A 69,454-nucleotide genomic window follows, 5' to 3' on the forward strand; every position below is an offset into this window, starting at 1 on the left:
TAAGGCAAGGATCCCACCAGGGTGACCAAGTGGGCATCCTGACACGGGTGGGCAGGTGTTGGTTAAGGCAAAGCTGGACCTTAGGAAGCAGGCACCCGCTCAGCCCTCAGTCCAAACACCTAAGGGACGTGACCCTCCCCGGTGAGAGACACTGCTGCCTACTCTGTCGTATTCAGCCTTTGCCCTTTCTTGCTAGGAGCAAGGAGCCGCCCTCTACCTTGTGCCTGCCTGAGGGTGTTCCTCTGGGCCCCTAGACAGGGCTTGAAAGCACCCAGGCAGGCCCCCATGAGAATTTACACCCTAAGGATGGTGGGCCTGGGTGACCCCAAAAGCTGGCCCTTGCCATGTGGGTGAGTCAGGCTGAGGTTCCCCTACTCACACCTTAGGCTCCTCAGCCTGGTTCCCAGGCCCCAGCAGACGCTGCGCTGGCAGCCTCCCAGCTCCTCACCCAGACAGGTGTGCTCACACCTTGCACAACCCGGTAACACCGCCCGGGCACAGCAGGGCCCAGAAGCCTTTGCCCCACACCTCGGTGAATCTCTGATGAGTGGGTGGAGAGGTCCCACAGGGCATGAGCGTCCGGAGTCCTGATTTCACCTGTGGGCTGAGACTTCCGGGGTCGGGGGCGCTGTGGTGAGACTGTCAGACATAGGTGCTGGAGCAGAGTGTAGCAGGGGAGCTCAACCTGATGTCCGCATATCGCAAGTCCTCACCCTCCTCCCGAGGGACTGGCAGGGCCATTGCTTGGGATACACCACACTCAGTAGATTGTGCAAGCCTAGGTGGCTCCCTTCCCCATCCTGCTGAAACACCCCCCACTCCCCGCCTGCCAGTTGTGTGAGGCCCGACTGAGGCTTTTCCTCAGATTGCCATACGGGTTTCTGCAGGTATGAGCGACAAGGGTCAGGGGGCGTCAGCAGTTGGGCAGGTGAGAGGGACTCCTACACGACCTGGCAGCCAGGCTGGTTCTCAAGGGACCAGACAGATGCTGGACTGGCCTCACAGGCACTGTCCAGAAGGCGTGGAAGGGAGGTGGGTGCCGCATTAGTTAAGTTCCTCTGAGGGTCACAGTGAAGTTGCTTAGACAGATGGCACGACCCATGAGGCCACACCTGGGACACTCATGTTCCTTTCAGGCTCCCAAGAAGGGCATGGGACCATCCTTCCATCTACCGGTCACTGCAGGAACCTGGGGGTCCCTTGTTGGCACCTGCAGAGCTGAGGTGATGCAGGCAGCCCTCAGACCAGACTCTTGGGATAAGCTGGGGAACCCTATGGCCCTCCTCACAGTGGGAGGAGGGCTGAGCCCTGCCCCCAGCAGGCAAGGCCCATTGCTGTTTTGCACACTGGTAATTCCCCTCTGGGGAGGCTTCAGCTCCTCTGAGCGCCAGGGCTATCTCTAGGGAACATCTCCCTTTCGTCACGCCCTCTGTTTTCCCAGCATTTTCTATTCTATAATCAGACTCCCCAGTTGAGCCCTCCAGGCCACCCCCACCCATCTCCTCAAGGTTACCATTCTGGTTGTAGTATTTCCTGTTTCAAGAGAGCCATAGGGGCCCATAGTTATCACCTGCCTACCAAAAGTCCCCTCTGAGGCGTAGTGCCCACGTTTTCTGCGGGATGGGAGTCCAGTCAGGCTAGACGGGGTGCGATGGGATGTGTTTGTTGTTTGTTCGTTTTTTCCGTTTCCCACTGAGGTAGGAGATGACTTCCAGCCTAGGTAGTGTGTGCTTGGTGAGTAAGACTCTGCCATGCCTTTTTGTGGACATGCCCTAGTCCTCCATGCCAGCCCCTGACTCCACGTTCTGTCAGACTCACACGCCTCCGCCGAGGGCTGTGAAGCCTCTGAGAAAGCACTGCTTCTCTCTGAGGCCGCAGATCCAACTGCAGAAGGACATGCAAAAGCCTTCACTTTTCACCCTACAAGCTAAGTGCAAACGTTAAACTTGACAGCGCCATCAGGGGAACGTCTGTAGGCTTCCTCACAGCACAGTGGCTTCCTCCTGCCTCTACTCAGTCTGTGGCTCCCGGCACTGCAGATTCTGGTGTTCCTTGGGCAGACTGGCCTGGATTTGAGAGAATTATGACAGCCTTCTGCTGGTCCTCAGGGGCTCAAGTTTTGCGGGAAGGATTCAGAGGGTGACTCCAGTCGCTCTCCGTGTCCTTTAACACTGTCCTTACAGCAGTCTGCACTGGAAAAGAACCTTTATGGGTTCAGTGACTTACAGGGCAGGGCGCCTGCAGGTGCGGAGCACACGAGGCCCTTTGGACTTGGGGCAAGGTCCCTGGTAGCTGGCACAGGGGGCCAGGACTGGGCTCGCCCCGCCCCCTCCGACCGCCCTAGAGGCCCAGGTCTGGGAAGCAGAAACTCGCGGCAGCCCCCCCACCCAGTTTCACTTTCTCTTTGTTCCCTCCTTCCCCTCCCACGGAGTTCTCTTTGAAGCGAGTCCGCGGTGCGGGCGTGTCCGATCCCGCCCCCGCGCCGCCCGTGGGGCTCGGTGCGTGCCCCGTCGGCGTGGCCCCTTTGGCGAGCTTTGCAAAGCCGACGCTCAGGTTTTCAGCGGGTGCGGCCCCCGCGCCGACCCCGGCCAGATGCGTCGAGCTGGGCGCCGGGTGCGGCCGGTGACTCAGGGCCACCCCCGCGCGGGCACGCGGAGCAGCTCCCCGGGCCTTGGGCCGACCCGCCGCGCGACCCGCGGGCCTGGAAAAACCGGTCCGGCCAGCGCGGCTGGCGCGTTCGGGCGCCGAGCGGGGCGGCCGTGCCACATAAAAGGCGCAGGCACGCCGGCCGCCGCCGCACGGAGTGCAGCCGGGCCACGCGGGCCGGGTCGCAGGAGGACGCTGAGCCGTGGCCCGGGGGTTCCGGGCTGGGCAGAGCTTCTGTGTGCAGGCGCGCCTGGTCCAGTGGTTCTTAACAGTTCAACAGTTCTGTAGCGCAATTGTGAAATGTTTAGGACCACTAGACCCGGCGCGCACGGCGGCGGCGACAGCAACGACGGGGCGGCCCCGACGGCCAAGGTCGGCTTGAGAGGGGAGGAAGGCACCCCGATCGCTGAGACCCGTGCGTTCTCGCTGCCTGGCTGGAGTGCAGAGCGACGATCCGGGACGCACGCTGGCTCTGGACCCGCGGCAGCCTGCTCTTTCGCCCACACTGCTGACACGTGCGCTGGCAAGAGGCGCTAGCGTCACCTTGCTTCTCTCCTGATCGATCCTCCCTAGTCCAAAGCCATTGAATCTTTGGCAGGAACCCGCGGCAGGCCTCTGGGTCAAGGGGTGTTCTTTGCTCCAGGGCGGGAGCGGCGACTGGGGCTAAGGCTACTGAGCCCTCAGTAGTCTTGTTGCTGAGCTGAGAATTCTACTGCAGGAGCTTCCCCTTTTCCAGGCTGGGGTAGGGATCCTGTGAGTGTGTGCTGTATGAATGGACGACTTCCAGGATCACGCGTGGGCTGGTGAAGAACTACGCAGAGTGGTGGGGACAGGCCCAGTCCTGATGCCGAATCGGGGCCAGGATGATCTTTTGGGGCCTCAGGCTCTGAGGTTGGATGGGTGCATGGGAGAGGTCTGAGTGAAACCTTAAGTGGCTCTGAGCAAAGTGTGCTTGACTTGACGTTTCCTCCTCCAAGTGGTCAGGGCCTGTCAGATGGGGCTGTGCGGAAAGGAATGGACTGACTGGACAACTGATAACCTAGCAACACGGGGAGAGAGGGGCTCCTCCTGCCCCAGCTTCCTTGGCCCAAATATAGGAGCTACTGGGGAGCCTAGGCTGGATTTGAGCCTGGTCAGAGCATTTCCTCCTGGTTGAGTGCCTGTGTCCCAACTGCACATTGGAGAGGTGCCTTCCTTTGCAGAAGGTGTGAGCACACAGCAGGCAAGTACAGGAGACAGCCTGAGTTGGGAGGGAATGGTGTCCGCTGGTATGTCCCCACACCCGGTATCATCTACTTTGGATCAACATCCTGCGTGTTGGCCAGGAAGTGCCACTGTGGACACCTCGGGCTGCTAGAGATCAGGAACCCCTAGGAATCAGAGGGCATCCCCAAGGCTGTGCTGCCTGCCCTTGGTGAGAGTTTCATTTTTTTTTTTTTGTTTTTTGTTTTTTGTTTTTTGTTTTTTGTATTTTTCTTTTTTTCCGGAGCTGAGGACCGAACCCAGGGCCTTGGCTCTACCACTGAGCTAAATCCCTAACCCCGAGAGTTTCATTTTATACCGAGTCCTTGCTGTGGGAGCTGCTACTCAGTCAGGGCTTAACAAGTTGGATGTCCCTGGTCTGTAGTTCCGAATCCTGTGACTTGATTTAAATATGTATATTGTGGGTTGATAAAAAATAAACACATTTCAAAGCGTGCCTGTGTCCTTGAGGCGTTTCCTTGAGGCCTGTTTGTGAGGCCTCTTCCCAGCATCCTAATCACCCTTCCCCTTCCAACACCGGCAGAGAAAAAAGAGAAGCCATGTGCTGGGAACGGACTGCTCCAGCCCCAGGCCCTGCCTCTACTTTCTGCCAGGTCTTTCCTGGCTTGGGAGGAGGCCTCCTCTATGGCTGCTTCTGATTGTCCCGAGTGAAACTGCTGCGCCCTCTCTGGAGTTTGAGCCGCACTTGCCAGAGCCAGAGTAGGGAGTCGGCTTGGGTCTCAGGGGCTGAAAATCCAGCCCCTGCAGTCTGTTTCCTACCCTTTTTATTGAGATCCCAGTTGGCTTTTGCCTATCCAGGCTGGAGACAGCAAACTAGTCTTGGGGACCTGCTTCTGAGTTGAGGGGCTGGAAAGAAAGGTGTCTCATCCCCTCTCCTACTCCCTGTTCTAGATACATTTCCTCCTGAGCCCACGCCTGGCCTTGGATCGGGCAGGGCTAGGTGTGGGTGTAGGTGTGTCCAACCCCAGCTCTACCTCCGAGCAGGAGACCTTGTCAGTGCCCTCGTGCCCTGAAGTTTCCACATCTTCTCCCGAAGAGGGAACTTGGGGTGGCTGAAAAGGCCATTGAAGGAGCAAGCACGGCCAGCACAGCTGTGGCTTAGTGGACAAGCATTGCTCTATGGTGGAAAGACCTTTGGTGGGCACACTGGAGAGGTACCTCGAAGCCAGGACTTCAGAAGATCCACGGAAGGCTGTGGGTAACCCTGTGCTGCAGCTCCTAGGAGAGAAAGCCGCTCCTAATCGGCAGGGACCAATATGCACACTCCTGGCGCCCCAGCCCTTGCACTCAGAGCCTCTCAAGAGTTCCCAGGATCCATTGCCCCTGGGGACGGGTCTCATCTCAGTGTTAGCAGGCCGCTCTCAGATCGGCTTTCTTAGCCTGCCCCTGGGCTGGAGTGTGGATGTGAGGCTCCTTCCAGCCGGCAGGGGATGTGAGCAGAGGTAGCTGCAGTGTCCTTGTCTACTGCTTTGTCCTGGGTGGATCTAGGACAGTATGGGCTGCATGCTGCGGCCAACACAGCCTGCCTGGAATGACCGACTCGTACAAGTTTGCCTGGATCTCCTGGTTTAGCACTGAAAGCCCTATGATTTGGGAACCTCTCTGTCCCGATCAACTGGGAAGGTTGTTCTTCCCGTCCAGGACCAGCTCATAGCGCACAGCACCCTAGCCGCTCAGACCACTCTCCTGTGGCCTGGCTTTCCCACGGGAGAAGCACACCTGTGTTTATAAAGCTGATGTTATTCTGGTCTCCATTAAAGCTGCTAAGCTAGTATGCAAGCTGGGTTCTCAGGCTTGGGTAGCTGACTCACCTGGAGGCCTAGTGAAGAGCAGAGGCCCGGGCTCCTGAACCAGGGTGGCCGGTTCTGGGTGAACGCCCCAGGCTGAGAACAGTATCGAGCAACAGGCCTCAGCAGGGAGATACGATTGCAAGAGGGGGCAGGCCCCTGTGCTGCTGAGTTTTGGAGATGCCCCGAGCCTCCTGTCCTAGAGGAGCCCATGACACAGCCGGCCATTCAGCCTCCAAGCCAAGTAGGTAGCCTGAGGGAGGCCTGGTTTGTGTTAGTGCCCGCACAGGATACTCTGAAGGCGTTCACTCATGTAACTGCTAAACATCACAGAAATAAGAAATAATAAAGGAACGCGCCTTTAGCCAGACTGATGAAGGGAGAGAGAACACAGGTATGAAATTTTCATATAAGATAAACCAGGCACTCAGGAGGCAAAGCGGGAGGTTACAGCTGGTCATGGGCAGCCTGTTTTATTCACGGAGCCCCAGACTAGCAAGGGCTACATACTTACTGAGGCTTTGTCTTTGAAAATGTATATATACATATACATACATAGGATATATAGGGCATTGCACGTTAGTAAAACAAAAAATCGAAAAACTAAATATTCCTGTAATTTACAAAATTTAGAAATGTAAGTTAAAATGTTTTTGACATTCATTTATTTTTATTTTGCGTGTATGCCTTTTGCTTGCTTGTAGTCTGTATATGGTATACAGGACCCACAGAGGCCAGAGGAGGGTGAGAGACATCCTTGGGTCCCTTTCCATCTTGGAACTGGAGTTACAGACACTTGATAGTGGCCCTGTAGATGCTGGGAATTGAACCCAGGACCTCGAGAAGAGAAGTCAGTGTCCTTAACGGCTGAGGCATCTCTCCAGCCAGAATTGGCAGCTTAAAACCTAACACAAATTTCAGGGGTGTTGGAGCAGAAAGGAGGGGATTGGAAGGACTGATTATATCTTTAGGGGTTTGAGAAAAGTTTGCTCATGATCTTGACTGTGGTAGTTAATATTTTAAAAATGTTACATTTAATTACATTGCATTTACTTGTTTGTCTATGTGTGTGTGTATAGACATGGGGGATGGGTGGGTCTGTGGAGGTCAGAGGGCAGCCTGCAGGAATTGGTGCTCTGGTTCATGTAGGGTTTGGGGATTGAATCCATGTCCTTAGTCTTGGCAGCAAACGCTCTTAGCCATTGAACACTCTCACCAGCACTGTTTTTGCCTTTGTTTCATTTTGAAACATTGTTTCACTATGTAGCCCAGGCTCACCGGGAACAGAGATCATCCTCAATCTGCCTCCTGAGTCCTGGGAATACAGGGGAGCTCCACACCATCTGCCTTACTAATGAATAGTATCCGGCTGTGTGAGGTGCCACTTCTTTTATTCTTTTGTCCCCTCCTCCCTTTCCTGTGGTTGCTCATGCCATCCCGGAGCTGTACCCTCAGCCAGCCCATACCATCCTCTGCGTCTCCATTTCCCAGTGGTGGCCCTCGGGTCACACAGTTTGGCGTCTGCAAAGCATATCCGTTGTGAATGACGTGGGTATTGGAGTCTGCTCCATGTGGACAGTTTTCCTGGAGTCCCTCCAAGAGACCGTGCGGGGCCCTGGTAGCTAACCGTGGTCCTGCTCTCTGCAATCCTATACTCGCAAGTGCGTGTGGCCGGCTTGGTTCAACCCGGTGAACGAGGAGCTTGAGTTCTGTGCTGTTCTCTGACACCATGTTTCCTCTATGCACAGACGATGTGACCCCTCTAGGGCTTTCCCTTCCGGAGTTGATACCCATAGCTCTTTAGGCAAGAAGTTGGGGTAGGTACGACATGGACCTATCTCCTTGGCCCCCAATCCTTTTGGGGTCACAATCTTGGTGTGCTCCTTAGCCAATGCCACATACTCTGTCAGTTTTGAAGTTATTTTTCTTTAAAGGCTAAACTGTGTTCCTGCTATTCTACTTTGCCCAGAGTGAAAGTCCTCCTTGGCACCCCAATAACTCAAATGCCTATTTCTACCTTTGGGCCGTTCTCCCCTGAGGGTATTTCGTCCTCCTTAGGGGCATGCCCAGGTTGCAAATGTACCGAGTGGGCTGTCACTTGGAGCTGCTCTCCACCGGGCTCCTGTGCTGTGTTGCGTCCTCCTAAGGCTCAGGTACGGCAGCTGGCTTGGGGGCAAGCCATACTCCCTCCTCTTCTCCACAACCAGGATTCAGGAGTTTATCTGATACTCACACGTTTCCCTAAACGTTGAGGAAACACAAGTTTAACACACAAGAAAACAGCCTTTAGCAATGGCTGCCCAGCGGTGCTCAAAAGGCTGAGCCAATGCGGGTAGAACCGGTGTAGGTAGAGCTGGCACAGTCCTGAGGAGCCTCTCGGACAGCTCCTGCCCAAATCCCCCTGTGAATGCACAGTGCCTTGGGCAGATACCCCAGAGCATTGGTCAGGAAGACATCGGTTCCGTGTCGCACTGGCACTGCAATTGGCAGAGTCAACCTAATTTGGTCTTTACCTCTCTAATGTACATATGTGAGGATTTTCCCGTGGTCTTAAACCACATGTGGTGACGCCCTGTGTTCCTTTCTTTGTAATTCTGCTGAGACGTCCCAGGAATACATGCTAGTTTTGATCGGCCTGTTGAAATTGAACACATACTTTTTCAAAAAAGGATTTAAACAAGGATATGATTTTAAAAGGGAAATCGACGGGGCTTGGAGGCTGGGGGATGGCTCGGAGAGTAAAGTATGTGCTGCTTAGGCACCAACACCTGAATCCAGATTCTCAGCACCTACGTAAAGAGTTTGTGATGGCCCATGTGTATAACCACGGTGTCTGCTGGGAGACAGACAGGACGATCTTCGGAACTCAGTGGCCAGTTCAGCCAATGGCTGAATGCCAAGTTCAATGAGAGACCCCGTCTCAAAAGCATAAGGTGGGACTGGGCTGGGAAGATGAGTCAGTGGTTAAGAGCATGTACTGCTCTCTGACAGGGGAACGGGGTTTGGTTCCATGCACCCATATCCAGCAACTCACAACTACCTATTACTTCAGCTTTACGCCTCTGACATTGCTTCTGGCTACGTCTGGCTTGCACTCATGTGCACATATCCACATATAGGCACATAGGCATACATATAACCAACATAAACCTAAACCTTTTAAAAATAAGGTGGGGTCTGAGGCGAGGGCTCAGTGGTTATGACTAACAACTTGAATTTAGATCCCATGTGAAAAGCCAGATACAGCGGTGCACATCTGCATTCTAGTGTTCCTGCAGTGGATGGGAGGCAGACACAGGAGAAACCTGGAACCCCATGGGCCAGCTAGCTTGAAGTATGCAGTGCAGTGGCAGAAATAGAGAAAGACCCTCTCAAACAGAGTGGAAGGAAAGCAGCAACATGAAAGTTGTTCAACACATGCACCAAGGCAACTCATGCATGCATTGTTTACACGCATGCACAGGCACATGCATACACATACACGCCTGTCACCTCTACACATGTACCATGGCACTCACACATGCATTGTTTACACGCATGCACAGGCACACGCATACACATACACACCTGTCACCTCTACACATGTACCATGGCACTCACACGTGTATTGTTCACATGCATGCACAGGGACTCACATACACATACACACATGCCACCTCTACACATGCATCATGGTATTCACATATGCATTGTTCACACGCATGCTCACACGCACACACTCATGTGATTAAACTGTTTCGAGACTTAAGGGAAACAGAAACTTCCCGTCCCCTGCTCTGTATGGCCCTGCGTGGCCTGGGCGACCCCGTCACTTTGTGCTCCCTCTCTGCTGCACACCACTCTGCCTCCCTGTGCACCTTCTTCCCCAGTGTTGCACGCTGGGATTTGCTGTTTCTGACGTTTCCATCCCCAGCCCACTTGCACCCTGTGCCCACAGAACTACTTTAACTCTGTGATCTGCGAAAAGATGAGTCACAGTTGAGTCTTGGACCTGAAGTCTCTTCTAAATGGGTCCACACCCTCCATCCTTCTCCCTGCCACCCTCTCAGGGCTCCTCTGAATTCTTGCTTCAGTCTGGACCCTTAGGGACTTTTGAACCCTGAAATACCAGTTCCCCACCAGCTTGAAGCCCCCTTTGCCTCTTTCTTGGGCTCTGTCTCCTCGGTTCCCTGCCCACTTTTCCTTGGTCCAGCTCATTTGTCAGTGTGCACCTGGGAGTGTGTTAAACAGGACCTCATCTTCTAAGAAATTCAAGGAAGGGACGCCCTCTGACCTCGCCTTTATCCACTCCACCCGCCACCACTGGTGGTTTGACTGGGTGTGCAGTCTGCTTCCCTCAGCTTTGGAAAGCGGCTGTCTCCTCCCACCTGCAGCGGGTGCTGCAAATTGTGATGTCTGAGCTCCTTCCCCGCCCCCACAAGCTGGATAGGACCTTCAGTTCTTCCTAACATTGTTGTAAACTTTACCAAGACGCTGGCCTCCTCGATTGGTGCGCTTAGTGCTGAGGGAAGCCTTGAATATTTCCTTTCACTCATGTATGCGCACACACACACACACACACACACACACACACACACACACATACACACACACAGACACACACACACACACACACACATACACACACACAGACACACACATACACACACATACACACATACATACATACATACATACATAAATACATGCACACATACATACATACATACAGACAGACACAGACATACAGAAACACACATACATACAGACAGACACAGACATACAGAAACACACACACACACACACATACATACATACACACATACACACACACACACACACACACACACACACGGGCATTTTCTTGCTCATCAACTGTTTCCTTCCTGTTCTAATGTGTCAGGTCCTCTTCTTTTATGTGTGTGTCAGTGCACATATGTGTGGTGTTCACAGGGGTCAGAAGAGGGCATTGGATCTCCCAGAGTTGGAATTACAGGCAGGTGTGAGCCAACTGTGGGTCCTGGGACCTGAACCCTGGTCCTCTGGAAGAGCAGCCAGTACCCTTTAACATCTCTCCAGCCTCTGTTCTTTCTTCTTCTTCTTCAATTATTCTTCCTTTACCTTTTGTGAAATTTCTTGGGTCTTATTTTTTCTTTTTTTAGTTAAAATGAATTTACTTCTTGCCTGCATGTCTGTTTGCGTACTGCATACAGACTCACACAGGTCAGAGGAGGGCTCCAGATGCCCTGGCACTAGAGTTACAGACAGTCGTGAACCATCCTGTGGTGCAGGGACTTGAACCCAGGTCCCCTGCAAGAGCAATAACTGCTCTAAACCGCAGAGCCACCTCCCTAGCCCCATGTTCGATCCTCCTCCCCTCCCCTCCCTCTCCCCTCCCCCTCCATCTCCCCCACCTCTGCTACTGCATATTTATTACCCAGATGCATTGTGCTTGCTCTGTGAACTGTGTCTGTGCTTTCATTAATGGAGTTCGACATCATGGCTTCACCCAGGACTAACTGGCCGGAGCCACAGGGACTCACAGCCCCCAGGGTTATGATTATCCTTGCTGTGGTCATCGGTGCTGCCTGGACCTCCTCAGCACACTCTCACTGGTGTGGCCATCAGTTCAGGCTGCCACCACCCTCTGGAACACTAATACCACCACACACCCATACTGGAAGCCACAGTTCCAAGGCTGCCTTTGCCCCTCTGTAGGGAACAGTAGGTGCGTGGTGAGATCATTGGGTGACGTGTCTGTGCTAGGGTTTCCTAAAGGTTTCCTGATGAGCCCAGGAGGACTCTGACCACTACACTTGCCCATTCAAAGATGGATGCTAAGCCCAGATTTGGAGTAGAGAGGGACTCAGGAAGGAAGTCAGAGGTCGGGGGTGCCAGGCCCTGGTAGGTGTGTGTAGGGTCACAGGAAGGTATCAGGGCTGGAGGCAGGAACCTTGGGATCCATGCCTTGAAGCATCTCACCTTGTCAGCTACACAGAACAGTCTTCTTCCCTGAGGTCCTCAGTGTCTCTAGCTACAGGAGAGATCAAGTGATCACTTTGGTTCTTGCCTTAAGGACTATGGCCAAGGGGCGCCATCTGCTGGCCTTGAGCACAGCGATGTGGTGTTGGGTGACCTGGGCTTGCAGTGTGGGAGGCTGGGAATGGAGAGGAGCTGAGATGAAGATGAAGGGGGAGTTGAGCTGTGGGAGGGGTTCAGGGTTCTGCAGGCTGGCTGGGGAGTGCAATTTTGGATGGAGTTCCAGGGAAAATCTTGGAATCTAGGACCAGCAGTCTCCTCAGGTGAGGCTGGAGGGCCTAGGCTTTCCCTCATAGCTGTGCAGGGGACTGGCTGGGAGGGTAAGGCATCTAGCACCACGTGCATTTCTGCATTTCTTCCCTGGGTCTAGCCCTGCAGCCATGCCTGGGGTGGGCTAGCACAAAGCCAGCACCCAGGAATCCAGATATTTCTTAATTTTGTCAGGAAACGAAAGGGATTCTTCTCTACTGGAGGCCTTGGGAAAGATTGCAAGACTTGCTGCCATTTTGAGAGAAAGGTTCAAAAAGAGAAAAGTTTAGTTTGTGGTAAATGATAAGGAAGGAAATGGAAGCATGGGAGGGGCAGGGAGGGGCTGTCATGGATGGGAATTTTAGGCAAGGAAGGCCTAAATTTAGCCAAGGCATCATTCCAGGACAACCTGGAGAAAAAAAGAGCCAGGGCTGTCTGTGGGAAGAGCTCCCAACCTCCCAGCAGCAGAGCAGAGACTCCTCTGGGAGCAGCGAGGAGGCCCATGAGGCTGGGTCTGAGTCAGTCATTGTCAGAGGGGGTGCCAGGCTATGGGGATCATGGGAAGCAGAGAAGCATGTGTGCATGACCCGTCTGACACCTCTGTGCTCTCCCTCTGTGTTAGCACAGGCAGAAAGGTGTGCGATGAATGCATGACCTCCAACAGGGTGTCGGAGGCAGGGATGGAAGGGGTGATGGTAGCTAGGACACACAGGTGTGAGGCACCGGTCTGTGGTCGTGTAGCCTTAGGGAGAAGGAGGCATTAGGGACAGGGGTCTGAATGGGGTGAGACGTCCAAGCCTTAGATGAGTTGGGGTGAGATACTAGCAAATTCTAAAGGCAGACAGAGGCTGCTTCCCTTGTCCCTTCCTTCACAGAGGTGGGCGCTGGCCAGGGTGCTGAAGCCATGTGTCTGCTGCCGTCCCAAGTGCTGGATCTGAGCCCCTGGCAGAAAGAGTGGGAAAACTGAGTGGAGAGGGGGTGGGTGGGTCCAGTGACCAGCAGGGGCCTGCATATCACAGCAGGGGTCTGACAACAGTGGTCTTTCTAACAGGTCCATAGCCCAGTGTCCTCCCAAGGACCCTGACCACTGCAGAGCTGACCATCCCCCACTCCTGTTCCTGTACCTACCCCCTTTGCAGGACACTCTCAGGTTAGAGGTTGGCCCTTTACCACACTGCTGCTCTCCTGAGACCAAGTCTTGGGGGGCAAAGGGGTCAGGAGGCAGTGAGACCCATTGCTGGCCGTCCAGACCCCATCCACCCAGTGAAAGGCTTCATCTCTGAGTCCAGCTTCCTTGTCTGTGAAACGGGAATCGTAAGGCCCCCTTTCTAGCATCGTGATCAAGAAAGAAGGAGTGAAGATTGTTATGTAGGTGGCACATGTCTACAGACACACACTGTCCCAGTGAGCTTCCAGGTGTGCAGAAATGAGGGTTGAAAGCGCCCTGGGAATGAGGGGCAGACTTCCCTTGTCCTGTCACTCTCAGGAGGCTGTTGATGCTGAACGAGGTTCTGGGATCCTGCCAGTCTGGATCACCTGATCTTTTCCAGTATTTTATTAACTACTCAAACTGGTGGTCAAAGCAATCCACAGCTATCTGGGCATGGAGGTGCCCATGTTTAACCTCGGCCCATGGGAAGCAGAGGCAGGCAGATGTCGGTTGATTTCAAGGCCAGCTAGTGCTACATAATGAACCCCCAAAACCTCAAAACAAACCTCAAAGACAAACTAAACAAACCCCCAAACCCACACACAATGACGTTAAAGGCCACTCCCCGGCCTCCCCCGGGAGCAGAGCAGAGGCCACACTGTCTAATGCTACGCTGTCCCTGTACAGCACCTAAGTCATCATTCCACATCATCCTCTCTGTTCCTACCGGAGGTTCGTCCACTCTTCTCGGAGATGAGCTTCTTGGATTGCCCATGTTGCATGTCCTGCCTGGACTGCATATTTCTGGTGCCCATTCTGGGAGCTGGTCTAGGTGCCTGCCTAACGACATTTGCTAGCTGCAAGTAGGTATCTTTTCTCTTAAAGGTCTGAAGGGTGGAAGTGGAGGTTCTGGACTATGTTACGTCAATGTGCCTTTCAGGGAAGGAGGCACCACCAGCAGGTTAGGAGGTCCAGAGCCCTGCGTGATGCTCATTGTGGGAACATGACCACTGCAGCCTTCCTGAAATATCTTGTGTGTGGCCTGATTGGAAGTTGGGCTCGGGCAATTAATCCTGTGGAGGCGCCATTCAATTGCAGGAGGTTTTTCTGTTTAGTTTCCTTGGCCTAGATTTCCCTGGGGACAGCTCTGCCCAGGCCTCGACCTGGTAAATTAAATGTTAAAAAATCCTTACAATGACTTTAATCAATCCACAGAGGTGGTGGATGGCCTCCTCCTAAGGTTCAGGGGCTCGGAAGGGACTGGGTGGGGGGGGGTGTGGTGTGAGGGAGACAGGAGCGGTTTCCCTGAGAGGAAGCCTGGTATCCTATTGGAGCCCGGGCTCCCCGAACAGAGCTGGGGGGGGGGGGGGCGGTGCTCCATTCATTCCCTTTAGTGGCTTGTCCTGTCCCTGTCCCAGACTGGATGGTTATTGGAGTAGAAGGGTCCATTGCCCCTCTCGCTCCTTTCCAGTTTAGAAGCCGCACAGACACTGGGCTGCTGTCTTTGCAGGCCTTCCCAAGCAAGGCATTTAGACTAGCATGTTGGAAGCAGAACCACAGGGCCCCTGGCATGGCAGGCTGTGACACTTATCTCTACCTGTCACAGGGGTGGGGGTGGGGTGGGGGAGGAGTCAAGCCAAGGACCCCAGAGCCGGGATGAAGAGATTCCAAGGTTCTCTGTAGTGGAGTCTGAAGGTTATGGGGGGGTGGCATTCAGCAGCCTAGCCTGGCCTCTAAAGATGTCTTCTCCCTGTACCTGCTGTCTTTGCAGGTCCTGTTCCAGTTTCCTGTGCCTCCTGTTTCTGAAACCCTCTACCTCTAAAGACCTGGGGGACAGGGTTAGATCATTTAGGCAACCTTTCTCTCCCGGACTGACCCTCCGCCCAGACGTTGTGATCTCTCTCACACACCCTACCCTGCGAGGCTTTAAAGAGTCAGAGTTTGTGTCCAAGCGGGCTTGGGCAGCAAGCGTTCCTAAGCACTGCCCCAGACGGAAGTGCCTGGGAGCGTGTGCGTTGTTGGGAGCACAGGGTCATTTGCCTCCCTGAGGCCTCCCTGAGTTTGCCTGCTTGGCTGTCTTGCCTTTTTTTGTCCCCTTTGGAGACCGTACCCCAAAATGCCTAGAACAGGATAGAGTGAAGCTGGAAAGATGTCCCTTATCTGCAGAGGTTTCCAGGAGCCCAACTTGGTTGTGGTGTCCCTTCCTGATGCCAGAGCCCACCGCAAAAAGTCCTGGTGTCCTGGGGTGCGGAAGTCAGATAGGTGTAGACCTGGCGAGGTCTTGGTCCCCCATTCTCTTCTACACACCTCTCCCCAACTCGGGTCCACGTGTCCGGCTCGCCGCCCGGGCTGAGGGGGCGCTGTCGGCGCGGGCGGGCGGGCGGGGCTGTCGGCGCGGGCGCGCGGCGCGGAGCAAGCGCAGGGCTGGGGGGCGCCGGCCGCCGAGGACTGGGGGCCTGGTGGGCGGCGGGCGCCGTGCGGGGCTCGGCGAAGGCGGGCGCGCGGCCAGGGAGCGCGCGGGAGGGGTGGTTACGGCGGCGGAGGCGGGAGACGCTCGGGGCCGCTGTCCACGGTCCACTCCTCCATGGCGTTGCCAGGGTCCCCCGAGCCGCCCCGCGGCGCGCCCCGAAAGGTTCCAAGCCTGCTGGAGATGGGGTCGCTTTGCCTGGATTCGGACATCATCCTGGGTTTCACCAGTCACCTCCTGCGGCGGCGAGGCAAGGTGAGAGCTCGCGGGGCCGGGCTGGCAGTGGTGACGCCGTCCAGCGACTTTGCTGCTCAGCACCGCGAAAACGCGGCAGGTCCCGGGTGGAGTCTGCACGCGCTCGGAGACTGCACTTTCCCGGGCTGGTGCTGCTTGATTCTCTCTTTCTAGTCCAGGCTGCACTGGAACCCGAGCCTTAAGCAGCGATCTTCCAAGGAGAGCGTAGCGCAGAGATCCCGCTTCTCACCTTGCATGGATGGGCAAGGAAAAGGCTAGGGGGAGGTGATCTGAGTTTCTGAGATCATTCCAGATGCTTGGTGCACCCCGGGGTCTTGTGAGGCTGTGTTTTTGTGTCCTTTGGGAACTCGAATGTAGCGAATGCTTCCCGAAGAGCCGCGGTGGTGCGGGGAAGTGAAGTTGCGGGTGTGGTCCATCATGAGCGCAGGGTCTGGATTTCGGGTGGTGCTTCTTGGTGTCCGTGTGAGGAGTGAGTGTATGTGTGAGTGTGTGTGTGTAATGTGTAATGTGTGTGTGTGTGTGTGTGTGTGTGTGTGTGTGCCAATAACAATGCGTGAGCCTCCCAGGCCATGGGTGTTTGTTTCAGTGCCATAGAGGGGCGGGGTGAAGCTGTTTGTAGTGTTTACAGAGGCGGACTGAGGAGGGTGGTGCCTGAGGCTACCCAGATCCCAGGGTGGGCTGAAGCCTGCCTGTCTTCCTTCACAAGTCTGAGAAGGGCCTGAAGGCTTGGGGGTTGCAGAAAGTGGGGAGCTCGTTCTCAGTTTATTGATTACTTCCTGTCGTGTTTACAGACTCTTTTAAGTCATAGATGACCTGGAAAATGGTATCTTCATCCCACTCTTGACCAATAGTGCATAGGAGTGGAGGGCTAAGTAAGCAGGGTCGGGGTGGGGAAAGGAGAGTTGAACAGAAAGGAGAGGTCATTTGACAGACCCTATACCGTGCGAAGGTCTGACTGCTCTGGGGATGCCCGGCCAGGGTCTTTCCTTGAATCACCCTGGCTCAGCTGTCCCAAGTCAGCCTCCAGCGGAAAAGCTCTGCGCTCAGAACGCGTGGCGTCCTGTCTCTGCACCTGTGCGCACGACAGCCGGCAGGTGGCGCTTGTGTCACGGGGAGCCTCGCCGCAGAGCCCGCTTAGCTCCAATCTGGGGTTTCGGGCTGATCCAGAGCTTGGGCCGGAGTCCCCTGCGACTTCAGATGGTGGTGACATTTGGGGGTCTGACTTGGGCGAGAGCAACTGGTCGCTGGGGAAGAGGGGAGACCTCTTGGTCAGAGACAAACAGGCAATTAATTCCGGAGCTAACTCCCCATCTGCCAGGCCGGCAGACAACAGGTCCAGCACACCCCCAGGGCCAGCCGCCTCGCTTCCTCCCACTTCCCAGGCGGCTGGGCCAGCAATCCACTTTCAGGCACAGGCGCGGCTGCAAGGACATTTCCAGACAGCTCGTAGCCGCTCAGTGCACTTCTTGAAACACAGATCCTCACCCATGAGAGACTGTTGGAGCCAAAGCGTGGCCAGACAACACTCGAAGTGCTCTGGGTGCTCTGGGGAAGTTGTTGGCCGGGCTCCAGCCCCTTTCATTGCCCCAATCCTCCACTCCAGCTTCCTCGCTGTGCGACCTTGGGCAAAAGCTTCAGTTTTCCCGCTCGCAAAGTGATGAGAGTGTTGGGTGCCTCCCAGGAGGCGCACTCCATCCTTGCTCAGGAAGGAGAGAGGCGCATGCGCGCGCGTAACTTGGGTCTCTGCAGCCACCACCGCCCCTCCCGCATCAGCACTCAACTAACAGGTTGGGGGTTCTAGCAGTAGGCGGGGCCGCAAGGAGGAGCAGGACCCCCGCCCATTTGGCTCTGCTCAGGGTGGGGGCGGTGCTCTGGCGTCCCGCCCCCTTCCCTCCCCCTACAAGCCTTGGCCCGCCCCCGCCCCCGCCCAGCCTGTCCCGGAGCAAGCCGGCCGCGTCCACAGCGTGCTCTCCGCCACTCGCCTGCTCTGCCAACTTCAGAGCAGCAGGCCTGGCCATGGGGGTGCCCCTGGGCCGGATCACGTAGCCACTGCGCCCCGAGAGCCAACGTATCCCTTCCTGCATCCGTGCCATGGTCGGCCGCGGCGCCTCCTTGTGTGCGGTGCAGCCCGCGGTACGCAAGGCCCTGCTCGGGGCGGGCGGCCGGGATCGGCGGGCACCGGGTTCAGAGCCCAGGACAACGAGGATGCTAACGGGGTGTACGGCGCCCTCTAGGGGTGGGGCTTGGAGCGGATCGGGACAGGGCCCCGAGCGTCTGATTGGGGCTTCTTCGTCAGGGACCCCTGGCGTTGCATCCAGCGCCCTAACTTTTGCGCGAGCGTGGCTTTAGGGGCATGAGCGACGGGTTCTGGAGTCGGCCGCGTGGAGTCCAGCAGTGGCGCCGCGCGAAGCCTTGGGCTTACTGTCCCATCTCCAACCCCCGCAGGTGGCTGAGTGCCGATCGGCTCGAGAGTCCCCGCCGCTTGAAGTATCCCCGCGCAAGAGACTGCCCGCCGGGCTCGACCAAGACCTATGCAGCAGCCGCCCTGCTCCGGAGGGCGCCGGAGCCAGCGCAGAGCAGGGCCACTCGACCGGTGGGGGCGGGTGGTGCCGCCACTGCCACACGAAGCTCGTGGAGCTCAAACGACAGGCGTGGAAGTTGGTCAGCGGGCCCGGGACTCCTCTACGGGTAAGTGATCCCACTTCAGGCCATACCTCAGACAGGGAAGAGCTGGAACTTGGAAGTCTTTGGGGCTGGGGCTGAGGCTTGGAGCCTGGCTGGTTCAACGTGGGCCCCTATACCTTAGTCTGCAAGAGTGTGTTGGCGCACCTCACCCTAGGAGTCCTGCTGCGTGTCAGAGGGGGGTTGGGTACATTTCTTTCCTAGCCACAGATGTCCCACAGCTGGAGCTAGTCTGTGTTTGGGAGGGGTAGAAAAGGGGAAGACGGGGTGGGGCGTGAGGGGGAGGGTGGGGACTTCGCTCGAGGCAGGGCTTTTCGCGGTGTGGCACTTTGGGCATCTGGACACTGGCATGCCCGTATAGAGAAGGCATAAAAGACGAGAGAGTGGGCCCCCATTCTGTGGCCTAGCCCCATACTTACCCAGTGTCTGTTATGGGCCTGTGTCCTGCCCTGACTCTCTGCCATTTGGGCCTAGGCTTTCCGTGTGGGTATTGACTATGGAGACTCTGGGTTTCCCAGGTTGCAGCATGACTGCAAGTGCTGGTGGGAGAGGAGTCTACTGGGCTTTCCGGCCAGTCTTGCCAGGCATGTAAAGAACAGGACCATTGTTCCAGGGAACAATGGTCCCTGGAAGTGTGCAAGGCAGGGGTGTGGGGGTCTCCACAGGAAGCTGCTTCTGACCTTCAGCCTCTGTAAGGGAGTCCTTGGGAAGGGCCTGTGATCCCCTTCCTGTCCAAACACCATCCTCCAAGCAGTGCAGCCGCGGTGAGAATGAGAGACCGGGCTTCCTCTGGGTCTGGTCAGATATGGTGGATGCCAGGCAGGTGTGTCTGTTCTGGGCACCTCTCCAGGTCCCCTGGCTTGTCTGTGGTAGGGATGTTAACAGCCTCTCAGACCAGCTAGATCTGTGGATCTGTATGGGGTGTGACTGACCGAGGGTATTGTTCGTCCTTTGCCAGTGGCAACCAGCCTTTGCTGGCCTGGAGGATCCCAGAGAGGGCCCTAGGGTGTGCTCCGGAGGTGCTTCAGGACGCAAACTGATGTAGGAGCCGAGCTGCCTCCTCACTCTGGGACTGTGCTTTGCCTTGGGATGCTGTCCAGGCCCCGGCTGACTGGATGGTGGATGAAGCCCTAGTTAAGGAAGCTGCCGTCTCAGTAGTGGACTGGTGGAGTTGGGGGCCATCGATGGAATTTGTGGCTTTCTCCTGTGCACACTGCTGTCCTTCTCCAAGTTTCTGCATGTGGTTTTTGATGTAAGCTGCTCCTCCACCCTTCCAGTTAAGGCTTGCTTGTCCTAACCCAGGCCTGGTGGGCAAACCAGGGTGCTGGCCAAGGCTTTGTGCGGCTTTGAACATCTTATCTACTGTGTGTTTTGTCTGGTCACACAAAGAGGCTTCGATCTGTTCGAGGAATGCTCTCTAACCTGTGGGGTGCTGTGCTCAGGATAGGAAGGCTTTGCTATTCATTTTTCTCCAGAGAGAAATCAAATGCCCTGGGGCACACGTGTTGTACCTGAACCCTAGGATTTCAGTGGATACTGCTGTTATGTTGTCAGCGTGGGCCACAAAGGGCTGCAACCCTTGATTGACCACTGTGTACACACACACATGCACACGCACACGCACACGCACACACTCTGTGGGTGGGCTCTGGTAGCTCTATTCTCCAAGGGCAAGGCAATGCTAAGGATTTAGGGTGGAGAGCTAGGATCCTTCGAGGGCTCTACTCTCTAATTCTGGTTGTGGGGACAAGAACACTCTCCCATGAGGACAGCACTCCACAGCTTGTAGGGGAGTCTACCTGAAGCTCACATCTGCCTCTGTGGGCCTGCTAGGCTGCTGGTTGGAGGTTGAAGCCGGAACCCCCCCCGGGTGGTTAGAACCTGGGCTTGGGGACTGTTGTCTAATCTCAGTATAGGAAGGAGGTGTAGGGCCAAGGAGGCAGCCTGGTAGCGGGCTATGCCTGTGAAGAGCTTGTCACCACTAACTTTCGGCCTACCTTTCTCTAGCAGACACTTCCCCTCCTGGCAGGGTCTCTCGGAGTTCTTGGCTGCTCTGTCGCCTGCCTTGCATGCGCATGGGACAGAACTCTGGTTCTGAGGTGGGCTTGAGGGTCACCCTCATTCTGGGTCTTTGTGTCCCGTCGTGACTATTAATGACGAAATTGGGGCCCACCTGGTCATCCCCCTGCTGTGGTCCATTTCAGGTATTCCTGTCTGTGACTTCTTCCACCCAAGAGCCAAAGCCCAGGTCTTTATTTACTCTGCTGCCTGAGTCCCCAACCCCATCTTTTCTGTGTCCAATCTTCTACAGTGAAACAGCCGCAAGGTTCTGGCAGCCCCCTTCCTTCACCTCTCTCCCAGTCCAGGGTACCACTTTGAAGCAGTAACTTTGCCAGGGTAGGCGGATTAGTCACGTGTAAATGCTTGTTAAAACAGCTGAATGGCTAGACGTTGTTCTCATGCCTCATGCACGGTCACCCCCGAAGGCTGCTGGGCTGGATTCTGTCTGTGTGTCCCCTAAGGTGATGGTCCCAGAGGAGGGTAATGCTTCTCCCCTACAAAGGATGTCTTGCTGTCGCTTAGGGGCCATCCCAGATGATGCCCAGAGAGTTACTCAGAGGTGGTGATTCCTCCCGGGCCGTGACATTCTTTGGTTGTCAATAGTGGAGCTGAATTGATGATTCCCCAATGGGAAAATGATTGATTCTCATTTAGGTCTTGCAGGGCTCCTGCTCATGCGGATGGAGTTTCATCCTCCTGTCTCCTGACGTCCTTGTTTCTTTGCTGTGGCCTCTGCCTGCCTGTGTGGAGCTGTGGATGAGGCTGACAAAGGCTGGATCTTTTGGTGCTGGGCCCTCTATAGCTCCCGTTCCGTGGATCCTCCAGACCCACAGGAGCCAGCTCTGGAGGGTCAGGGCCTGGAGACTTGCCGCCATCCCTGTGGTCTAACCTTAGTGCCTTGGTATGGACTCATTTCATCCTGACATCATTTGTGTCTTGGCCCTTTCTCACTGGGTCGCCTTCTCTGGAAAGGCCGGGCAAGCATGGTCTGGCTGCACGGGTCCCCAGCTCTGGTTGCATCGTGTTTTGTGGTGAGGTCAGACCGTCGTTCTCCCCCACAACAGGTTACGGCTCTGGGCGATCTAGGAGGGAGGCTGGTTTCTCTGAGTCGGAAGTTGCTTCCTGGGATAGCTAGCACCCCTCACCCTTAAGGCTGCCACCTTCCTTGATGTTTGGAGCCAGGCCCAGTTTATGCCTGGGGCCTGGCTGGGTGGGGCCCTGGCGTCAGCACCGTTTCCCAGCTGAGCCCAGGTGTCAGCTAGGGGAGGTGTGAGAGGGGTTGGTGCTCCCTGGGGCTGGCTGGCTGGGATTGAGGTGACTCAGCAGGGAGGTGTCCTTTTCAGGACTGGACTGGAGGTGCTCAGAGATTTATGCTACTCTGGGGTCCAGGTGGGACCTGGAGGAGCCTGGTAGCCCAGCCTTACCCTCCAACGTCTGCAGTTCCCTGTATTGTCTTCCCTGTTTCTCTCAGTTTGTGGCAATGAGTAGGTCTCTAACAGCGTCTGTCTTTCTTACCTGTTTTGCTGGCCTGGGGTTTCCAGCATTGGGTTGGGGGTAGGAGGTACTTGGGGAAGAACTTAGGCTTAAGAGTGTGATTTTTTTTTTTTCCCTTTGAACTTCTGCTGGGGAAGCGTGGGAATAATTATTTTGCATACCTGGGGTATCTGGTACAAGCGTCCTTTTGAGGGGTGTGTGTGCGTGTGTGCGTGTGTGTGTGTGTGTGTGTGTGTGTGTGTGTACAACCCTGAGTGCGTGTATGCATGCATGTCTTCTGTCAGGAAGGCCGACTGTCATACATGAAGCTAGGCAAGAAATCAGTGGTCGCTGTCCTCACCGCCCTCTCAGGACAGGTGGCAATGTGGAGACGGAGGTTGTAGAATTTCCGGGGCACTTTGGGTGGCTCAGGCAAACTGAAGGTTCTGGCGATGGTTTGCAGTAAGTAGGATTTTCAAAACCTCCCTCTGGTGTCCCAGAAGGACCTTTCCGGGAAGGTAATTGGGGGAGCTGGTTCTTGTCTTAATTTCATTGAAGGTCTAGTTCTCACTTGCTTTAACTGCCGGGAAGCTCGCAGTAGGTCTCCTAACTCCAGACAACCAACCTCATGGCACTGTTCTCTTAAGGGAAGTGATCTGTGTTCCTGTGTGTTCACCTTAGACTGTGTGTTAGTCAAATCATTTTGTTTTTAGTTTACATTGTTTCATTCCTGGAAGCTACCACACAGCCTTTGTGCTCAAGGTCCTGAGTGAGTGAGCAGGCCTTGGCTTAGCTTCACTGTTTCTTTCACATCACGGGGAACTTGAGCAGTGCAGGGCAGGTGGGGAAGACTGGCCTGACCCCGCCCGGATTCTTGCTAACAGCCAGGTGGGTGGTCTAGCCTCTGCCACTGCTGAGTTCAGTCTCTCCTTTCCCATCGGAGTGAGCAATGGGGCAAGGGGAGCCCACAGCAGGAACCAGAGACTCAGTCTTGCCATCTCTTCCTACAAGGTCCAAAGAGGAGTCACCTTTGCTCCTGGTTTGGAAACCTTGCCCCGGCTCTCTGTAGGAGTCTGCAAATGAATACACTGTATCTATCCCCCCCCCCCCACAGCATCTTTTAGATGTGAACCTCTGTGGTCAGGGAGCCTAAGGCTGTTTATTGGGCAGCTGGCTCCCCTGTGAGAGGCCCCCAGCCTTGTCTTGCTCCTGCCCCGTGGTAGCATCCCGCTGGGGGTGGGCGTGGGCAGGGAGGTTTTGTAGGTCCCCGTGCTAGAGCTAGTGGTCTGTTAGTCATGTGTGTAGCCCAGGGCCAGGCCTGGTGTTGGCCCTGTCCAGATTCAGGTGGCTGCTTCTGCTGACTGTTTGCTTGACCTCTGACTCCGGCAGCAGGGTCAGCCTGAGTTGTCTCCAGTTTCCGGGTGGAGCGTGCCACACTGGACATGTGCAGGGCCTGGACTGCTGGGTGGGCTCTGCTCTGTTCTGTTGGCCCAGCTCTGCCTCCCTGCAGCCCAGCCTTGGGTTCCTTCCTATTGGGTTTCATAGGCTCGGTTAGTGTGGAACTCAAAAAGCCTTTGCCGTGCTGTCCTAAAGTCACTCAGTGTTCTTGTTTTTAGTGCAGCCATAAGGCCTGTCTTGTTCTTGTCTGCCTCTCCTCCTCTCTCCCCGTGTCTGCTCCCACAAGAGGAAGCATCCGGAGGTCTGACTCCAGCTTTCTGATCTCCAGACCCTGAAACCTGATCTGCACAGGCAGAAGGGGCTGGGCTTAAAGGGAGGCTGGAAGGGGTGAGGCCATGGGGTGGGGACCCTGGAGTCGGAGCTTCAGTTCTGCTGCTCAGGCTGTGTGGCCTGAGGGACGTGCTTTGGTTTCTCTGGCCTTCCTAAGGAGGTCAGACAAGGTGGCCTTGGGTAGAGGTGGAGACTCAGGGCTTTGTCAAGTTGTTGGATTCCCGATGATACCAGGGGCCCAGCCTGCCTGTGGTTCCACTTCTGTAGGATGATGGACGGGCAGAGAGGGGATGGGTCCTGCCTGGCAGGCGATTTGGGCTTGGCAATATGGGTGGGCAATCTCTTACAGGATTAGGACTCCTCATTTCTATAGGTACCCCAAGACCTGGGGGGTAGCTGGAAGTGTGGCAAGGCCAGAGCACCCCAGACAGACTCCTAGTCTTGCTTTAGCATGCTGCCTGAAGCCCTCTGAGCGTGCAGGCCCACAGGCCTCTTTTCTGGTGTAGTGAGGCAGGGGGTGGAAACCTCCTGAACAGAGTGCCAAGGGCCTGGAGGGCAGCATCTGCAGGTTACTATCAGACCGATCGGGATGGCGCAAGTGTAACCAGAGACTCGGCCTCAGAGCTGTGACCTGGGTGTGTCTGGAGCTCACACCGAGGCAGTCATAGATGGCAGCCAGGCTGGGTGTGATGGATGCAGCTGCATTTGGGTTCTGGGGCCATGGCTGGGGTTTGGATGGCTCAAAAAGCCTTTGTTGAAAGGTGTAGGTTAGGAATGTCCCTGTGATACAGCCCAGGACACCCAGGCAGCGGCTGTTGGAGGGTGGTAATGGGCAGGGCCCCTCTGTGGCCACCTGCATGTGGTGGTTTCTGGGACTCTGCCTGGGACTGGATAGCAGGGGCCAGATTCTGCACCTGTCCCTTTCCTGGCGAGTTTCAGCTGTCTCCAGAGTTAAGCAAACCCCACTGTGTTCCAGTTTCAGGAGGTTCTGTACCCTACCCTGGCAGTGGGGAACCATTGCAGCCTCAGGGGATGCTTTGCCGCCTGGTGGTCCAGTGGGGGGGAAACTGAGGCACACGGGGCTATGTTCTCTGTCTAATGACCATAGCCTGTGCTGTTGAATGAGTGCCCAGGACTCTGTCACAGAGTATGGTGTATGCCACTTCAGGTAGGGTCCTGGTTAGCCACTGTGTCACACAGCCGAGGCTATCAGTGACACACCCCCCCGTCTCTAGCATCTTATGGGGGTTCCCCGTGGAGAACAGGGTGGCTATTGAGGGGGAGGCTCTCAATGAGTGAGTCTGTCCTGAGTCGTCCAGCTGGGCTTCCCCTGGCACAGGGCTATGGGTGGCGTGCCGGTCGGTGCTGTGTGGGCTGGGCTATAGGCCAGTAAGCTGGAGAGTCTGAGCCTCTAGTGAGGTGCCTGGTAGGGCGGGGGGCACTGGGACAGCCTGGGTGTGCCTGCCAGTTTCCAGGCTGGAAAGTTGAGCCCTGGACCATCCTGCCAGGCTGCACGAGACATAGGAATGTTTAACAGCAGGCCACTGGGAGTCCCTTCCTGGACCTGTTGTCAACTCCGGAAACAGTTGCTGTACAGGGTCATAGCCCAGAATGCTCTGTGTGGGAAGGGAGGTTGAGGTAGCAGGCAGTGTAGTCACAGGTTGCTCATGCTCGCCCGCTCCCTCCCTTGTACTTGTGTGGTGGTGCAGTGGGGGGGACACCAGGGTGTCAGGAGCGTGGGCATTCCAGGCCTAAGCCTCGTATCGGCCCTGCACGGGTGCCGAGTTCCCATTTGCAGAAATGGATGGTTGGCAGGGCCCAGGAGGGTCTGTGTTTGCCCTGACCTCTGGGCGAAGCTCGACCAGCCGTGGAGCCAGGATACCTTTCCTTCTTCTAGGAGAAAATGGAAGGATTACTTACAGCAACTTCCAGACCCCAGAAACAAAATAAAAACCCGAAAACCTCATCATTTTTAAACGGGAGGCTCCCTAAAACCCACCGCGTGATGGGTGGGTTGTGCACAGTGCTAAATTGAATCAAATTAAGAAAAATACTTTCCCAAGCACAAGTAAAATATCTGTTTAATTAGACCATAAAGCGGAAATTAAAAGTAATATTTTGCAATGGAGTAATTACTGTCTATCTGGAAGCAATGTGTTTCAGAAGTAACAGGCCCAGTGGCTGGGGATTCTGAGTTAAAATCCTGAACCTGGGCTAGGACCCCTGGGGGCTTGGGCTCCCGGACACTGAGCTGCAGGGGTGGCTGGGAAAGGAAGCTTGGTCCCGACAGTTCCTCCTGGACCCCAACCTCCGTCCCTGATGCATGCTGTGTGCTCCTTACAGCGAGAGGAAGTTCACGCAAGCAGGGTTTGCTGGTGGGAGGGGGGCAGGGCTGGGGAATTTGGTGGCTGCCGCAAGGCCTTTGTCCATCTGAGTGAGGGCCTTGCTGGAACCGGGTGTGTGTGTGGGTGGTTGTTGTGTGCGGGTGTGTGTGTGGGGGGGGGGTACACACGTGCACATGTATGCAGTCTCTCCCTGGAGCCCTGTATTCTTTGAGAAGCTTGGTTCTGTTCAATCTCCTCTTCCCCTCAGCTGCTCCCAAAGACAAGGTCTTGTACCTCTCCAGAGTGGGCTGTGGTTCTGAAGGACCCAGGCCCAACGTAGTGCGTTTGAGCAGCCTGATCACCCTGTTGTGTGACCAGGACTGGAGAGGTGGCCTCCCCAACATGGGTGGTGGTGGTGAGGGGACCAAAAACACTGACTTGGCTACTTGTACAAGAGGGCTCTTGGCCCCCAACCTGGGTCTTGGCCAAGGGCTCTGACCCACTAGGAGCTTATGCAGCAGGGACCAGTGCGCAATGCACCTGTTGGAAGGAAGGCTCCTGTCTCAGATGCCCGGGGCCTACTGCACACTACGTTGCAGTTGGGGTGGGCGTGGGGATCATGACCCACAGCACTGAGGCCCACAGAGAGCAGAGCCACTATGGGGCTGGGTCCTTCAGAACCACAGCCCACTCTGGAGAGGTACAAGATGAGCAAATGACTTTTGGCCACCTTCTCGTGGGGACCTGAACATGGTGGTCCACTCTCTTCTTCTGCTCTTGATGGCCAGACGGGCTTCTCTCCCACTCTCTGCCTCCCTGTGTTGGTGTGGCTAGTGGGCTCTCCTCCCCTCTGCCCAGCCCTTAGATTTAGCTTTCATCCTTGGGGACAGGATTACTTCAGAGACTGTGGTCCCTAAGACAGGCCGAGGCCTCCAGGCCTGTTCAGAGGGCTCAGAACAAAGGGTAGCTGGGCCTGGATTCTAGGCTGGGCTTGCTCCGGGCTGGCGGCCCCTTTCAAGCTGAGCTAATGGCTGCACCAGGCCACACTTCCTTCCCTTCGCAGCCTCCTGCTGAGTGGAAAATTGAAGCAGAAGATCCAAACTGGAAGCAGGCCCTACTGCCCTCCGCCTGGGGCTGGGCCATTGGCTGGGATCACCCCACCCCAACCTCCACCCCTGTGCCATCTCTGGGGACCTCTCTTGCCCTGCAAGGCCCCCTTACGTGATGAGCCTGGTGAATTCCAGGGGCGTCAGCTGACGGGGACCTGATCTGCCAGGCACCTCTCAGCCTGGAAACCATCCAGAATTTACGGAGTATTCCATAAATCAGGCAGCCGGCATGATACTGGGTCTGACAGAGGTCACTCTTTTATCTGCCTTGGGCTGTGGGTGGAAATGGGGCCAAGGAAGAAAGACCTTAGTCACGACAGCGCCCCCCCCCCCGCCTCTCACCGTACTGGCTGCTTTGGCCACAGCCTTCGCCGCTTTTTATGGGAACAGGCGAGCAGCCCCTGGGCGCGCTGAGGAAACATGCATTTCTGGGATAAATGAGACGTGTGGGTGGGACGGCTGGCCTCAGCCTCCTAGTCTGAGAAATGGGTATATCTGCGGGAGGCTGCTGTTGTTGGAGTCAGGCGTTGTGAGAAGACCCTCTGGACCTGTATGGTCAGCTTACTGGATGGAACTGCCCGAAACTGGGGCAAGCTGGAGCTAGCGGAGTGGACCGCTGAGAAATGATTCTGGGCTCTTATCAGGGAGACAGCTGTAGCTGCAGTAGGCAGCATTTGTCTAAGGGACTGGGCTAATTGGGCCGGGACAGGAGAGCAGAGAATTGGATCAGGATGGGTGTTTTGCTTCTAGTTAGGTCACTCTGAGGCCGGCCCAGCCCCAGTCTCTCTGTAGGAGGTGTGCTGTGTCCATACAGGGTGCTGCGTCCCTTCTGTGAAGTATTGTCCCTCCGGGAGGCGGTGTCCTCTCTCTGGGTGGGAATCTTATCCTCCTGACCTACAGCCTGCTTTGAGGGGCCTCCTTGCCCATCTCTGGACAGTGTCACTGGGCACCCCTTGCTCAGGACAATGAGCCATGCATGCCATCCCTACTGCTACCAGGGTTAGAGATGGCCACACTCTCTCCGGGGACTTGGCCAAGAGACATTCACGCAAGTACCCTGTCTCGTGCTCTCACCCTCTACCAGGGCTGGCTGGAGGTTGCAACAACAGGGACGTGGTCTCTGTCCCATGAGAGAAAGCAGAGGGAAGGGAACCCTGGAGGCCGCTTCTGGTCAGCCCCCTGCCAGGCCCTGAACCAGTGTCTTTACAAATAAGCTAGTTGTCAGGGAGCTACAGACGCGGCTTGTTAGCCATGAACCAGCATGGTTAGTGATGGTGGGGAGGGTGGCTGTCAAGGGCACAGGGAACCTCAGTATTAACTCCGATAATTATCTTCCTGCTGGGCTCATGTGGATGAAATAGTTTGGGCCATAATAAGGTTACGGATGATGTTGCTCTGGCTACAGCATGAGCTGGGGTGATGGGCTCTCCACATACCTGAGCACTGATGGCTGTCCCTTGCTGTCCCCAGGATCCTTGCCTCTCTACCCTGCTGCTTGACAAGCTCCCGGCATCTGGGGTTCAGCCAGCATGCCGCCCTGACGCCGAGAGCCGCTGTGACGTGTGCACCACGCATCTACACCAGCTCACCCGGGAAGCCCTGCGCCTGTTACAGACCCCGGCCAGCCACGAGGACCCTGATGCTTCCCGAGGAGGCCTTGGAGCTCCCAGCCCTAGGGACCCACCTGGACCAGTGGGCCTCATGGGGAGGCAGCCCCCTGTGGGACCTGACAGGAGAAAGGCAGCAGCTTGGCCATCTGGCCCCAGCGTCCAGGTGTCCGTGGCCCCAGCAGGCCTTGGGGGAGCACTGAGTACAGTCACCATACAAGCCCAGCAGTGCCTGGAGGGTGTGTGGAGCCTCTCAAGGGTCAACAGCTTCTTACCACCCACTTGCCTGGTGAGTGTTCTGGATAGGTGGGCCACTGGATCCCAACTGACTACCTTTTAGGCCCCCGACCACGTTTGGGTGCCCTGTAGTATGGTATTAGCGGGGCCACTGAAAACCTGGGGAAGTCAGGGATACTTTTTGGTTAACTCTCCGTTTTCGATTTCCCGTGATGCTATGGGCTGATGGAAGAACCAAGGACTCCTGGGATGAGCTTTGTCTGGTCTTGGGTTTGCAGAGGACACCTTCCTTTGAGAAGCTGCTGGGTCAGGTTGTCCTCAGAGGCACAGCTTGGGTGACGTAGACTTGCCCCATGGACAGAAGACAGAGCCTAGAGTACACAGCAAGGTTCACAGTTGCTGGCATCGATGTTTAGGTTGAAGGCCTGGCTCCCCTCAATCCATCTCAGAAATCCCTGGCTGGAAGTGGTTTTCTGGGGCATTGTCTACGTGCACCTCTTGCTGTCCCTCCAACTTCCCGTGTCGCCAGTTTCCCACCTGGTCCGAGGAGTACCAGGGAGGAACTGAGAGAGTCATGCTGCCGGCCTAGAGGGCCCCTCGGGTGGGTATCACAGATGATCTACGACTGGACCCTGGGAGGGCCTGACACCAGCAGGGCCCAGCCAGCACTCTGTGGGAGCCCTGGTTGACATAGCCCCTTCTCCAGGAGCACTGTGCTGAGGGCACAGACCCCTGCTTGTTGAGGGCTTAGTCTGAGGGCTCACAGTGCCCAGCAAGAGGGCACCGCACTTTGAACTGTTGGTCTGCGTTCCTCCGGTGACCGTAGTTGGGATCCTTAGGTAGAGAAGGTATAAATAGATCTACCAGGATCGAGGCATGATGTCTTATGGGAGAAGAGGCAGGATCGGGGGACATGAAGCCGGGCAGGGACAGACTGTTGTGGATCATGGGTGCGTGGCTACATGGAGTAGCGCTCCCCCACCCGTGGTTGCTCCCTGGAACGCCGACAGCAGAGGATCTTGTAGGTGTTGCCGAGGAATCCTGCTCCTGAGGTAGTGCTTCGGGTGTGCATTCCAGGCACACGGCAGCCGGCTGTGCAGGCTTGGGGAGTTGGCAAAGTCCCTGATGTGGGCTGGTTGGCTCTCACCCTTGGTCTGTGTGTCCGGTGACATTTCAAGGAGATGGGTAGAGGTGCGCAGGGACCCCAGAGCCACTGAGCAGTGTTGATATAATCTCCCATGTAAGGAAGGTTCCTCCCATTGTCTTGACTGTAGGCTTCTCTGGGGTGGGTGCCACTTATTGGCTGGACTTTGCTCTCGGATGTAGGCTGTGCTGAGAATTCTGTCCAAGCTGGAGCTGGTCCCTGGGCTTTGTTCTGGGGGTCATCTTTTGAGGCCATCTGTCCTTGGGGTTGGAGTGCCACCCTAATCGTGGCCTAGCACTCCTCCCTTACCATACTGTAGGGAGGCTCCAGCTGCCTGCGGAGCAGGGAAGAGAACCCCGGGGTAGAGCTCAGACGCCCCCCTGACTGTTCAGGCGAATTAAATAATCCCTAGAGGAGGTGACACTGAGCTGGATCTTAAAGGAAACCTCAGGTGATGTGCTCAGACCCCAGACACTGATCTGAAGGGGTGTTGGATGGTCCCATTGATGAACCGGCCGTAGCCTTAGGTCTGAGCAGGCATGGACCTAGGCTCTTGCTGACGGCCTTCATGCCTTGGTGTGGTGATGGGGGAGGACGCCGGGAGGGTCGGTCGTTGGCTTTTAGCCTGACCAAGGCCTACCTGTCATAAAACGTGGGCACTTAAGGCCCTCGCTTCTCGTTGCACACGCACATCGATTGTGTTTGGGAAAAGGTGGGAATGGATTTATAATTAGAGAACAGTCCTGACGATCAATAGGGAGATTATTAGAACCATAAATAGAACCTTAGGCTGCAGATGAGGCAATGTCCCTTGAAGCAGGGCGTCGATCACTGATGATCAAGTACCGCCTGGGCCCTCTGCTATTAAACACTTCTGGAGAGATGGGTTGTGGAGCTGTCACAAATGGCCGGTGGCCTGATGGGGCCGATTAGGTGGTTCCCACAGGTGGTTTAGACAGCTTGGCCCACATCCTACAGGGGTGGGGAGGACAGGGCCAGGAAAGTGGTCAGGCAGGAGAGCTGGTCCTTAGAGGGGATGGTGTGACCTATGACTCCCGGGGCCCTCTGGAGGCACCCGCAAGGCCTGGAACATTCTAGGTGCTGACCGTGTGGCTGAGAGCTGCCCTGGGCCCTGCGTCTGGGCGTGAGTGTAGTCCAGTTGCCCTTGTGACCCCGAGTTTCAGCGGGTCGAGAAGCTGCTGGACTACACAGCTTTATTGAACCCAAGCCATAGCCACATCTTACTTGGGTTTGGAGGGAGCATCTCCCTTGGAGGAGACTGCCATGACAGGTATCCTCGGGGCATAAGTACATCAGGTGACATGAACCTGCCCCGTGGATGGGTGACACACTGGCATGGACAGGTTGAAGGATGTCCTCTGGACCTCCCCTCCCACCAGTGACCCCTGTGAGGGCCTGGCTGTCCTTCACGCTTGCTCAGAGAGGTGCCCTTTCCTGATCATTTTGCCGTCGAGCATCCATTGCATCCCGGAGGTGGCCTGAGACCACTGCATATCCGATGTTTACATGACAGTTCGTAACGGTAGCAGAGTTACAGCTCTGAAGCAGCGACAGAAATAATTTTATGGTTGGGGGTTCACCAAGTGGTGAGGAACGGGATTAAAGGGCTACAGCTTTAAGGTTGAGAACTACTGTTCTAGACATCCAGGCAGAGGTCTGTTGTGACAGATGAGGAGTGTCCCCATGTGTGGTCTCCCCAATGCCAGCTTGTGGCATGTCCCACAATCAGAAGCCCCCTCGGAGGTCAAGAAACCTGTTCTCATCTTGTAGCAGACTCTCTAAGACAGGACTCAACCTCCCGACCCCTTGGTTGGTTTGAGATGGCACAGTTGACATCAGAGAGGCCTCAAGGAACTAGGGCTCCCCACTGCACGGTGGTTGGGTGGCACTGTCCTCGGGTTGCCTGCTTGCTTCCCGCTCGGAGCTGTGCACAGAGCCTGCCGCTTGCAGTTAATAGAGACCTTAGGTGGATATTGGAGGTGGAGGGCTCCCTCTGAGCTGTATAGCCTGGCTGTCGATGGAATCCTCTAACTTGTTGCTGACACCCCTGTCCAGCCATCAGTTTACCTCCCCGTGTAGTGGGGGTTGGTAAGGTGGCCTCCTCTTCCGTGTGAAGCCCCATTGAGCTTGCTTCTGTCGTGTGGGTGGGGACAATGCACTGAAGGTCCAGGACTTCCCCTCTTATGCCAGGCCCTGGAGGCCTCTGGGTAATGAGGCCCGAGGAGAGGAGCGGGCAAGCAAGAATAAGGGTGTAACATTCCCTCACAGGAGCACCCAGCAGGGCGTCGGTGGGGCAGGGAGTCCTAGAAGGCACTGTGCTTCCCATGCCAGAACCCCCTAGATGCAGAGCTCAGAGGGCTGCCGAGGAAGGCTAGCCTGTCTTTCTCAAACTGGCTTCCGCAGAGCCCTGGTGTACCACAGAGACCAGCCTGCTTAGGTTCTGCAGTGTCTCGCCTCCACGTGGGTGCTACCCAGGCTGTGATGCAGTCATTTCTCTGTAGCTTCCCTTAGCCGGGGCTGGCCTCACGCTGCTCTCCTCTCTCCACACTTTTCCTTCGTTGCTGCTGTGTCTCCATCACACTTTCTGTTTGGCTGCCCGCCCGCATCCTCCCCCCACCCCACCCCCGTGTTGTGCCGTGGTCCCCCCTCCCTCGCCCACACCACCGCTGCTCTGCACTCGCTTTGGGACGGCTTCTTTTGGCTCTCCCAGGCTCTGCTTCCGGCAGGAGTTGGCAGTGGCCGTCCTGATGGACAGAGCTGCATCATGGCAGCTGGTGGGACGGTGGAACCAAGTCACGTGCGGGACTCCTGAGACAGGTCAGTGTGGGGAGGACTGGCGGCGCAGGTGGGGTCAGATGGCCGAAGGCCCTGGTACCCATGTGGATGCCCGGGGTGGCTGGGCCTAAGGGAGTGGGTAGAAGGGCCATGTGGGGGATGGGGCAGCAGCTCAGGCCCCCTGCAATACTCTTGCTTTGGTCCTCAGTGTCCAGCAGTTGGACCAGGGGTTGTGGGCCCTGGGGCCCAGCACCGCCATCACGGACTATAGGTTAGCTATGGGCTGGACACCTCTCCTCCCCAAGTCCCTAGGCTCTGTCTGCTGTGTCCAGTAAATGCTCAGCCAAAGGACTCAGACCACATATTGTCAGCCTTATAACTTACACGTTAATTATTTCCCATGCCCCTCTTCCCGACTAAGCAGTTCGGCCTTTCATAGGTGGTTTAAAAGGGATCCACGTTGGGGCGAGGGAGTGGCTCGGAGAAGAGCCCTGGGTTCTGAGGCACGTTTAGGACTGTTGTCCCAAACACCTATGGGCATATAGCTGATAGACGCTTGGTACAGTGTCTGGTAAGCCATTCCAGGTTTGCCCTTTTTAGCTATGGACTTTCTGGGTTACTGGGTACCACGGGGGGCTAGGAAGGTGCTGGGCTGGCACTGGTTCAAGGCTTGGGGTGGGCTTGGGACTTTTACAGGCAGAGAGAGTCTGCTCTATCTCCTGGCTGGGGTCCTTCAGGATGAGGCCTTTGCTGTGAGGAGGGTAACTGCTCTGCACTGTTAAGATCTCTGGGTACAAGGTGGCTTGTTCTACAGAGGTTCCACACGTGGTCTCAGGGCTACATCCTTCAAGAGATCCTGGGAGTACTGAGCTCATCCCAGGGTCACCATACCAGGCCCGTGCCCTCTCAGCCTGGGCATCCAGCCTTCTGTCATCTGGGACGCAGGCCATATTGGCTGAGTAGAGAGGGTATTTGGGAGTCCAAGGGGCCTGGGGCTTTCTGGGAAGAGACCAGCTGCCTGTCCTTCTCTGCTAGGGCTTGAGTCCCTGCTGCCCCAGGAGCCTGAGGGGCAGGTAAACATCATGTGCAAACTGTCCTGGGAACATTTAATTATATCCGTGCACCATGCTGAGGGCCTCTCCCTTTCTAGAATTTATTTTTGCTAATTAGTTGGAAATGCCAGAGTTGTATTTCAGACAGTAGAGTGTCAGACGTTATCACATGGGGGACAATTAGCGCTCATGCCAAATATTTATTGCGGTGACTTGTATAATTGTACCTCTGGGTGCTCCCAGATGGCCCAGGGATGAGGGGCAGAGGTCTATCTGCCTGACCTCTGTGGTCACTACAGGGCTTGAGAAGGGCTGTAAAATCAGCCCCAGGTGAGGTCTGCATTTTCCTCCATGGCTGGGATAGACCTGTCCCATGCCTGAGGTGGGAACATGGGTCCAGGCTGAAGGTCCCAGTCTTCTGGCTGTGATTTCCAGTCGTATAGGCAGGCTTTTGCAACTGTGTGTGCGTGTGTGTATGTGTGTGTGTGGGGGGTGTGTGTGTCTAGGGGTAAGTAAGGGTACTCAGCCCCGGGTGATGGGTCTGTCACTTGTCTGTTCCTTATGTGGATTTCTCCTTCCTCCAGGCCGAGGCTGCTGTAGCTGCTGTGGCTGTGGCCGACACTGTCCGAGACTGTGCCCCAACATCAGGCTCCGATCGCATGTCTAAGGCGTGGGGCCGAGGGGCAGCATGCACGACAGCCCTGGTTACCCCAGCCCCAGGCACTTCGGCAGGGGGTTCCACAGCCCCATCGGCAGCGGCCTCTTTCTTTATAAGGTAGGTCCTCTGGGGTCACACAAGCTGCAGTGTATTGTTGGGGAATTGAAGCCTTGAGTTCTTGGTTCCTGGCATATGTCTTACTCTTGGGAGAAGGAACTGTGGCTTACTCAGTTGATGGAAGAGTGGGGCCTGCGAGAATCCTGGCTGGCCTCGCGGGGCACCTTTCAAGGGTACCTGTCTAGGGCCTAGAGCTTGGGTGCATAGAAGTGATGGTGCTGTGGTTTGACCCCTTCCCTCCAGGATGCCCAGCTTGAGGATGTAAGGTGGTGTGGTTGTGGTGGTCTGGCCAGAGGGAGAGAAGTATTTCAAGGTGGGAGGTGGGAACAGGACCCCTCTCTCCCTGAATTTGGCCAGTGGATGGGTGGGGGAGCTTGGCCAGGGGATGGTTGGATGGTGTTTCCCCAGCCCAAGGCAAAGCCTTTGGTTCTACAGACCCAAGGCTGGACTCCTACCCTCACCCAGCAGCCTGAGGGAACAGGGATTAAAGGATGTAATGGCCATAATGAGAGGTAATGGCAGCCAGCTGGGGGTCACTGTCCCATTAACAGCCCGAATGGGCGCTGATAAGCTCGTCCGTATCACGCTGGGCAGTGTGCAGAAGCTGTCTTATCAGCCCTGGTCCGGGGGGACTTGAGGGCCTGATGGGGGGGCGTGACGGGGCATGTGATTAGGGCATTGTCAGGGCCGGCTGATGAATGCTGCTGTGACTGATGCCGCCTCAGCAACCAGCCCAGTCGGATGCAGATGGGGACAGCCTGCCTGAGAGCCTCCCGTGTGCCAGCAGCAGCCCGGGTGGTGTATAGGGGACTGGGCATGAGGGGCTGATAGCTGGCCATGTCTTATCCTGTTCAGTTCTGGTTTCAAGGGCCTTTGCTTTGAGGATTTGGTGGCCTTTGTGGGGGCTAGACTCCTGGCACGGTACTTGGTCTGAGGTTTCGAAATGCTCAGATCTGTTGGAAAGTGTTTACAAAGACATTGGTCCTGAGTCTGGGTACCACCCAGCACTCTGATTCTGAGGCCCCTGGAGCGTCTTGACACAGTGTGTGTGGTGTGAGCGGCCCCCTCCCACTGGCTCATTAGCCACACTGCCCGGCAGCAGGCAGCAGCTGCTGGCTGCCTTTTGTCTCAACCCAGGCTGTGGAGGTTCCTCTGCCTGAGCAACACCCTGACCTTGGAAAGTTACCATAGAAACAAAGAAACAAGTGGACTTGGTTGGGGGCTGGAGGCAGGTTTCCCAAAGCAGAGTGCCAGCCTGTGTGTGCCGGGGTGTGTGTGCGTGAGTGTGTATGTGCGTGTGGAGGTGAAATGGGAGTCACTCTGAGTATCAGTGGCTTCCTGACCTTTGACGTGTGGCTTCTTGAGGGTCAGGTTTAGTGTAGGTGTTTCTGCAGGTAGTGTCCAATAGGGCCGAGATTGCTTGTGGGAGGCTCACCCCTGTGAGCTTTGCAACTTTGTAACCACTGCCTGGCATTGTGGGTAAGGGAGAGAGACTTGGAGTTGCAGAGGGGCTTGTCCAGCGTGCTCAGGAGGCAGTAGAACTGCGGCCCCTCCGCACCCCACCGCTCATACTGAGCAGGTGCTGTGCTTCTGCCCCCGCCCTCGGAACTCACCAGTGGAATGATCCTCGCTGATCCCTTGGGAGTCTTGCACAATGGTGTGTGTGTATGTGGCGGATGTGTGTGTGTCTGGAATCTGTGAAGGTGGCCTTGGATGGAGGCCAGATCAGAGAGCTGCTCTCTCTCGGAGGGCTTCAAGGGCTGAGGAGATGTAGTGGTAGAGGCATCTGTGCTGTGCGCGGAGAGTAGGGTGAGCTCAGCAGTTCTGGTTCTCAAATCTTACAGCCCTGAGGGCTCTGCCCCTGCCCTGACTTTTTTCTCCAGGCTGAACAACCAACTCAAGTTATCCTCAACCACTTCAGTGTGCCGTGCCCGCCGTACACTGTAGTCCCAAGGGTACCGGGGAGCCGGGGAGTTGGGGAAGGGGTGGAGTAGCATCCCCTCCGCTGGACCTGTGGTTAAGCACTGACCTGATATACCTTCTCCGTCAGAAATTTGAAGCCACACTCGGTGGGGACTGCTGTGACCCTGACATCCATGCTCTAAACCCTCTAACTGCTGTGTAGCTTGCAGTCTCCTCTCCCTCTGCTGCTCCGGTTAATGAGCACAGCATGCCTGCCTAGCTGTCCTTCCTCTCTGCTCTTGGTGAATATGGGTTACCCCTGGCACCCAGAATCTACATCTGACAGGGGGAGGCAGCTTTTCTGGACCCATGTTTGGACCTAGCTGGCAGCTGTGTAGAGGCTCTGAAGCTGGGCCTGAGCTATCAGGTCCAGGGACTTGCCAGAGAAGTCTCTCACTTGTTCCAGCCTCCGGGTAAGACCCTCCGGTGGCTGACCTTTGGTGACACCTCCCCCTAATCAGGTCCTGAGTTCCTTTGACCCACTGAGGAGCTCCCAGTGAGTACTCCAGGCCCTCACAAGGTAGATCCTGCAGATGGCAGGTCTGCTATAGGGAAGGAGGCTCGGTGCGTGGTCCTGCCGTGCCCGCCAACCTCTCGGCGTAGGGAAACTTTGGATTGGCAGCATCTGGTCGCCAAGGGAGCAGGCTACCTTTCAGATGTTCAGAGACCTTGCGTTAAGCCCAGTTGCCTCTAAAGTAGCTTCCTCTTTGAAAGAGGTAAGTTTTCTTTATGAGGTGAGACTTTTTTTCTTGCTTTCTGTTCTCACGAGTCAGTGACCAGAGAATGATGGATCTGGGGTTGCTTTATGTTCAGGCTTGCGGTCACAAACCTGGTCATTCACGTCCCCAGCGTAGGCGTGTGCCAGGCTTCCCGTGAGCTCGGGTCTCTCCAAGAGTCTCAGGCGAGAGTGGTTCTATAGAACAGGAAACTTAGGGCTGGGGTCTGCATTGGGGCATTAGGACGGGCTTCCTAGAGGTGGTGTCCCCTGAGATCTGTTTGGAAGCTCCCATCGTTTTGGTTTTGATTTTTCGTCAGGGGGAAGCCTGTTCAGGTTTGCCCATTCCTCCCTGCATACCCCAGTGCTCCAGGGCTGCCACTTCCTAACAGTGTGGTGGTCTTGCTGGCCCTGGGTATGATATGATACCCTATCTTTTCTTAGCCTTGGTGAGACCAATTTGTGTGTCCGTGTGTGTGTGTGTGTGTGTGTGTGTGTGTCTGTGTGTCTGTGTGTCTGTGTGTGTGTTTGTGTGTGTGTATATGTGTGTGAGTGTGTGTGACTGTGTGTGTATGTGTGTGTGTCTGTGTGTGTGTTTGTGTGTCTGTGTGTATGTGTCTATGTGTGTGTGTGTGTGTGTGTGTGTGTGTGTGTGTGTGTGTGTGTGTGTGTGTGACTGTGTGTGTGTTTGTGTGTGTGTGTGTGTGTGACTGTGTGTGTGTGTGTGTGTGTGTGTGTGTGTTTGTGTGTGTGTGTGTGTGTGTGTGTGTGTTGTGTGTGTGTGTGTGGTGTGTGTGTTTCTGTGTGTGTGTGTGTGTGTGTGTGTGTGTGTGTGTGTGTGTGTGTGTGTGTGTTCTTGCCGCTTAGATCCCAGGTTTGTGTCTTTACCAAACTGGGATCCTCAGGGTCAGTCCTAGCCTCTGTGACTCCCTAAAGCCAAACCCTGGAAGGCTTGGGAGGTTGATGGGAATCTGTCTGTTTTCATCAAAGACCAGGTACTTGTCCTGGGATGTCGGCCAGAGAACGGCTGGGAGTCATGCTTTGTGAGTGGTGAGCCATAAAGCAGGTACCTAGGGCTAGGCTGGCTCTGGCAGCTGCTGGCTCCCACCTGTCTACTGCTGTAAGTCAGGTCAGACCCAGGAGCTGGCCATGCACAGGAGACGCCCAGGGCAGCTAATGCCTACCCGTGCTGTGGTCTTTGCTTCTGAGGGTGTTACCAAGGGCAGGGTTGTCAGTAGTCCCAGTGGTCTATAGACCCAGCCTTGCTCCTGGCCGTCATCTCGTTCCAGCTGTCTGTCCTCCGCCAGCCTCTACATACCTCGAGGTATGGGTGCCCTCCCCCAACCTCCCACCCCATATCCTTCTTTAAAGATTGCACTGGGGCCCTGCCTGACCTGGAGGCTAGTTCAGAGTGCCTTGGCTTCTGCTGTCTGCTGACCAGTGTAGGCACCTTGGGAGGGAGCTCACCACACCCCCAACCCCGGGAGAATATTTGGCAGCCCCCATGTACTGTCTCCAAACCCTAGGAATAGGTTTTCCTTGACTACTTACAGGCAAAAAAGCCACTCCAGGAAGTCTCCTTGTCCTGCCCAGGCAGCCCTGGGCCCCTTTCTGCCCAGTTGGGGTGGCATGACTCTTATATTAGACCCGAGCCCTGGGCAGTGCCAGGCAAGGGGGTCATGACTTCCCTGCCTTGATCATACCTGGAAATAACACTGCTTTCTGAGGCAGAACTGGGGCTTTTTTTCCTGAGGCTATTGGGGTGGGATCTGGAGTGAGGGCCCAGATAGGTGTTGGAAGGCATGAAGAGGCCCTGAGCTGGTGCTGGCTCTCCTGCTGTGGCCCTTTCCAGCCATTGTCCTTGTCCTGTGACTCCCCCTCCCTCCACAGGAGTAGTGTGGGACCCATGAAGGTTTGACCTCACAATTCTCAGCATACACAGTGGTGGGTAACAGTGTCCTCCCTTCTTGCCCATGTTTTGCCATGCGCTACTACGAAAGGAGTTGAGAAACTGAGACGCTTTCTCACAAGGCTCATTTGAACTTCACAAACACAGGCTCAGGCAGGTACAAGGCAGATGCTTAGGGCACCCCCAGGGTGCAGGTACGACCACTGGCAGAGAACTCCAGGTTCTGGGGCCCCGGGTCTTCCTGGGCAGGAGACCACCACTCCCTACTTTGCCCAGTCTGCAGCACACGGTGCCGCTGTGCTCGGCTCAGTTAAAGACTCCGCCATGCATCGTAGATTACTTTTATTTTCTGTGATGACACCTCGCTAGGAGGAAGCTGCCCCTGGGGCCTCTTGAAAGACAACTCCTATTAAAGATGAGAGCGGTTACCAGAGCGCCAGCAACGTGGTGGGAGGTGCCAAGGGGGCCCAGGCTCTGGGCTCCTGCATGTCGGATCCTCCTGAGGAAGAAAAATTGGGACTTGGGAGGCCTAGAGGGATGGGGGTGGGATGCAGCAGGGGTGGGGGACATTTGGGCATGTTGGGGAGAGGCGGAACTGGTTAGATAGCTTTCTCGTCCTGGTCACCTGCCCCCACCCAGGTCTCCCCTTTGGAAAGCGGTGACAGGCCCGGGGAGAGAGTCTCAGCTTCATGGTGTGCGTAATACAAAATCTAGTGATATTCTTGGGTCTCTGTGTTGGAGGCGTGGGGTGGGCCGTGCCGTTTTCATGGTCCACAGGCAAGGTAGGAGGAGCCTGAGACTTGACTAGAGAGGACTTTTCAGGGCCAGGTATACTGGGGGGGGGGCAGTGGGGACAACTGTTGCAGGGGTCTGGGGCTGTGGGAAAGCCCATCCCAGGACAGACACCTGACCCCCCTGTCCCCGGGATAGGGCCAGCATGAAGAAAGTGTGGATAGCTAGGGTGGAAGCCTGTGGTTTCAGAGCTCAGCACAGAGCAGAACGTGGTCCTATGTCCACACGGATTGTCCCGCCTGTGGCCCCACCCTGGGATCCCACTCAGAACACCGAAGTTTGGGCCGTGCGACTGTAAGAATGTCTGGCTGTTTACTCAGAGTGACTCTCCACATGGCTGATGGGGTCTGAGACGGGGCAGCCTGCTGTGGACATAGGCACAGTGACTGAGTGACAGGGGTAGCTGGTGGTGCACACCCTGAGCGCCCTCCTCTCCTCCCCAGGGCTGCCCAGAAGCTCAGCCTGGCCTCTAAGCGCAAGAAGCACCCGCCGCCGCCTGCACCCTCTGCTCGAGGTTCATCCACTTACGCCACGGACTTCAGTGGCACTCTGCAGCTGTGGCCACCCCCGGTGCCCCCCTGCCTGCTCAGGGCCGCCTCCAAGGCCAAGGAAAACCCCAGCAACTTCGGAAAGGTAGGTCCCACCTGAGGTCCCATGCCTGGAGGTGGGGAGGCCGGGCTCTCAGATAAAATGTAGGAGGTAGAGGGCCCCATTTTCTTCTCCAGAGTCATGATAAGACAACTGACAGAGCTACGGAGAGGGAGAACGCACCTCTGGGGCGTGGCACCCGGAAGGGCATGGGGAGTCTGTGGAGCTGTGAGAAATGATGGGAAGAATGATGTCTTCCGGTCCCAGGGGCTTGTTCCAGGGTAGCCATGTGGTGTTTTGGGGTGGGAGCTGTTCGTTCTTGCTCATTCTCCCTCCCCCCCCCCACACACACACACTGGATGCTGCCTTGAGCGGGGCTGGGCAAGGAGGAGGCAGGTGGGACCCCCTCAGCGTTCCTGAGTCCGTTATCCAGGCAACCCAACCGGTGGGTTTCAGACTGGAGGAGACTGAGGTCTGGAAAGGGTGTGCGCCTTGTGTGGCGATGGGACAAGCTGGTTGGCTCCAGAGTTCCCCCCCCCCAAGCCTTCTGATTTGGTTCCTATGGCCGGCACCTCTCTGAGGGAGACGTTCTGTCCCCCAGGCTCTATGGGGTACTTCTGTGGCAGGATCATGCAACTGATGCTTGGGTGAGGTGGGGAGCCAGACTCTTAGAACCACTGTGGGAGAGTTTTGCTGACCTCTGGCCTGCTCCCAAGTGTGGCCTTCCCCTCCTAGGCATCCCGAGAATTATAGAGTTGGGCCTGCTCCACCTTGCCCAGTGCAGCCATCCCTGAGTTGGCACCAGCCCTGCATGCTTGCCTCTTGCACACATGGTCAGCACTGGCTCGTGGGGCGGGGGGTAAACTCCTAAATAGGTACCAGAAAGGAAGCCACGTGTTTTCGGCCTTCCTTCCCAAAGGGAGGCCTCCTCCTGTGGCAGAGCCCCAGAGGAAGGAAGAGCCCTCCAGACAGGGCTGTCCAGACAGGCGAGTGGGAGGGTCTGGGGCTCCTTCGCCCTCGCCCCGGCTGACTTCACTGTGCACCCTGTTAGCATCTTGGGCAGCTTTCAGTCCCCTCTGCCTCCTCTCAGAATGCTAATTGGTGGCTGGAAGCCAAGTCTCCTGGCTCCTCCCTTCCCCTGGGGTGGGGCCACACCACATGGTTTCCTCAAGGCAGTCTGCTGGAGGGAGTAGCCTCTGGTGGAGTTGAGTATGGGAAATAGACCAGCCTGAGGTTGAGAGCAGGCAGTTGGCGTGGGAGCCACGCACATGTTCAGTGTAGCCAGGGAGTGTAGTAGTCGAGTTGACTCAGACGAGCCTCTCAATTCTGGACCCAGCTGTGCGGATTTGAACTGGTAGCCTGGTCCTGCCCCAGGCCGCTGTATTGCAGTGGTGGGTCTAGGTGGGCAGCTCAGCTGGCTGGGCCTTCCTGGGAAGGGTGCGGGTCTGCGTATACACAGTTGTTCAGCCCCAGCTGGGCGGGGCATGAGCAGGGCAAAGGCAGCCTTTCTGGACAGCATTCTGGGTGTCGGGTAGCTGCACCCGCGTCTGTGCCTACTCTGTTGGGAGGAGGGGTGTTCCTGACCCCCACTACCTATGCCTGCCAGTCCTTGGCTGCCCCACCTTTCACACTGGCCACGTGTAAGAGATGAGGTTTCAGCACTGATGAGGGAAGGAGGGAGACTGGACCCAGTCCTGACCAACTTGAACACCCCAGTCTCCTCTCTACCTGTCACAGCTCCAGGACAGATAGGTATCCCACGGACCAGGCTGTCACTGGGCTGAGACCTGGGGAAGGAATTCGGGTCCAGGACCAGCCTGGTCAGGTGTCTGCTCACCTGGCTTCTCTTCCTCAGGGGGGCTGTGGTGGGTGCAGGGAGTGTCTGCCCTAGGGCTGGTGGGGTAAGGAGTCCCATTGGAGTTCTGAGTGGCAGCTCTTCTTTCTGTCACCGTATTTGGGGGCCTGCCAGGTCTCTGCTGCCTGTGGGAGGCCTTCAGCCTTCTTGCTGCTGACCCTGGACCATTTGGGGCTTCCCCCCCGACCCCCTGAGAGACCAGGTGTCCTGGCCACCAGCCTGTTAACCAGGCCCCATACCTCTGTACCCGTCCCTGGCCCTAGGTGTTATTAGCACTAACGTCACATCACCAGAAGCGCCTCCTGAAAGGCGTTTAATATTGCCACAGAAAAGAAGTTAGATTACATTCAGTGTCTGACATTAATGTGCTACTTAAGATAATTCATCATACAGTGGTATTAAAAAAGACATCTCTAGTGTTGGGTGCTGAGTGGTGCCCCTCCCCCTCCCCAGACTGGTCCACCTCTGGGGAGCTGGAAGCCCTGCTTTTATGTAAAAAAAAAAAAAAAAAAAAAAAAGTGCTTCCCTTCCCCCCAGCTCCAGCGGCTTTGTGATATCTGTGCATTTGGGGGGTGAGGATGCTCTTGTCTCCTGAGAGACCCTGTCATTTCCCTGAGGTAATGACAGGTTCTTTGCAGCAGACAATGGATGGGGGCAGTGGGGGGCAGGCTGGACGAGATGCCCTGCTCAATCCCCTCCCTGCCTGGAGACTCAGGATCTGTGCTGGCTCAAGAGGCATCCAGGAGACATCAGAGCCAAATCGTAGCTCTTCCAGGCCTCTCCTCCCCACCAGGCAGCCTCTCACATCTCCAGAACCCATTTGGCTCCTGAAGTGGTGAGGAGTTCACGCTGGAAAAAAAATTGCCAAAAATTACCTGGAAGTGCACATTTTCGTCTGCATTGCAGCAGTGGTTGGAAATGAAACCGTTTTGTTCATGTCACTGGGGAATAAAAGAATCGATTCGTGCCTGATGGAGCCCAGGTTCTGAGGAGCGCAGTAGCCAAGGATTCTCAGCTCCTCTCTCTCCCCAGAGGGCGGGACACTGCACTCCACGGGAGGCTCTGCATATCAATGTGCCCCTTGTCCAGTGGGAGCCAGCCTGTGGTGCTGGGCAGGCTGCCCCCCTAAACCAATTTTGCAGCGTTATGTATCTGTCACTTACAATTAAATCCTTGAAAAATATTGGTTCTGAAACGAGCCTTGGTGATTTGATTTACACCAACGTGGAGAAGTCAGAGATTTCACTGGAGAGTGAAAGGTGTGGCCTCCAGGCAAAGGGGATCCCTAACTCAGGGTGGCCTTGAGGAGATAGTGTCTGCCTGCCTCACACCCGCCCCAGCTTCCCTCCCCTGCACCTGTGGGAAGTATCCATTCTCCACACAGGTTTTGGGGTGCCGCAGCGCTGTTTTCTTTGGCACTCTCATATCCTCCGTTGCATCTTCTTTGAGAGGTCAGGGCCTGGCATGGGCACAGGGCACATTGGAATTTCCTTTGTGCTTCTGCCATGACTCAGGCTGGCTAGTCAATAGCAGAGCTCTGGGAGCTCAGGTTCACCAGGCTGGCTAGTCAATAGCAGAGCTCCGGGAGCTCAGGTCCACCTTTGTGTTCTCCTCCTCTACACCCCTCCCGCCCTCAGTTTCCCCAAACTGGGGCTCCTTGGGCAAGATTTCAGAATTCCCTCTTCTCAGGTTGGATCCTCGCTCTGGTGGCATCCACTCCACTCTCTGCCTGTTGTAGTTTGTGTCTCCTTCGTGACGATGGCTTCCTGAGTTGGTTCAAGGCAGAGACAGCAAGCATGGAGTCTCTCCCCAGAGCCTGGCCCTCTGAGGCTCTTCATGCCTCTGTGGCTTTGTTCATTTGTGCATCCCACGGGTGTGCCTGTGGTCTTGCTGGGGTGCAAGTCGTTCCGTGGGACCCTAAGGGAGAAATGCCTGGGGACCTAAAGGACCTCCCCTGATTCTGCTAAACTGACCTCTGCCTCCCTGCCTTGCCCTCTCTCCTGCTGTGCTGACTGGCTCTGCACCCCACCAGCCTCACCCCACCCCGGGCTTCATTTTCTCTCTACCCTGCTGACCTCATGTGGGATCCGTTCAGGCAGCATTCCTGTGGTATCGGTACCCATGCTGAGACGTGGGCTGCTGCCCTGACTCGTGCTTGCTTCCCCTGCCCTGTAATTAGTGGCCAGCTGGGCGGAGGGCGGAGCTCAGATGCCTACTTCTGCCCACCCCAGGTGAAGGTTATGCTGCGAATATGGCCGGCACAAGGAGTCCAGCGCTCAGCCGAGTCCACGTCCTTCCTGAAGGTGGATTCTCGAAAGAAGCAGGTGACCCTCTATGACCCTGCTGCTGGGCCTCCGGGCTGTGCGGGCCTCCGGCACGCCCCTACGGCGCCAGTCCCCAAGATGTTTGCTTTTGACGCCATCTTCCCCCAGGACTCGGAGCAGGTACAGTGGAGGGGAACTCCCGGGTGCTTGTGACAGCATCAGATCGGATTTACTTCTGCAGAGTGAGAGCCTAGCTGGCTGTTGCACCTGCCAGGTCTGCCTTCCTAGTGACACTAGCCTAAGAGATTTCCCCAGCCTCTCCCTGGTTCTCCCGGCCAAGTGCTGGGGGAACACTGAGCTCTTCAGAGCCTATTCCCCTAGGAAACTTTTGAGTATCCATGTCCCACCCCGAAAGCCAGGGACTTTGGATGCACACCCAGCTCACGAGCAGTGACCGTGAATTCCTTGTGCCGTGTCATGGGCAGCAACTTTGAGTGCCGGGTTGGGGGTTTGGGCAGACATCCTACCTGTATTCTATGTTTCATCTGCTGACTTAGACGTCCTGTACTTCCTGTACAAACGTGGGAGGGTCCTGTGTTCCTGGCCCTGTGTACTTCGGCCACCCTGTGGACTGTCTGCCTGCATGTGACTAGGACAGATGGGCCTTGGGGGCATGCAGGTGTAGCAGAAGGCACCGGTCACAGCCCTTGGGCTCAGACACCTGCCTAATCCCCCTGCGTCCCTCCCCAGGCTGAGGTCTGCTCGGGGACAGTGGCTGACGTGCTCCAGTCTGTGGTTGGTGGAGCTGATGGCTGCATTTTTTCCTTCGGCCACATGAGCCTCGGTAAGTGCTCTGCCATCCCTGTGTACCCGTGGTGCCTTCTAACTGCCCTCCATTTTGGTTGCCGCCATCTTTGAGCCTGGCCCTGGTAGTTCTCCGAGGTTGGTGTAGGAGTGGGGAATCTCCTCAGAGTGGCTGGAGGCTGGAGAGGCCTTCTGGGTTGGCCCTGAGGACCCTGGGCAGGTCCCTGAGCTGACAGGACTCTTTGAGGGCAGGCCGTGGAGTGTCAGCAGTGGTTCTCACATGCCCCTGTCTCCCAGGCAAGTCATATACCATGATTGGGAAGGACAGCTCACCCCAGAGCCTGGGCATCGTGCCCTGTGCTATCTCCTGGCTCTTCAGGCTCATTGATGAACGAAAGGAAAGGCTGGGCACACGCTTCTCCATCCGTGTGTCTGCCGTGGAAGTGTGCGGCCATGACCAGAGTCTGCGGGACCTGCTTGCTGAGGTGGCTTCCGGCAGCCTTCAGGACACCCAGTCTCCGGGCGTGTACCTTCGGGAGGACCCTGTGTGTGGGACACAGGTGTGGCAATGCTTCCAGCCGATCCGGGACCTCGGAGGAGGGGAGAAGGCCCTGGGGCCACTAAAGACACCTGAATTCTGCTTTCCTCTCACAGCTCCGGAACCAGAATGAGCTTCGTGCACCCACTGCAGAGAAGGCAGCCTTCTACCTGGACGCAGCCCTGGCAGCCCGCAGCACCAGCCGTGCTGGCTGCGGGGAGGATGCCCGGCGCACCTCCCACATGCTCTTCACCCTGCATGTGTACCAGTACCGTGTGGAGAAGTGTGGCCAAGGAGGAAGTAGGTGCATGGGAGGCCAAGTCCATGGGGTTGCCGTGTCTGTGAGGTTGCCTGTCCCCGCTCTCCCCCGGGGTGGGCTGTGGAAGTGTCTGGGTGCCCAGCCCCCAGCACCTGCTTGCAAATATGTTCTCAGTGTCTGGAGGTCGTAGCCGCCTGCACCTCATCGACCTGGGCAGCTGTGAGGCAGCCCCTAGCAGAGGAGGAGAAGCTTCAGGAGGACCCCTGTGTCTGTCTCTGTCAGCTCTGGGCAGCGTCATCCTGGCCCTGGTCAATGGGGCCAAGCATGTACCCTACAGGTGAGCAGGAGCACAGACAGGCATGGCTGTTTTGCTGTCTGGTGTTTCCGGGAGCCTCTGTGCAGGGCCAGCAGCGGTCTAGGTCTCACCTCAGCCTCTGAGCATCTCCTTGGTTTGTAGGGACCATACACTCACCATGTTACTGCGGGAGTCGCTGGCTACCACCAGCTGTTGCACCACCATGATTGCCCACATCTCAGACTCTCCAGCCCACCATGCAGAGACACTTAGCACCGTGCAGCTGGCCGCCCGTATCCACCGCCTGCGCAGGAAGAAGGGCAAGGTGAGCCTCATCTCCTGCTGCCTCCCGAGGGCTCCCAGCCTCCCACATCCTCTATAGCTATCCCCGACCCTGGATGTCAGGGAGAGGAGGTAAAAGGTGTGTCTAGCGGTGGGTGGACCTCTTAGGCCCTGGTGCACTGAGCAGGGATAGAATGCTTACGGTAGAGTTTACTTTGTAAGGGGAATAAACACCACCGTAGCAGGAGACTTCTCAGGCACTCCAGGTAACCTGAGGTCACTGCCCTAGGTCTGGATGCTACACTAGCGTAGCCTTTCCTGCCTGAGCTCCTCCCTCCTAGCCTGTGACATGGTCCATGCTGATTCCCCCTGCTCCCGAGAGCCCCCCAAAAGCCTCCCTTATGTTTTGTGTTCTCTAGTGCAATTCCCAGCACTTACTGCTCAGCTGCTGCTGTCTCACCGAGACACACTCTAAGCTGCTGAGAGGGCAGAGTCCAAGGAAGAAGTGGGATGAGATGCACAGGGCTGTGTGCTGACAGGTGGGCGTACTCACAGGGGTCTGTTGTCCTGCCCCCAGCATGCATCCAGCTCCTCCGGAGGGGAGAGTTCCTGTGAGGAGGGCCGGGCCCGCCGTCCACCACACCTTCGGCCCTTCCACCCACGCACCGTGGTGTTGGACCCTGACCGCTCAGCTCCTGGCCTGTCTGGGGACCCTGATTACTCATCCAGCAGTGAGCAGTCTTGTGACACGGTCATCTACGTGGGTCCCGGTGGGACAGCGCTGTCAGACCGTGAGCTCACCGACAACGAGGGCCCACCTGATTTTGTGCCCATTATCCCAGCCCTGAGCCGACGCAGGCCCTCCGAGGGACCCCGGGACGCCGACCACTTCCGCTGCAGTACTTTTGCAGAGCTGCAGGAGCGCCTGGAGTGTATAGATGGCAGTGAGGGATTCCCTGGTCCCCAGGGCGGCTCTGACGGAGCCCAAGCCAGCCCCTCCCAAGCCAGCCCCTCCCGGGGCAGCAGGAAACCCTCCTTACCTGAGTCCGCATGCCTCAGGAAGGCTGTGGCCCCCTCAGTGGTTACCGGTTGCCCTCGAAGCAGCCCTGGGCAAGAAACTCACCGGAACACCTCAGAGCCCTCTAAGACTGGCACACAGGGTGACCAGAGAGTGGACGGTACCCGGCCCGAGCCACCTGCCCCAGACAAGATCACAGGAGGCGGAGGCAGGAGGCCGCTACCCAGTCCAGCCCCTCCACCGCCTCGACAGCCAGAAGCTCGAGGCGTCCCCACAGAACCCGGGGGAGAGGGTGCTGATAGTGGGCCGCGGACACCCCCAGTGGGCATGAGTGGGCAGGCACCCCTGCCCCCACTGCTCTCAGACTCAGCTTATCCCTCTGCTCGTGGACGCCATCTGGACAGGGGCCTGCTGACCACCACCGTGACCCTGCAGCAGCCGGTGGAGCTGAACGGCGAGGATGAGCTGGTGTTCACACTGGTGGAGGAGCTGCCGCTGGGCGGACTTGCAGGGGCCACGCGGCCCTCCAGCCTGGCCAGCATGAGCAGTGACTGTTCCCTGCAGGCCTTGGCCTCAGGCTCCAGGCCAGTCAGTATCATCAGTAGTATCAATGACGAGTTCGATGCCTATACCTCGCAGGTGTCTGAGGGCCCCGGGGACTCTGGGGAGCTCCCAGAGGGAACAGTGTGGCCGGGTGGCAGTCCAGCCTCGTCCATTGGCTCCTGGCTGAGCGATGTTGGCGTCTGCCTGCCTGAAAGCCGTGGTTCCACCCCGCAGCCTCCCTTCAACCCTGACTCTGCAGCAGGGCCGGGTCCGCCAGAGTTTCCTACCCCAAGCAGCTCCCTAGAGGACAGCAAGGTCAGGTCCTCGGAGTGTGGGAGACCAGACAATCCCGGCTCCTCGGCCCGGAGTCCCCACCCTGGGGAGGCGGTTTCGATAACTCAGACCCAACCTGGCAGAGAGCCTTGGGCCAGGTCCCCGCATGAGGCAGCCTCAGCCCAGACTATCCACTCCAGCCTTCCCCGGAAACCCAGGACTACCTCCACAGGCAGCCGAGCTCGTCCCAGCCGGGGTCCATACAGCCCTGGAGGGCTGTTTGAAGACCCTTGGCTACTCCGGGCCGAGGACTGTGACACACGCCATATAGCCTCCACAGGCAGGGCCCCGAGCCCAACCCCAGGCTCTCCTCGATTACCTGAGACTCAGATCGTGCTGGCTTGTGCCCAGAGAGTGGTGGATGGGTGCGAGGTGGCATCCAGAATGTCCCGGAGACCAGAGGCTGTGGCTCGGATCCCACCCTTGAGGAGGGGAGCCACCACGCTGGGAGTGACCACACCCGCAGCATCCTGTGGGGACACTCCAGCAGAGGCAACGGTCCATTCGGGAAGCCTGAAGGCCACCTCCAGCAGCAAGAAGAGCGTATCTCCCAAGGGGGCCTTCTTTCCAAGGCCTAGCGGGGCAGCCCCCCCAGCTCCACCGGTGCGAAAGTCTAGCTTGGAGCAGAGCACAGCCCTCACCCCTACCCAGGCCCTGGGACTGACCAGGACAGGGGCAACTTCTGCCTTCCGAGGGGAGGAGGAAGCCAGGCCCACTGGTCGCTCTGACTCCTCTGTCCCCAAGGCCACATCCAGCCTGAAAGCCCGAGCTGGCAAAATGGAGGTGCCACACCGTCCCTCTGGCCACATGTCCCTAGAACGGTGTGAGGGCCTGACACACGGCAGCAGCAAAGTCAGAGATCTCGCAGGACGGCCACCAAGGGCTGTGCCCAGGTTGGGCGTACCCCCCGCCAGCCCTCCACTTGGACCAGGTCCTGCCTGTAGGAGCAGCCCAGCCAAGGGCGTTGGAGCAACCAAGCCTCCGGCTGGTGGAGCTAAGAGTCGTAATCTGGGGCCTAGTACCTCTCGGGCTCTGGGTGCTCCGGTAAAGCCACTGGCGCCTGTGGTAGGCAAGACAACTGGTGGGGCCGTGCCAGGACCCAGAACTACTCCACGGTCTGTGCCCGGTATTGGGGCTAAGGCAGGCCGGGGTACCATCATGGGCACTAAGCAGGCATTCCGGGCTGCCCATAGCCGCGTCCACGAATTGGCAGCCAGTGGATCTCCTGGTAGAGGCGGCCTCACCTGGGGCTCGACTGACTCGGACAGTGGCAATGACAGCGGTGTGAACCTGGCTGAGGAGCGGCAGCCCTCGAGCCCCGCCCTACCCTCCCCCTATAGCAAAGTGACTGCACCGAGGAGACCCCAGCGCTACAGCAGTGGCCACGGCAGTGACAACAGCAGTGTGCTGAGTGGGGAGCTCCCCCCTGCCATGGGCCGTACCGCACTCTTCTATCACAGCGGTGGCAGCAGTGGCTACGAGAGCATGATCCGGGACAGCGAGGCCACTGGCAGTGCCTCCTCAGCCCCAGACTCCATGAGCGAGAGTGGAGCGGCCTCCCCGGGTGCCCGTTCCCGCAGCCTCAAGTCCCCAAAGAAAAGAGCCACAGGTGAGCGGCAGTGCCGGCCCCTCCATGGGCACAGCACTCTACAGTTTATAGATGCCCTGGGAGAGCCTTGATAGTGCGTTTGGTCTGCTGGATCCTGATTCCCCCTCAGCTGGGTCTTGCAGCCCTGCGGGTTCCTCATTTAGAGGCAGCTCTGTGGAATACTCCTTTCTTGATTCTTGGGGGTGGGCCCAGCTTCTCTACCTTGGCACCTCACCCTGTGTGGTCTCCATGAATGCCAGGTGTGCATAGCCCTTGGTAGCTCGTAAGCAGTGGGGCCGTACAGCCCTTCCCAGGGTATAAACTTTAACCCAACCCTGGGAAAGATCTTCAGATTGCAAGCACGTGTGATAGTCAATCAGCCAGACACTTTCCTAGATAACCCCCGGGGCTTTGTTGTACATAGAGGTCCACGACCCTCTATAGTTTATAACCAGTCCCATTGCACTCCCTTCCTGACCCCACTCCATACCAGAGGCTGATCCTTAGACCCTGACAGTAAGGAGACAAGGGTTTGGGTTCGAGCTAGGCACTGGGCTCTGTGCCAGGCTCTCCCTACTCGGTGTCCCAGCTGCCCCAGAGTTCCTGCCAGCACTGCCCTGGCCCCTCCCCGTCATCCAGAGGGGCAGAGAGGCTGTGAGTTAGAGCAGTAAGCGTTGACTGCTGTGCAAGCAGTCGTGCGGCTGTGCCAGGGATGTGACTCGACACCTGGGGTGTCCCTGGCTCTGTTTCAGGTCTACAGCGGAGGAGGCTGATTCCAGCGCCACTTCCTGATGCTGCTGCCTTAGGCCGAAAGCCCAGCCTCCCTGGGCAATGGGTGGACTTGCCCCCGCCCCTGGCCGGCTCTCTGAAGGAGCCTTTCGAGATCAAGGTGTATGAGATAGATGACGTGGAGCGTCTGCAGCGGCACCGGCTGCCTCTGAGGGAAAATGAAGCCAAGGTCAGGGAGGCTACAGTCAGGCCGGGAGCCCTGGGGTGGCAGGGAGGGCCAGCTGATGGTCTATCTGGGCCCCTGGAGAGGTGGCTAGGCAACCCCTGACCTCACCTTTTTTTTTTTTTTTTTTTTTTTTTTTGTTCACAGCCCTCCCAGGATGTGGAGAAGGTAGGAACCAGCCTGGACCATCTCTGAGCTTTCATCCTGGTGCGCTTTGCCAGGGGAGGGTGACTGCAGGGACTCTTGAGGCTATGGCTGTCTCCTGCAGATTCTCCTCGCTTTACCTTGGGGGGGTTTGGCCTTGAGTCTATTGTGGGCCCCAAAACGCGAGGAAGACTACTGTAGAAGCCAGGGAGCTGAAAGGCCCTACCCGAACCCACTCTTCCTGTCCCTTGCCAGCAGGGCCCAGTGTGCATCAGCTCCAAGCTGCGTCTAGCAGAGCGCAGGCAGCAGCGGTTGCAGGAAGTGCAGGCCAAACGTGACCACCTCTGCGAGGAGCTGGCTGAAACCCAGGGCCGGTTGATGGTGGAACCTGGGCGCTGGCTGGAGCAGTGTGAGTGCCCCTCTCCCTCTGTGGTAGAACAGGGGAACCCCCAGCTGGTGCAGGAGCCCAGACCCTGAATAGTAGGACCTCTAACAGGTATAGGAGCCCCAGACCCTGAATAGTGGGACCTCTGGCAGGTATAGGAGTTCCAGACTGTTCTTCCAAGTCTGTCCCTCCTCTGCTCTCAGCTGCTCAACAGCAGATGTCAGGAGGGCAGGATACGCTGCCTGGCTGACACTTTTCCTTGAGTTTGAAGAATATGGCCGCTGTCCTGACTTGTACCCTGACACTGTCTCTTTCTCTCTAGTCGAGGTGGACCCAGAGCTGGAGCCTGAGTCGGCTGAGTATCTGGTAGCCCTGGAGCAAGCCACAGCTGCCTTGGAGCAGTGTGTTAACCTGTGCAAGGCCCATGTCATGATGGTCACCTGCTTTGACATCGGAGTTGCTGCCACCGCTGCTGTACCAGGGCCACAAGAGGTGGACGTTTGAGGCTGAGCACAGGGCCTAGGCAGGACATGCAGGGCCGGGGGTGTGAGCTTGGGATGTAGGATGGAGTGAGGATGTGGACGGGGTTGGCAGGTTGAAGACGCAGGGTCTGTGCAGAACCAGGGGGGATCTCAGAGAGGAGACAGAGGGTGGGGAAGGGGAGGGCCAGCCAGTGGACAGAGAGCGCACGGAGATGGGAAGACTGTCGCCACCCAGACAGCCACGCAAGTGCCTTTAACTTTGAGTAGGCCTTTTCTCCTTTTCTGATTTGGTGCTACGGACTCATGACAGAACTCAGACACCAGCAGACAAGAGTCTCGGCCTAGGTGGCGGTGGCCACTCTGGCCAGACGAAAGCCAGTTTATTTCTGATTTTTGCCTTCCTTACAACTAAGCAGTTTTGTGTAGCAGGGCAGGCCTGTTCCGGCCAGCTTTCTTTTAAGATCCGGGTTAATTTTCCTTTCCAGCAGCCTTCTCTCTGAGTGGCCTCTACCACACTAACAGGTGGTGTCTTCAGAGTGTGGACAGCTAGCCGCGAGGCCCCTCCGCCCCTGGAGGGCTTCACTCCGTTCCTAGGACACCAGAGGCCACAAACTAGGGTTGGGCCACGAGCACACAATGCTTTCTTCCACGGCAGGAATTCATACCAAAACCACAAGCAAAAAACAAAACAAAACAAAACAAAAAAACCATGACTCGAACCACACCGCCAACAAAGACGGGGTGTGGGCTTTTTGTAAAAGTTCTGTTAGCTCCCTATTTTTGTATCATTTTGCCTATAAGCAAAGAGTTTGCAGTGGGAATTTGCAGACAAATGATCTAAGTTTTTATGGTTTTTCTACAGGTATTCCCAGGTCGGGGGGCTCTTGGCAGCTGTGAGGGGGGCAGGCTTTTCCTGGGGGACGCTGGGGGGCATCGTGGGGGTGGGATGTGTGGGGAAGCTGTTCTTTTCAGATGCAGCCGAGGGGTGAGCCTGCCAGCCTGCGACACGGCCTGCACGCAGGTTCGTGCGCGTGCTTCCTGACCGTGGTGTATTTTCTAAGCGTCCAGACCTTTGTACAAATGTATAGATAACCTCTCAAGACCTGTTTCTATTTGTGACTAAAAGATGTGTCGATTGTTCGTGTGGTTCTGAGTTTCCTGAGCCCCTGAGGTGCTCACATTTTACCGCGCGAGGGGGTTGAGAAGACTTGCCGGACATTGGGGGGAGGCAGCCAGAGGACCTGAGGGTTTTAGGGAGCTGCGCTTGGACTTGCTCTCTGACCGACCTTTCTATATGAGCTCCCACGAAGTTGAACAGACGGCTAGCAGCAGCCTGTGATTTCAGAAATCACACTTCTCTAACCCCCCCCCCCCCAAGACCTTCTGTGACCCTAAGACCAAAGGTGAAGCTGGGAGCCAGTCTTGGGAGCCAGGTGGAGGGAAATGGCCCCTCCCCACTGAGAAACCTAAGAGACAAAGCTGAATTCCAGAAAAGGTTGTGGTGTCCTTTGTTCTTTGTCTTCCAGGGGCTGAGCGCTGGGAGCCCAGCAGGACTGGCTTCTCCTATGATAGGGAGGCCTAGCCTGGGGTACCCTCTATGGTCTCACATTCCAACTTACCTCCTGAGTTAATTTGCTTCTCCCTTTGTCCCTGTGCCTGGTCCTCTTGAAGGGTTCCACCTTGCTTCAGGCCCTGGGGTGTTCCACTTTTCTTTACTCTTGCCCCTCCTAGTAGCCCCATGCCTGGGATACCCCTTTCTCTGGCCTCTAGCAGTATTTGTGGGGGCCTCTCCTTGGTGGCCCTGCTGCCGGGGCCCCTCCTTGGTGGCAAGTCACACCTTGTGTGGTCTCTGCATCCATATCTCCTAGCCTCGGTGGGGCCCTTGGGTGGGGTGGGGTCTGAGTCATCACACTCCTGCATGGTGGAGGGCTGGGCCCCAGAGAGCCCTGGGGGGTCCTTGCTGAAGAGAATAAGTGAGCGAACAAAGGAATGACTCTCCTTGTAGAGGGCCCTGTCTGGGGCAGAAGCAGGCTCAGAGCAGACAGTACTCTGCTGTTTGCAGAATACCCAACAGTTCAAACGGAGTCTGCTCTCTGGCCAGCGAGGGTCTGGCAGGGCTGTCCCCTGGGCTGCCTTCCTCTGCTGCAGCAGGTGTGTGGGGCTGAGAGGCACAGGCCAATTGGGAAGGTGCCCAGATTCCCTCGACATCGTGTCCTGGACTCTGTTCTGAGCCAGCAGCGCAGAGGCTCTGAGAAGAACGGTAACATTTTCAGCCAGCCCTGTGTCATCCAAGATGTTTAGGCCTTGGATTTATATGTCCCATTGTACAGGGTATATTGAATTTCAGGGGCCTGTTCTCAGGAGAGGCAAAAAGCTTACATTATGTCTTACAGCTCAGTGGCCATGTGCACTGCACAGAGAGGTACTGTCTGCAGAATCAGAGCGGCATCGGGTCCAGGCGGGGTCCACTTAGAACGTGGAAACATCTCCCACAGGGTCCCTGGAGTGGACTCTGCCTCCCGGGCATGTGCCATTGGGGCTTTGCAGAGAGTGGATAGCAATTGGAACACCTCAGCTCCACTTACACCTTCCTGTCACAGGAGTGACAGAACCTTCTCCATAGAGAGAGGCATCTCCAGCCTTGATCCCCAATCTCGTCCATTGCTGGGTACCTCTGTAGGCAAAGCCCAGTCTGTCAATGGCTCCTGGGTAAAGCCCACTGCCCACTGTCCAGACTTGAGGAGCATGGCACTTGCTTTTCTTGCTTTCCTGAAGCCATCCTGGGAGCCTAGCACGGCCTTTCATCTGGGACATCAAAGCCCTCAGCCCTGTCATTAAGAGCTGGGAATCTCGTGGGGAGCAATATGAATCCCTCTACGCCCATTTTATGGATGGGAAAACAGCAGTCACCCAGAACCCAGCTCTGTAGTGGAAGCCGGGCCCATGGCAGTCTGCCCCGTGCCTACTGTAATGGGTCTGTCTGCATCTTCCTTAGGGACGGGAAAACTGAAACAAGGAGGAAGGGGCCGCTCAGGCTCCTGGTCCCATTTCTGCACACAGAGGAGGGTAGATTGAGACCCCGAGGGAACATTTCCCAGGGCATGCAGCCCAGGGAAGCCTGGAGTGGAGCTGTGATGCAGACCAACTTTAAGGGGTAACAGCCAGCAGGGACCTGAAGCCAGAGAGGCTGGGGCACCTGCCTGGGCCGTTTAGTGGGTACAGGCTTGTGGTGGGTCAGGCGTCAGCTCTCAGGCTCAGAAGCTGGCCTGGCACGTGGCCACATGCTTCCTTAAGGCAAAGTGCCCGCCTGACTCAGCCTGCGAGTTGGAACCTGTTATGCTTGCCCCGGGCACAGAAGACCCAATGGGTAGGAGGGGCAAGGGGCTTCCAGGACACGGTAGGGAACTCCAAAGAGGCCAGAGCCAGCCTGTCAAAACAGGCAGGGCAGTAGCTGAGCTGCATGGCTGCACCCGTTCAAGCCCCCAACGGGGAGGGGTGCTGTGGGTGTTGATCCCTGTGTAGTGTGCAGGGCCTGGGCGGAAGGAGAAGCCTTAGACTCAAAGTGCTTTGAGGTCTCTGGGAGTGGCCCCAGCTTTAGGGGGTCTACTTCAGGGTCCTAGGGGAACTGCGAGGCCCGGTGTCATAGCTGAATCCTCCCAGGAGAACCCCTACATTTCTGAACTGGGATGGAGACACTTCCACTCCCAGCCTTTTACTCCTCTGGCTTGGCTGCTCATTCCTGGGCAACGAGCACTGGGACCAGGCCCTGGGATCTGCTCCCTGCAAACAGGAAGCTCACAGTGAGATCTCTCCCTCCTGACATTGTGTTTAGCCAGGCAGGATCCAGGCTGTTTCCACACAGGAAGCCCTGGAGGTTGGGAGGGGCTGGGAAGAAATTCCCTGAGCTGCCAAGCGGCTGGCTTTCCTGTAGGGCGGAGGCCGGATGAGGTATGGTGGGGTCTTGGTAGGAAGCTAAGAGCTACCCAGTGGTAGGACCCACTCACAGTCCCAGACGGGTGGCTTTAGAAACTCTCAAGTTATGAATGGGAACATTGAGGCCCAGCCCCAGGGCCTGTCAGTCCTTCAGATAAAGGCAGGGCAGAGAGAGGGTTTTCCCTTCTGCAGAATCCAGGGGTGCCAGGCACAGGGGCTGAGCAAGGAGCATCTGTTGTCTCAGGCCAGAGACCTCTGTGAGGTCTAGAGAGGTCCAGGTCTCCCCGAACCTTCTCTCCAGACCATTGCTCTGCCCTGGGTAGCCCAAGGGTCCTCTGCAGGTGCCTTCCTTACCAAGGCTCATTCAAACATTACCCCTACCCTCATCCCCAGTCTTTAAAGATGGGGTGAGGTGCAGGTCTGTGATCCCAGTCACTCTGTCGGCAGAGGCATGGGATCTAACATTTAAATCCTATCTGGATTTGAGACCCTGTCTCAAAATTTAAAGAGTGGAGAGCTGGGGCAGGAGAGATGGCTCAGAGGTCAGGAGCAATGGCTGCCCTACCAGAGGACGGCTCACAGCCATCTATAACTCCAGTTCTAAGCGGTGCAGTGCCCTCTAAGGCAGGCGCACACACGATGCAGAGACGTGATGCAGTAAGGGAAGGCTAGGGAAGGTGTTCAGTGGTAGTTTCTTAGTGCCCGTGAGGCCCAGAGGCGACCCCCAGTTTTAGGGAAACAGCAATGTAGTCCTTTAGTGTGTCTGTTTCTGAATTGTCCTTTTTAAATGTTACTTAGGTATTTTACTATGTTTTCAATTTTTTAAACTTACTTTTGTGTGTGTGAGGGTTTTGCCTGAATGCACGTCTGTTGCCTGTGCTACCGGTTTGCACTGCCCACAGAAAGGGTATCAATTCCCCCAGGACCGGAGCTACAGAGGTTATGAGTCACCATGTGGGTCCTGGGAATTGAACCTGGGTCCTCTAAGGGAGAAGCCAGTGTTTTCAACGTCATATCTGCCTTTCCAACCTTATTTTATTGACTTTTATTTATTTACTTATTTTTAGAAACACGTAGCCCAGAATTGCCTTGACTTCCCTGTGTGGTAAAGATTGATCTTGAATCCCCAATTCTCCCGCCTCCGTCTCTCAAGTACTGGGATGTCAGGTGTGCCCCCATCTGGATTTTAGTTTTTATGTTTTATTTACTTTTCAAAATAAGCTCAGGCTGGCCTTGAACTCATGAACCTCTTACCCCTGCTGGGATTACAGTTGTGTGCTTCCACACTCAGCTACATAGAACCACGCTTAACATTAGTTTATATTTAAGCATAATCTGAGGATACCACAGCACCCCCAAACCCCACATTGCTTCCCCAGTGTTCTGTCTCCCATTACTGTGACTGATGAGCCGGGGTGGTGGTGGGGAGGTACATTATGAAAGACTGTGGCGTCCCCATTGCCTTGGCTCCCCCTTGTCTTCCTTTTGCCCCAAAATTCAACCAAGGATGTCACACCAGGGTGACAATTCTGCACCTCTGGAGAGTGGGGGAGCCTTCACAGGAATGGTTGTGGATTCTGTAAAAGAAGTCCTCTCTGGTCAACTCCTTATTGACACCAGTCTGGACTTACAGTTGTTTATTTTCTGCTGTGGGTTCTGTCCAACCTCTTAGGGCCCAAAGCCCTTGCAACCAGCCGATATTATTTCCTTGTCCCATACTATTGCCCTGGGGACACTGCTGGCCTCCCAGAGGACCCAGGTATGGGTGATGGTGGATATAGGTCCATCTTGTCCTTGTCTGGGCTCCTTGGGAAGAGGGGAGTTTCTAGGGGAAGAGACCATATGCAAAAAGCAGGACCCCACCCCAGGCCTCACACCAGCCCCGATGAACCCTAGAAACTGTCTAAGACTTGGCTGGGCCATTCTTGACCGGAGCTCAGTACCAGCCTTAGGCTTCACGGTGAACTCAGTGGCCCAGAGTCAGAGACGGGATGGAGTGGGAGTTGGCTGCTGGCCTCTGGGCAGGGTGATGCCACTTTAATTACTAGTGTGGCCTGGACAGCCCAGCCTGTCCCTGAGGCTGAGAACAGGAGAAATGACGTCCCTGAGAACCCACAAGGCGGTCCCAGGTGAGGTCACTACAGCCACCTTTCAACTGTCGTCATAGTCACCTCGGGAGTGAGTTCACACTGGACGTGCTGCCCGGGGCAGCCAGGCCTCTTGCCAGTGGTTGGCTCGTCCTTGCCACCTGCCATCAGTGGGTGTTGGACAGGCCATTTCCCGAACATCCTGTAGACCAGGCTGGCCGCAGGCCTGAGGTGGTTACCACTTGCTCTTGCTTTCAAAGCAGGAAGCAGCTCCTCCCTCTGAGGGTCCTGGCTCTACAGCTATGGAGAAAAAGAGACCAGTTAGTGGAAGAAAGGAAGAAGTCTTAGCCCACGGAGGGGACCTGCTATGGAGGCCCCTGGTGACGTAGGCTCTCTCCCAGGGTCCCACACTATGCTGGTGAGGACCGGGGAGGATATCTGAGGATATCAGGTGTGGGTCCTTGGCAGCTCTCCCTCCGTGGTGCCTTAATTTCCCTCACTGTGGAAAGAGCATGTCTTGGCTGCATCTGAGTTCTCGTAGACATCACACACAGGCCTCTGTGCTCGGAATAAATCTCTCCTTTCCTCTCCACCAAGGATGACGGGCTGTATTTCTTGCAGCCTGTGGCTGTCTCAGGGCTGGTCCGCCTGGCAGACATGCACAGACACTGCCCTCCCTGATTTGTGGTCCTGGCTTTGCTGGTGCCGGCTCTGGACATCTTTATGAGAGGAAGAGGACTCCGCTGAAAACCGGGATGAGCTGCCACGAGCCATAGCTTGGCTGCCTAGGACAGGAGAGACTTTAGCAGTTAGCTGTAGTGGAGTTCTTGCCTTTGCTGGTGAGAGGCTCCAGCGATTCCTTTGCAGAAGGCCCTCTCATGTTCCAGTAACATTCCTGATCTTCTGTCTCACCTCACTGTTTCTGGGCTAGCCTTTCCTCGACCTGGAGCTAGGATCAGTGAACATACCCGCAGAGCCCATCACAAAAGGCTGGGGCTCAGACATCTTCAGCAGCCAACAAATTGTTGTCACCCACGTACTGGACAGAAGCAGGCGGGCGATCTAGTTCCTTTCTACTCCCATGTTGTAGAGAGCAGCAGTTAGACAGCTCCAAGTCTCTAGAGAAGTGATGCCCAGGCCCGCCTCTCCGGTGAGCACGGCGATGTGAGCTGTGCCATTTTGGAGGACGGTCGGCAGGCGTGGTGCTTATCTGGGCCCAGACACTCTCTTTCCAAAGCCAAATGTGCCAGGGCTTCAGACCTCTTCTAACCAGTTATGGGCTGGCATCAGAGCCCAGAAGATCCAAGGCTTTAGGGTGTCAGGATAGGACCACATCTTTCTGGGTCATGTCCCTTAGTGTTCCCATGGCTCTGCCAGTAGCCCACTGCTCTGGCTAAGTCTCTGCTAGCGATCTCCAAGAAATACTGTGCATGAGGAGGCCAGGGACTTCCAAGGACAGGAAGTTCCAGACCCTGCCGGAGACGTGGATAATGTAGGGTGAGTGCATGGCCTGAGCATGTACCCTGCTGCCTGGGAGCTTCTGCAAGAGAGAGGCAGGGAATGATTTCCTCCCTGTGCCCAGTATTTAGCCTCTGCCTATTATGTTTCTCCACCGGAGACCCACAGTGTGCTGGCAGCCAGTGGAAACAGTGTATCCTCACCAATCTTTCTGACAAGGCCCTGGGGGACCCAGTCACCCCTCACTAGTGGTTTTCTTGCCCTTGGAAGGACAAGCATTTGCTGTCATGGGGCAGACTGGGGGAGGTATCTGTGGGGACACTCCTGGGAGGATGGAGATTCTTCCAGAAGACCTGGAGTACGTCTGTTACCCTCTGGTCCCCACAGGAAGGAGAGTGGATTGACCTAGGGCATGGGGAAGACAGTGATTCAGAGCTGTCAGCTCTATGATATGAACCAAGAGGACAGTTCCTGGGGACAGTAGCCCAGCTTCACCCCATTAGAGATGGGGTGTGGCCAGGGCTCTTTGCCACTGGCTGTGAATGCCTGCAAGGCACAGCCAGGGAGAGGGGTGGCCGGAGGGCCTACCTGGCAGCTTGTGTCGCAGTGTTAGGTAATTCCCCAACATGCTGAGCTCAGGGCTCCAGGTATCAGTCTGTGTGCTGGTTAAGAAGCTGTCATGGAAAACAATGGCTTCCCAGGTGGCCAGACTCTCACCCGTCTGTGTACACACACATAGATACGCAGAGGTGCACGTTCTGGTCTATCTGCAGCCAGATTCCTACAAGCTATGCCTCTGTGTTTACTGCTGCGAACAGACACCATGACCAAGGCAACTCTCATAAGGACAACATTGAATTGGGGCTGGCTCACGGGTTCAGAGGCTCAGTCCATTATCATCAGGGTGGGAACATGGCAGCATCCAGGCAGGCATGGTGCAGGAGGAGCTGAGAGTTCTACATCTTCCTCTGAAGGCTGCTAGCAGAGTACTGGCTTCCAGGCAGCTAGGATGAGGGTCTTAAAGCCCACGCTCACAGTGACACACCTACTTCAACCAGGCCACACCCACTCCAACAGGGCCACACCCACTCCAACAGGGCCACACCCACTCCAACAGGGCCACACCCACTCCAACAGGGCCACCCCTTCTAATAGCACCACTCCCGGGGCTGAGCATACGCAAACCATCCCAGTCTCCATGTGCTCTTCCGAAATCAAGGGCAACATATCGCTCTCGATTGGTGGGGATTCCACTAAGATACTGAGCTTGGTAAGGGCTGGGTGGTGCCTGGCACACAGTGAGTGTTATCGAACTGGGTCCGTGGGGCAGCACACAGGAATGCACAGCCTCCTTGGCTGTGTGACCTGGGCTGGCTGTTCATTCACGGTTGTGGTCAGTTTTTGTTTGTCTGTCTGTTTCAATACAAAGTCTCTCGGTGTAGCCCTGATTGTCCTGGAACTTGATCTGTAGTCCAGGCTGGCCCGCCTCTGCCTCCCCTGTGCTAGCATTAAAGGTGTGCGTCACCACCGCCTGGCCCATGGTTCGTTCTAAATGTCAACTTGCCATTTGGGAGGACAGTCTCAATTGAGCAATTTGTCTTTATCAGTTTGGTCTGCGGGCATGCCTTTGGGGGATTGTCTTGATTATTAATTGATGCGTGAAGGACCAGCCCATTGTGGCCTGTACCACTTTGTAGGAAAGGGGTCCTGAACTGTGTCGGACAGGAGGGATCTAGACGAGCTGGCAGCAGGTAGCGTGGTGAATTTGTTTCTTGCCGCTCGTGACTGTGTGCAGGTGATATGACTAGCTGCTTAGCTCCTGGCGTGACCTCCCCTCGGTGATGGCCGTTAACCTGCAACTGTAAGCTGAGTAAACCTTTCTTCTTCCTACGTTGCTTCAGGACAGTATTTTATCACAGCGATGGAAACGAAAGTGGAACAAACCTCCTCTCTGAACTCGCCTCCCAGTCTAGGGAATAGAACAGGTGCCCTGCTTACAGCAGGAAGTGCTGGGAATCGGGAAGTCTGTGTGGCCTTCTGTGTAGCTCTTCATTGTCATCACCTTGGAGTGAGTTAGTGCCCTCTCCTGTCCTGGCTGCTACCTGTCATCCTACTTCACAGTCCGGAAAAGTGAGATCCAGGGGCCTGAGGGAGGGTGGAGACACTGCAAGCCTGGGCTCTCCACTCAGCAGGGCTCTTTGACTATGAAGCAGCGCCAGGCCAGTGCTCACAAGGTCCTCATGGTCAGCTGCCTGTCGGAGACCTGTGTGAGCATTGGTGTTCTCATGGGCACATGCCTGTGGATGCAGTCAGTACCAGGCTTGCCTGGAAGTCCCCAGTTGGGGTGAGGAAGCTGGGGTATGGTTGGTCCCCTGTGCACTCTACTGGGGTAATCATCATGACCTCTAATTGTGAGAGGTGGAGACAGAAGGATTCTGGGTCAATTTGTCCCTGACTCCACGGCCTGCTCCTGAGAGGTCAGTGCCGTGGCCTGGATGCCTGTCTTTCTGTGTCCCCAGGGCAGCTCCGTCTATTGCAGCTGAGCCAGCATCAGCTTGAGGCACTCGGGGGTGGGAGGAGATGGTACCCAAGCCTTGCTTCATGGGAGACACCTTCCTGAGATCTCTATGCTGTAAAGCAGGGGTCTGCCCCCAGCTGAGCATTCGCCAAGCACCTCACCCAGTCAGCCTCACAGCTTTGGGTGCTAACTAACATATGGGGTGCGAATGCCAGAGCTACACAGGGCAGTTAGACTTGCAAATGAGGCCAGGGCTGAGGCAGTGCGGCAGAGTGCGGGATGTCCTCCCTGCTGACAGAGTGTGGGCAGTGTACCCTGGAAGGCCTGGTTTCCTACTACCCTACCTATCTCTGAGGATGAGACCTCTACAGCAGTTGCAGGAGGGCGAACCCCTGGATGCCCTTCTTGAGGATCTGTTTGTTCCCCTTGTTCCTTTTCCTAGCTCTTCAGTCTCCTGGGTGTCTGTTTGGTGGCCTTCAGTCTGGCTCTCTCCTTGCTCTACACTATAGAGTCACCATGGCCCAATACCCAGGTCCTTCTCCCTAACCCAGACCTGTGATTCTATAAGCTCCTTGGTATCTGGTCGTCTGTCCCTCAGACATCTAGCCTGCCTCTCGTCCATGTGCTTTACCCTAGAACTTGGGCTCCCCACCTTCATCCCTGGAGCTGACAAGCCCAACCACATCGCCTGGGTGAGGTCAGGACCCCCAGGCTTTCCAGGCTGGAGCCAAACTGAAGGCCACCAAATGGACATCCAGGAGACTGAAGGGCTGGGAGAAGGAACACAGAGAAAGAACAGATGCTTAAGAAGGAACTCAAGGGGTTCACCTCCCTTCATAGCTGTAGAGGTCTCAGGTTGTAGAGGGCAAGTCCAGGAAGGACCCATAATGATCAGGGGAGAGGGAAACAGTGGGTTGAAGGTGGGGTGGGGTAGCAGGATTTCTTCCAAGGAAACCTTCAATACAAAAGTTTTCTCTTTGTTTCTCATTCACAAAACTACAGTTGTTGATTTATCTTGGAATCGCACGTGACCCATCGGTTCTGGTCATTCCTGGCCTGTGTGAAAACTTCCAGTCTCAGGACAGCCTGGGGTGGGGGTGGGGGTGTCACAGCCAGGCTGACCTGGGCCTGTTGTCGATATGCAGACGCTATATTTATTTACGCATTATATGTGCACGCAACATGTATATGTGTGAGAATCGAAGGACAACTTGAGGGAGTTTGTCCTCTGTTCCACCATATGGGTCCCGGGAATGGACCTCAGGTCGTCGGGATTGGTGGTAAGCACCTTTACCTCCTAAGCCATGTTGCCAGCTCTACAAGGCTATTTGTTTCTTTTAAGAAAACAAATATTTGCCTAGAAGCCAGCTATGTATGCCAGGGTGGCTCCTGACTGAGGACACAGTCATCAGGGGTGGGCGGTAGGGAATCAGGGCTGGTGAAGGTGAGGCAGAACACTGGCTCTGGCCATCACGGTGTAACCAAGAGCCCTCAGGTAGAGGCAAGGCCATGCTCTCCCGAATGCCTGACTTGCAGTTGTCCTGAATGGAGTTTGTGATGGGTCCTGGGTCGCAGGGCCCCATCACAAGCCCTGGAGTGGAGGGTGGGCTGGGCCTCTGCTCTGTCCTGGCTGGCTGGCACGTTATTTTTCTGTAAACCAGGAAGAGGCATCCTTGCTCCTTGGAGGATGGTGGGGACAGCTGGGTAGAGTGGTCCTGCATGCTTGCACAAGGTGGACTCAAAAGGCCCGAATTCCCTGAATCTCCAAACGCAAGCTCTTAGCATGGCTGAGAAGCAGGTGGCACTGAGGGAGGCGTCAAAGAGTTTGATCCCAGAGATAGTGTGGTGACAGTGTGTGCTGGGGCATGGGCTGGGGCGGGGCAGGGGAATGCCAGTCATGTGTGAGAATGACGGAAGCTGTGGGTCCTGTGATACCTCAGTGCTTCTGGTTTAGCAGCCGAGGTGCAAGCCTGGGGCCTGCTCAGCCCGAGACGCTTTCAGTAGTTAGAGGTAGTGTCTTATGCAGAGAGAGACTTTGTTTTATCCTCTGTCTCTCCACCCATACATTTATCCAACCACCACTCCATCCACCCACCCACCCATCCATCTAACCACCCATTAGCCCACCCACCCATCCATCCACCAAACTATTCATCTACCATCCCTTGACTCGTGTTCCCACCCATCCATCTACCCACACATCTATCTTTCTACCCATCCATCCCCCCATCTACCTGTCCGTCTGTCTGGCCATTCACTTACAAACAAGCAGCTGTTGGAGAGGAGCCAACGAGGCACTGGCTTCTGCTGCCGCCAAAATGCAGTGGCTAAGTTTTTAGAGGTTGCCTGAGCCAAGCATTTGCCACTAAATGATGTAGAGTAGTTCGTGTCCTGCCCCTGCCCCGTAACAAAGTCACTGAAGTCTGTGGGGTTGACATTACATGGCTGGTAGCTTTTGCTGAATGAATTAAATCTGTGGGGGAGGGAGGAAAGTTGAACAGATTGAGGGTCCCACTTAATAACTGATTTCACTGAGGATACATGGCCTCACTTGTCGGATCCTGTGAACGGCGGCCATAGGGCTGGCTGTGTGGATGGAGGCCAGGTGCAATTCGCAATCTGTGTGGTCCTCATCCTTCATGAAGTGTGTGCATGTGGACTGCTCACTGGAACTCCCAGGATAGCTTTGGGAGTGGGTGGGACAAACCAGAAGTCCGTTTTTTGGATGCTTATAGGCAGGGGAGGTGGTGGAGACAGGAGGGGGGTATGCTGTAAAGAGGCAGAGCTTACCCAGGCACGAGACCACTGAGGGAATGGACGGACCAGGCAGTAGGTGCAGCTGGCTAAAGAGGGAGGGCAGAGAAGGCAAGGTTTGGTCAGGAGGATGCCTCAGGCAAGGGGTTCTGTTTTAGATTTTTTTCTCCTCCTCTGAAGCAGAGGGGACCTCATTCCCGCAGGCCCATCCTTTGTGACAGGTGGCAGTGGCTTTTATTAGCGCCTGCTGCCCGCCTCATGCATGCTTACCTGACCCCCACTGACAGGTCCCCCGCTGAGAACCAGGCTTGGGTGGGACAGCAGTGTGAGGAACCTTACTGTGCTTGTCAGTCTGCAGGACAGCTGCTGCAGTCCAGAACAGCCACTTTAAGCTTCCTTCTCGGCTGCAGAGAGTAACAGAATGGCAGCGTCCTGGGCAGGCTTGGGCTGTCCATCAGGACGGTGGCAGGGGAAGGGGTGGGGATTGCTGCTGAGGTGTCTTGCTGAGGATTGGACCCAGGACCTTGTGCACACTGAAGTATGTGTCCTACAGCTAAGCAGTACTCAAGCGTTCATTTGATAAACTTGTATCTGTGCCTTCCTTCTCCCTGGAAGTAGACAGAGGGTGGTCTTTGGCCTTTGGAGGGCCAGTGCCCAGTCTCACACACCATCGCCACGTCTATCCAGGCATCCTTCCTCCTTCCCAACCCATCAATCACTCAGCAACGTATTTCCTATAATCTGTCCGTCAGCCATTCAGCCTTCTGCTATTGGGTAAGGGTTTCTCTTCGGCTTTTGTCTTCTTGAAGAAAAGAATTCAGCCGAGAGACGTGGTCTAAGCAGTTTATTTAGCAAAGAAGAATTGTCCAGTGCACGCCAGGGGAAGACTGAGACAGGCAGACCAAAGGCTGACTGACGACGATACAGTGGGCTCTGGGTGGTGGATTTCAAGAGCCTTTTAATGTATTTATAAGGTGGGTGGCACATTACATGGGCATAAGGTGACCCTTTCCCTCTTCCAAATCACGGCCTATCAGATCTCCCTTCCAGAGTATTTCTTCTGAGGCTCAACAGCACGGTGTAAAAGGTATCATCATAGTGAAGACAGGGTCTTGTGAGAACTCAGACCTCGCCAGGTTCATCCCAGGGCCTGTTGTCTGATGTAATAGGAGAACCGATTTGCCATTGAACCCATCCTACACTGTTACCAGCCCCGCTGGTTTAACGCTATATTGTCCACACTGGCCTTGAACACAGGACCCTCCAGCTAGCCTCTTGAGTACATGGGGTTCCAACTGTGCTTCACCAGACCTAGACAAGAACAGCTGCCTTGGAGTTTACGTTCAAAAAGCTCAATGTCCTGGTGCCGGCCACATTGGGCAGGGAAGGGCTTCCTGGAGGTTTCAGGATACCGCTGATGCCAGGGTGCAGGAAGCTAGCTCAGCAAGTCACTCTCAGAGCCCCTGGATATTGTTCTTCCCCAGACCTTCAGACCAGAGCCAGCAGCCTTGTACATAGGCATGTGTCCACACTGGTCAGTGGGAGTGTCTCAGCTGAAGGCACCAGACAAGGAGTCTTCCCAGGAGCCGAGCACAAAACGACAGCCCCTTCAGCCGAGACTCTGGGCTCTGGTTCTTCAAGGACACACTGTGACAAGGGAGGTGACTGAATTTTACAAGCAGGATTGATAATGTCCAAGGTCCCATTTGGGGCTGTGTATCTCACACCTGGAACCTGCCGTCCACGGCCCTGTTGGGGTAAGGGGTGCCCGGTGGTGGTCAGTGGTACGTGACCCGTGTTGTGTGAGCGCTGGAAGCCTAGACTGCACAGAGGGCGGGCAACATGACTCCTGGATACAGGGACTTTGGAAAAGAGCCAAGTTTCACTTCATCTGTCTCAGTGATTTGTGAGGACCCTGTGCGAAGCCACGTCCTGAATCATGTTGGGCGTGTTGAACACGCATCGCCAACAGACTCCTTCCTAAATTACCTTTTACGATCACCAACAAATCTGTGGGCAGTGGGCATCTGTACCCAAACCCAGGCATTATTTGTGGCAGCAGACGAAGCATTAATTATTGATGTGCCCAGCCACCTCCTCGCCACCTCCAGTTAAAATTCATGGTCCAGACACTCTGCAAATATTGATTCTGACCCAAGTTGATGTTTTCCCTTTAACATTATTATAATGAGGGATAAAAATCAAATTGCCTTTGCTGACGCTCAATCATTCCTCTTTGCCACTCCTCATCGATCTTCCTTTCCCCAGGTTTTACCATAAATTATTCTATTCAATTAAGTAAACTCACACATAATGGCATTTTGCAAACTGAATAATTTATTGGCTGTTTGGCAAAAGCCAGGTTTGGGTGGCTTTATGTCAACTTGACACAGGCTAGAGTCATTTGGGAAGAGGAAGCCTCAAGTGAGAAGATGGCCCTCATCAGATTGACCTGTGGCCAAGCCTGTGGTGCATTTTCTTAAAAGAGTGATCGATGGCCGGGGTTGGGGGGAGGCAACCCATTGTGGGTAGTGCCATCCCTGGGCTGGTGGTGGTCCTGGGCGTTATAAGAAAGTAGGCCGAGCGAGGCATGGGGACATTTTTTTTTCTTGAGCAGTCCCAGGGACTAAGTAGGTTTTGGTTGTAAGAGATAAAGCTGGAGCCGAAGCCAGCTGGTGGGCAGAGAGGTAGGATGAGGACCCTCCATTCCTCTCTGGCTAGAGACCCAGAGCCTCACCTGAGTGATCCCCTCTCCTCTTCTCCCTTCCTTATGCCAATCAAGTCAGCCCTTGCTCCCACTGCCCACACTCATACCTTAGCCTCCCACAGCTCCAGAGTTCCCCCAAGGGGGGCAGAGCCAGAGTCTCTCAAGCGCCCCTATGCACACAGGTCTTCATGTCTAACACTACCAGCCTAGGGGAGGAAGGACCATCTTCCCCGGCTCACTTGTCTTCCTGACGATTTCTATGAGCACCTGGGGAAGGAAGGGTTAGTTACACCCTACAGTGTCAGGCCATAGTCCCATCACTGAGGGAACTCAGGGCCGGAACGCAAAGCAGGAATCTGGAGGGAGGAGGTGATTCAGGGCCGTGGGGGAGTGCTGCTTACTGCTTACTGCCGTTGGCAGGCTGACTCCAGAAGTTGGCATTGTCTCTGTCCCCACAGAGTCGTCCTTTGATGAGTATCTGTGCCTCTGTCCCCTTTTCTCATGGGGACACAGAGGAGCTGTTTTCCTCCCTGGGGACTTTGCTATCTCAGTGACTTCTTTAAAGGCCTCACCTCTGGGTACACTGCTATGCTGAGGTCCCGAGGACAAGGCCTCCACATGGGATGTTTGGGAGAGATTGCCTTTAGACCAGAACACCCTTTAATCATCATCTGTTCCCATGACTGGCACTTAGTGCTGTGGTCTAGCTGGCCTCTACACTAGAGACTGTGAGAACCAACTCCTAGCCCACTACTCCTCAACCCCATGCACGGGGCCCATCTGCTCCCTACCTCATGCCTGCTTAACCAAAACCTGTGCCTCCTGTTGTCTCAGGACCTCTGCAGAAGCACATGCTGAACCCAGAATAGCATTGGAACCACTGGGCAGTCTGGCTTCCTGGTGAGGAATCCAGTCAAGGATGTGCCTCAAAGTTCTGATCCAGGGACTCCATGGGCCTCCATTCTGTTGCTGGTCCTCAACATGTGGTCTCCACTACAAGGCATACCAAACAGGACTCATTTCTGTCAGATCATGCCTGTGGGAATAAAGGACTACTCTCTCTCTGGTGGCAGGGGGACAGTCCAGGACACTGGCTACCAGAGCTTCACTTCCGGGGCCTCTATTGGAATTGTACCCAGGACCCGCAGCAGAGTAGCAATGCTGTGCTGTGTGGGTGGAAGGTCTCTGGCTCTGAAGAGGCCGGATGTCAGAACCCAGTCTGAGGCTACTTCCCCCCCTAGGAATAGGGTGCAACCTTATTTTTAAAAGTTTTTTTTTTTTTTTTTAAATTTCATGTGCATTGATATATGTCTGTGTGAGGGTTTCCGGTTCCCTGGAACTGGAGTTACAGACACCTGTGAGCCACCCTGTGGGCGCTGGGAATTGAACTCGGGTCCTCTCAAAGAGCAGCCGGTGCTATTAACTGCTGAGCCATCTCTCCAGCCCCAACAAACCCAGCTTCTATG

At 56.0% G+C, this 69,454-nt stretch overlaps 1 protein-coding gene across 2 annotated transcripts; it reads left to right on the plus strand.

Annotated features, from left to right (window-relative positions):
• The first annotated feature begins 17,777 nt into the window (after positions 1-17,777).
• On the plus strand, positions 17,778-53,425 carry Kif26a (kinesin family member 26A). Of its 2 annotated transcripts, XM_032908532.1 has the most exons (16): positions 17,778-17,968; positions 18,281-18,523; positions 28,683-29,108; positions 34,633-34,823; positions 40,645-40,834; positions 44,876-45,088; positions 45,659-45,752; positions 46,010-46,272; positions 46,367-46,550; positions 46,684-46,846; positions 46,967-47,129; positions 47,664-50,589; positions 51,321-51,526; positions 51,668-51,688; positions 51,923-52,073; positions 52,372-53,425. In XM_032908532.1, the coding sequence occupies exons 1-16, from the start codon at positions 17,927-17,929 to the stop codon at positions 52,551-52,553; spliced, it is 5,658 nt and encodes a 1,885-aa protein (XP_032764423.1). In that variant the 5' UTR covers positions 17,778-17,926; the 3' UTR covers positions 52,554-53,425. The 2 variants fall into 2 exon arrangements, with proteins under 2 accessions (XP_032764423.1, XP_032764424.1); XM_032908533.1 differs by lacking the exons at positions 17,778-17,968; positions 18,281-18,523; positions 28,683-29,108 and adding an exon at positions 32,945-33,038.
• Positions 53,426-69,454: the final 16,029 nt, after the last annotated feature.

Source organism: Rattus rattus, chromosome 7 (genome assembly GCF_011064425.1).
Source record: "Rattus rattus isolate New Zealand chromosome 7, Rrattus_CSIRO_v1, whole genome shotgun sequence".
Classification (NCBI taxonomy): domain Eukaryota; kingdom Metazoa; phylum Chordata; class Mammalia; order Rodentia; family Muridae; genus Rattus; species Rattus rattus.

Coding starts and splice junctions, on each gene's coding strand:
- Kif26a (XM_032908532.1), top strand. CDS start 17,927: ATGGTCGGCCGCGGCGCCTCCTTGTGTGCGGTGCAGCCCGCG. Junction 51,527..51,667: donor TGAGGGAAAATGAAGCCAAG/GTCAGGGAGGCT, acceptor TTTTGTTCACAG/CCCTCCCAGGATGTGGAGAA. Junction 52,074..52,371: donor TGGGCGCTGGCTGGAGCAGT/GTGAGTGCCCCT, acceptor CTTTCTCTCTAG/TCGAGGTGGACCCAGAGCTG.